This window comes from Prosopis cineraria, unplaced genomic scaffold (genome assembly GCF_029017545.1).
Source record: "Prosopis cineraria cultivar Desert tree isolate PC_DT_omini unplaced genomic scaffold, ASM2901754v1 PC3, whole genome shotgun sequence".
Classification (NCBI taxonomy): Eukaryota; Viridiplantae; Streptophyta; class Magnoliopsida; order Fabales; family Fabaceae; genus Prosopis; species Prosopis cineraria.
The window spans coordinates 10,978,894-11,038,518 of NW_026555334.1; the positions used below are offsets into that span (position 1 = coordinate 10,978,894).

At 32.3% G+C, this 59,625-nt stretch overlaps 5 protein-coding genes and 1 pseudogene across 6 annotated transcripts in view; 3 read left to right on the forward strand and 3 right to left on the reverse strand.

Annotated features, from left to right (window-relative positions):
• The window catches only part of LOC129304828 (U-box domain-containing protein 8-like), a 3,775-nt gene extending 2,709 nt beyond the window's left edge, over positions 1–1,066 (forward strand). For both annotated transcript variants that reach the window (XM_054944640.1, XM_054944639.1), the window contains 2 exons: positions 1–283; positions 525–1,066. The gene's annotated coding sequence lies outside the window, so the exon portion shown is untranslated. The remainder of the gene's footprint in view (positions 284–524) is intronic.
• A 9,052-nt stretch (positions 1,067–10,118) lies between these two features.
• LOC129306774 (NAD(P)H dehydrogenase (quinone) FQR1-like) lies at positions 10,119–11,581 on the forward strand (annotated as a pseudogene).
• Positions 11,582–29,466: 17,885 nt separating this feature from the next.
• Positions 29,467–32,880, reverse strand: LOC129306484 (transcription factor bHLH112-like). Its single transcript, XM_054947105.1, has 7 exons — positions 32,297–32,880; positions 31,621–32,206; positions 30,928–31,014; positions 30,719–30,784; positions 30,483–30,548; positions 30,311–30,361; positions 29,467–30,221 (listed from the first exon to the last, which is right to left on the reverse strand). The coding sequence occupies exons 1-7, from the start codon at positions 32,674–32,676 to the stop codon at positions 30,066–30,068; spliced, it is 1,392 nt and encodes a 463-aa protein (XP_054803080.1). The 5' UTR covers positions 32,677–32,880; the 3' UTR covers positions 29,467–30,065.
• A 7,343-nt stretch (positions 32,881–40,223) lies between these two features.
• On the forward strand, positions 40,224–41,792 carry LOC129307082 (uncharacterized protein At5g39570). Its single transcript, XM_054947947.1, has one exon. It carries the CDS (start codon positions 40,485–40,487, stop codon positions 41,607–41,609), a length of 1,125 nt encoding a protein of 374 aa, XP_054803922.1. The 5' UTR covers positions 40,224–40,484; the 3' UTR covers positions 41,610–41,792.
• Positions 41,793–41,869: 77 nt separating this feature from the next.
• Positions 41,870–44,200, reverse strand: LOC129307081 (sugar transport protein 1-like). The gene is made up of 4 exons (XM_054947946.1): positions 43,980–44,200; positions 43,569–43,891; positions 42,867–43,493; positions 41,870–42,756 (listed from the first exon to the last, which is right to left on the reverse strand). The coding sequence occupies exons 1-4, from the start codon at positions 44,104–44,106 to the stop codon at positions 42,277–42,279; spliced, it is 1,557 nt and encodes a 518-aa protein (XP_054803921.1). The 5' UTR covers positions 44,107–44,200; the 3' UTR covers positions 41,870–42,276.
• Positions 44,201–47,107: 2,907 nt separating this feature from the next.
• LOC129304446 (vacuolar protein 8) lies at positions 47,108–49,480 on the reverse strand. The gene is made up of 2 exons (XM_054944107.1): positions 47,482–49,480; positions 47,108–47,383 (listed from the first exon to the last, which is right to left on the reverse strand). The coding sequence occupies exon 1, from the start codon at positions 49,224–49,226 to the stop codon at positions 47,484–47,486; it is 1,743 nt and encodes a 580-aa protein (XP_054800082.1). The 5' UTR covers positions 49,227–49,480; the 3' UTR covers positions 47,108–47,383; positions 47,482–47,483.
• Between the last annotated feature and the right edge of the window lie 10,145 nt (positions 49,481–59,625).

A 59,625-nucleotide genomic window follows, 5' to 3' on the forward strand; every position in this document is an offset into this window, starting at 1 on the left:
AACAAGCAGTGGATGCTCTCTGCCCTGGTTTCTGTCATATCATATCAATCGCTCTCAGTTTCTCCGCCAGATTAAGTTATTGAAAAATGACAATGTGCCTGGAAAGTGGAGCAAGTCTGTGCAGGCTCGGTGATCTGCTGGCAGAAAAAGACGAGCTATAGGCCTACAGCCTATAACTGTTAAGTCACGGAACTTACATCAGGCCCCTTGAAATTTCGTACATGGCGGACCTATCTCTGCTAATTATTGAAATCATGGTGCTGTGAATACTGAATGAGGGAAGGTATTGGTTTTAAATTTTAAGAGTTAATTATCAAGGTTGTAGCTGAATCATAATTAGACCAAATTATGAAAAAAAAAATACATTTCATTGTGTGAATCAAAGTTCCAGTTCAAACATGTTCAACTAATCGAGTTAGCGTTTTTTAATACTATGCTTGAAATTTGAATTTTCAGTTACGAGTCCAGATTTCAATGAATTTGTCTTGAACTGTCTTGGATATTTATTCGTTACTGTTATGCAGGATACGTTTGGGCTGATCTCTCTCTCTCGTTGGAAGCTTCTTTGTATGCTGAAGAGTCAGGCTGCTGCACGGTTTATTATTGGTTTATATATTAATATTATTTGAGTTTGCTTCCCTAGAAGAAGCATGTTTAACCTAGTTGATTGGAAGAAACTATTTAGTATTTATTATATGTTTTTGTGTGATCCTGTTTGTCTTGTGTCGCAGATGATTATATTATTCACCACCCCAAGATTTGGAAAGGTCTTCACTCAGTTGTTTAATGTCCATGTGAGGATACTTTGGAGCTGTGCATGTTGACTTCAGGTTGATAGTAGCTGTGAGTTCTTTTTCTTAATTTTCTTTTTCTAGTTAGTCAATAGATATCACTCTTAAATAATAATAATAACGGGTTGATGATCTTCTTTTTCGACATGTGGATGAAGAATTTCGTAGTAGTTTTTGGTAGAACAATTATGTATGGATAGTCACCAGAAATAGTTTGGTCAACACCTAATATGCATGGTCTTTGCTGGCTTTCTATATACGTTTGCTTCTTTTCATACTCTCTTTATATTGCTGAATGATTCCTTACCCACTGGAAGAGGCAAACGAGGCTATAATAGGAAATGTAATATAGTTTTTGTTTTTTTTTTCCTCATATTTATTGAATTTAACTAGAGGCTAAAGTTGACTTTGAATTATGAATGTGTTAATTGACTATTTGACCCTTGATGACATTTAGTGTGGTTGATTTTTAATTTGTTGAAAGTTTATTTGACAAAAATCAGTTTAGTAAAAATTAATTGTTATAACAAAATTTATGTTTGGATAAATTTTTTTAAAAGTCAATTTTTTATACTGAAAACTGTTTGAATTATGATAGTAAAATGTGCTTTTAATGTATAATTACTAAAAAAAACATTGATTTATTATTGTTTGTAATTTTTATTATGCAAATGTAATATATTTGAAATATTTAAAAAATGTGATAAAGATTTTAATAGTATAAAACTTGATTTATAATGCTAACAACTTGATCTCTAATTATTTATACTTTTTTAATATGTAATTTTAGAGAATGTGATAAAGATTTGTAATTTTTATTATATGCTAACAATTAACATGATTAATTATTTAATTTATAATGTTAAAAACTTGATACCTAATTATTATTATTCAAATGACAATTATATTTTTAATGAATTAAAAAATTTTTAAATAAAAAATTAGAGATTAAATTTGTAATAGTATGGTCAAATAATATCATACTTTTTAAATTTATTTTTTAAAAGTTTTAAATAGTTATATTTTAAAATTTTCTTTTAACTATTATTTAAATATATTTTAAAATGTGTTTTTTTATAAAATATTTTACTTAATAATTTCTAACATCTTAAAAATAAAATTTTATTTTTTAAATATGAAACACAAATAAATGAGCCCTTAATATTTGTAATGGCCAATTTTCACCCTGAAAGAAAGGCCGAAAAAGACAAGAAAATGCACACCACGTGAGTTGGTTGCCATTTTTGTTAAATAAATTAAATGATTTCTTAATAAATTTTGTTAAAAATAAATACGTCTGTCGTATCTTCAAAATTTACGTAAATCAGTAAATCTTATAAAAAATTGTTAGTTTTTGCAAACAAAAGCCTATTCAAGTCTCATTCATGATATAGTAATATAGTATACAAATAAAAACAAAATTAAGAGGAAAAAAGAATAATATAATACTCCCTTCCTCTTGAATTATAAATGCTTGTTGGCAGATTTAACATTTCAAAATATAAAATACTGATAAAAATAAGATTTCATTAATAATATTTTTAATATTACTTTCTTCATATATTTTTTCTTTGTCTTTAATTTTTTTACAATAGAAATTAAATAAAAGATATTTTTAAATTTTTTTGTTTTTATCTTAAAAAAATAAGATAATAAAATATATTGATACATATATATATATATAAATGATTTTATTTAAAAATATTTTATAATTTGAGAAAGGTGCTAGCAGACAAGAGGCAATTTGACCATGGTACTACAAAGAAAAAATATTTATCAATATGTTATACTTTTAAAAATATTTCTTCAAATATTACAAATTTAAAACTTGGTTCCAACGACATTGAGTTCCAAAATCTTTTTACAGAAAGTACAAAATTTGCACTTATATTTAAAAGGTTTTAAAAATAATGTGACATGTGATTGTATTTATAATTTTTCTTCCCTCTTTACTTGTTTCTAAAGGTGATAATTTAGTCAAACTTATTGGGTAAATCCAAACTCATTCAATAAAATTTAAGGTCGAGCTTAAAATTTTTTTTTTTATGTTTGTATCTATTAGCCCAAATACTCAAATAAAAAATTTTTTATTTTTTAAAATATATAAAATATAATTAAATATTAATTAATTCTTTAAATTTTAAGTCATTTTATACTAAAATATTATATTTGAGTGCTATATATTATTTAAATATAAAAAAACATATTTTATATTTTTTATAAAATAAAATAATTAATTTTAAAGTAAGAAATTTAATTAATTTTAAATAAAAAATAAATTACTTTTTTTACTTTAAAATTTATTAAATTTTTATTTTAATTAATTTTTTACTTTAAAATTAGTAGGTTTGAATATCCAAATTTTATTTTTAATTAATTTTTAAATATAAGTATAGAACTTGGCTTTTATTTTCTTTAAAAAAATAAAATTTGATATCACTAGAACAAAATTTTAAATTTGTAATATTTAAAAAAATATTTTTTAAAATATGGCATTTTTTTTTTCTTTATAGTACCATCGTCAAATTGACGAGACAAGAAAACGCAATTATGTTTTCTCAAAAGGCGTGTTTGGCGTTTGAATAAAATAGCTTCTTCTCTCATTTCTTTCTTCTTTTGTTCATTCTCATGTCTTCGTAATCTTTAATAAATGTGTTCAAAATCGATTCAAATTAAAGGGATTGAGTCAAACCAATTCAAATCAAAAGAAATCAATCAAAATTAAACAATAATCAAGTCTGTTTTAATTTTTATAATATGAAAATTGATTAATTTGATTTAAGTTTGGTTGTGAGTACTAGAAACCAAACCAAACCAAGTCAAACCTGATTAAAAATACTATTTATTTATTTATAAAATATATGATCATTTATCTATGAGAAACATTTGTTTTGAATTTTTTATAGTAAGATAAATATTTTTAAAGGATTTGAATGAAAATACATGATATTAAATAATTATAATAATTATGTTATGACCATCATTTAATTATTTATAACTTGAAAGCTTCAGTATTTAATTTATTTATAAGAAACATTTTATTTTAAATTTTCTATAATAAGTTTTTCATTATTTATTAAAATATAGATATATAGATAAACATTTTCAAAGGAATTTAAATAATTTTAATGTTAAAAACTCATATCAATTTTTATGATTAATTATCGTTATCACATTGAAATTTTATTATATTTTTATACCTCTACTTATGAAAAAAAGGAGCTAAAAAGAGTTAGATTTAATTTTAATATATAGCACCATTATGAAGATGAAAAAAAAAGAAAAAAAATTAAAGAAGTGCATTGAACCCTGATGCAGACTTTAATCAACCGAACCAAATCAAAAATTGAACCAAATCACATTGGATTTCATAAAAATCGATCAGGTCCTAGTTATGAGCCAATCGAATGATTCGATTTGGTTTGGTTACCAAATCAAACTGAGCCTATGAACACCCTTACTAGTCTTTGATTTTATATATTGTACTCTCTTCATCCTTAGGTACAGGATATTTTTTTAAAAGTTTATTTTAACATAATATTTCCAAGTTATTAAATAGTTTTATTCTTATCTTAAAAAAAAGAGGTATTAAATATTAATTGACTGTAATAATAATTATGAGAGATACAATTAAAAATTTATTATGATTTAAGATAATTTCAACTAAATAATAAACTATTGATATTTGGGGATTCGGTTAAATTTTTTTTATATATAAGTTGGGGAGGAGTATAAATTATTTTTTAAAAGAAATACATTATTCTTTTTGTAATTAAGTTATTTTATATAAAATGTAAATCATTAATTACATTACTTTAATTTTATCTCATTACAATTTTGGATGAGCAGTTGGTAAAAAATTACACTATTGAGAAAATATTTTTAAAAATAATGTATTTAATAAGAATAAATTAAGAAAATTTTATTTTTTATTAAAAATATAAGATATTTTTAATTAAATTTTATCCCTCAATAGAGTAGTTATTTATTTTTAAATTAACATTATCTTTTTATATTTTCTCTATTTAATAGGATACTTCACTTTGATTAAAAAAGTATTGATCTGTTTAAAATTATTTTTATTTTATTGTTTTCAAAATAAGTGTTTTGTAGAACATGTTTTGAGAGCAAAAAAAAATGAAAGTAGGTGTTTTTTAATTTTTTTCTTATTTCTTAGAACAATAATTTTAGAACATCTAAAAAATGTTTTGGTTTTTCTATCATCTAGAACAATATATTTTTTTGTTTTTTAAAATATTTTTTAAAAACACATTATCATACAATTTTTATTTAAGCTTATATTTTCTTTGGAACGGAGAAGTTTGCCCTCTAGCTTAAGTCGGTGCGGATCGTCTTCCAATTTCCTATTGAATAAGTTGTGTTCCCACTGTTGACTTGTATCTAGTTTTTTTTTTTTTTTTTGGTCGGTTGGTTTGCTTAGTTTGGTTTAAACCACCAAAAATCCTTAAACAGGACCTTGTTATGGATATGGGATTAAAGTCGTCTGCCTTTCACATCACATATTCTAACATCATTCTAGATCCTTACTGTAATATTATTTTTATACAATTAAATATTATTATAAAATAGCAATATTTCAGACTTGTCAAATAAACTTTTAACTTGAGCAAAACAAATTTCTCTTCCGTATAAATCCCAAGGCCCAGTTTTCCAAATGGGCTCAAGACCACAGCCCAGTTTTCAAAGTGGGCTCATATATAGGCTTAGATTGGGTTTGAAAAGCCCAGCAACTTCACCAACACATTTTTGCACTTCTAAAATCATATGAGCATTCTATGAATAATAAAAAGTCATATATGTGAATGCTAAGAAGGTCTTTGAGAGAATTACTTTCAATTGAATTTAATAATATTTTTTCAAAAAAAATGAAGGGAAGAAAATCTCAATTGTTTTGGCAAACAACAGACAAGTAAGAATATATACTGATTTAAAAAGAAAAAGAAAGAGAAAGCAAGAGCGGGATTGTAGGTAGTGATTTGGTTGATTGAGACAAGGAAGGAAAAGAGAGAAAGAAAGATGTTTATTGAAAGTGAAGAAACTTCGAGGAAGGAAAAATGGAGTGATGCGTGCATGAAATTGTGAAGAGTGAGTGACATTTATAATAAAAAGAAATAGGAAAAATGATGAAACTTTCAATAATGGTATCCCCCTTTCAGGCTAACACTCTCATTCAATTCCCTATCATTACCCACTTGAATGCCTCCTGCCCCACCCACCACTTCCCAATAGCTTTTTCTTCCATTTATAATATCTATATACTCCCTTTATTTCTCTTTATAATGGTGGGTGAGAGTGAGGGAGGGAGGGAGGGAGAGAGAGAGAGAGAGATTGAGGGATTTTTATCCCTATTAAATATAAGCAAGGAAGAGTATGTACATTTAATTAGAATAAAATTATAAACTTATTAAATTTTTTAAATAAATTGATAAGTTTTAATTTTTTTATTTTAATGAATCATGTTAGAAGTAATTTATAATTAAAGTCGAAGAATTACTGCTACAATTTGTCATGCCAATGAGGAAATGGGTTGTACTTTAGAAGAAAGAGTATGGGGTTTTGGTATTGCGAGTGATTTGAGGAATTTGTTTGCTTGTGGAGAATTTGCAAATTTGAAGGCATTTTGTATGTAGTGGAGGGTTGGAGTGAGAAAGAGGGCAGCTATTATATATTATTGGAATCCAGCGGGCTCCTTTGGATTCATCCATCGTCTCTCTCTCTAAACCTCCACATATTTATAAAATATTTTTTTTAAGAAAATATAAAATTTAAAAATACCCTTCATTTAATATTTCATTAATAAAAATATTAAAATAAAAAAATATATAAAAAATAATATTAAAAAAGACTAATTAATTAAACTTTATTTTTATCAAAGTATTTTATATTTTTGGATGCTGAATCTTTTTTAAAAATATCTTATAATTTGAGAATGAAGGGAGTATCATGAAGATTTATTAATATATGATATTTTTATTATTTTATGTTTACCTTTTCACTTTGTTCCCATAATCCATGGCTTAGGTACTTAAGTAATTGTTTGTGTAAAAATGCATTTGGGAGGGGGGGAAAAATAAAGCATTGTCCTTGTTACAATTTGGAATGTTCACGGACGAATGTCGTTAGTTGTTGACTACTCTTTTATGCTAAAAAAAAAAAACCAAAAACGATTACTATTTCATAACAACAATGACGAACCGACGTGACTTCAACAACTACGCCAATTAGGATGTAACTGACCCACTAATCATGCATCATCTACAACGAATTGAACAAATCATACGAATTACACCCAAATTAACTATTTAATATTATACAATCAATAAATAATAATGTCCAAACAATAAATCTCTGCAATGATTTAAAATATCTTAGCCGTATATTTGGTCATATTAAATGATTTTACTTCCTTTTCTAAAATAAGTGCAAGGACCATTAATTTTCAAAATAATTAATTAATTGCAATTGGTTTGAGCTATGTGGAAGAAGTTCCATCATACCTTCCTTTTGTTTTTTTGGGTTTTACCAAATCAAGAATTTCATAAAATTGAGTTTGAGCGTTATAACCAAAAAATGTTGAGGACTTGTTTGACAATATATTTTGAAAAAAGTTTTTTAACTTTTCAGACAAAAAATAAAAAAAAATATGTTCAGTGAATTGTTTTTAAAAAATGTTTTCAAAAATATTGTTTGGAGAATAGAAAAAAAATATCTTTTACATAATTTTGAAATTATTATTTTAGAGAATAAAAAAAATAAAAAAACACCCATTTTTATTATTTTTTATTTTTAAAACATGTTTTTTATAAAATATTAATTCTAAAAAAATAAAAAAAAAACAGTTTCATGCAAATCTAAATTTTTCTTAACCAATATTTTTTTTTGTTTATTGAGAATTTAACACTTTTCCCTCTTCCAAAAAAAAAAAATTATTTCAAAATTATTTTCTTACAAACATGTATTTTTAATTGGAGATAGTTCTTTTCACCCAGCTCTCAGGCTCAACACAAATATTGTTTGGTAATAAAATGTTGATCAAGTTAACAAAGATTTACTCATAATATACTTTCTTCTATCATTATTATAAGATATTTTTAATCATTTCATGCATATTAAAAAGGTTAATTTTTTTAATATCATAAAAAATAATAATATTGTTGGTAATAAAATGTTGATCAAGTTAACAAAGATTTAACTCATAATATACTCTCTTCTATCATTATTATAAGATATTTTTAATCATTTCATGCATATTAAAAAGGTTAATTTTTTTAATATCATAAAAAATAATACTCTCTTCGTTTTATTATAAAATACTATTAGGGAAGATTTAATATCCTAAATAAGACACTTTAATAAAAATAAGGTTTATTAATTATACTTTTTTAAAATTACCCTCCCCCATATATTCTCTCTTCAATATTCTTTCATTAATGAAGTATTAAATGAAGAATATTTTTAAAAGTGATTTTTATTTTGAAAAAAAAATAAAGTTGTAAAGTGTATTTAAGAAAGTTTTTTGCTATATAAAAATTTTATCTAAAAATATTTATATATGTAAGACGGAGGGAGTATGAACTTTTATTTTTTCCCTTAACTTTTAAAATAATAGTATAAATTATATTAAATACCTTCACACCAATCAAAAAAAATAAAAAAAAGGTAGGTTAATTACTATAAAGTATTCTATATTTTGAACCAAAAACACTATCTTTAGAAGATATCTTATAAATAGAAGTAAAGAAAATATAAGATTATAATTTAAATTTTGTTTATTAATATGAGGTTTTTGTTAATAAATGATTATTAAATGCTCTTTTAACCCAAACACAGGCTTATTTAATTTACCTAAAAAAGATATTGTAATCGTCACCAAGATGCCAAAAAATGGTGTGGAGACGTTATCACAGACGGCATGAAAATATAAATATAGGTACTCTCTCCACCTCAGTGAGCGTCGTCGTCAAAGTTTGATTCACCAATACAAGCTTTTGGTTCGAGCAACTCACAGAACAAGATAGTCACTAAAGTTTAGTTATTTGTGTGAGTGATTCTTCCTTTTTCTATTTCTTCTTTTTTTCGTGTGTTTCGTTCTGATTGAGCACCATCGGCTGCTTCGAATGGGACCGGAATTTCATTCGTTTTCTTGTTTTCCCAATTTTTTTGGCTGCACTTCCATAAAGTTCATAGATTTTCTCGTGGATTCTGGGGTTTTCCAGTTTCTCTGTCAATTTCATCAGCGAAATGATTGATTGGAGGATCGCTCTTATTAACTAGTTGTGGAGTCACTGTCCCTTCTTGCTTTGGCTCTGTTTTCATTCTGGACATCGGTGACGATGTGCTGAGAATTGAATGCATATTTTCTTGGATAGCGCAATTGCGGTATATGAATTGGGATATAGGTCTTTCTTGCAGTAAGCTTTTTCTGCATTGCATGTCTTCAAATTGGAGGATTTTTCTGGAGGAAAGTCAGCCATGATTTCCTTTGTTCCTCGTCATCTTTTTCTATGCTGTTTGGATCCGATGGGGCTTCCTATTGATACAGAGAGCTCTCGGAATTGCAGCATATTTTCCCACCGTTTGCCATCACTTAAATTCTTGAATGACTTGCTTCTAGTTCTGGGAGTTTTGCGGAAACTAATTTAGTGCTCAATCCTTTTTAGGGTCATATCCAAGTTGTAATTGGTCATTTCTTCTTCATCGTTTATCATTTATGATTTTTGTGAGTCTTTATGTCCTGTGTTCTGCAATTCTGATGGTTACCCTAAGAGTTAATAATCAGATTATTGCTTCTTTATATTGATAATTGTTAGATATTAGATAAGACGCCATGTCCAGTGCACACACACAACACAAGTTAACGATCCAAAAGGGATGAACGTCAAAAAAGATGAAGAAAGCAAGAGAAAGAGCTTTGACCTATTGGGGGAGGTGGTGGGGTTCACAGGTAATTTGCTGAATTATAGAGAAAGAAACACATGATTGTGAACCTGACCTACGTTTTGACATTTAGGTTCTAAAGTGTGATAGGCATGGTGAGAAGAACGCAAGCAAAAGCGGTCGTGGAATCAATCATCATTGATGGTTGTTCCAGCTACATAAACTATAATGATTGGTCTTTATTTCCTTGGATTGCAATGCTGATAATTTATGTTTCTTTACTTTATTCATGTTTATTTTTTTTAATTTTTTTAAACAATGGAGGAAAGCTTCACCGATAATTTTACTGTAGGGGATGTGAAGTCAATGTCATTCTATCTTGTAATATACTAATGTGCTTATAGTTCTCTGTAAATGATAACGTAGTCTCACCATAATTTAATATTAATGCTTCAATGGTAGCCTGGTAGGGGCTAACGCTGTTTTCTGTAACACACCTTAGATTCTGGGATAAGGAGCACACTGTTCCTGATAGGCTTTGTTTATCTTATATGATGAGTTTCTAGACGCTAAGTTTCAACTAAAATTAACCCCCTGTATTTTAATTGCTTCCTATATGGACAGTTGCTACCATATGGTCTGTGAGAATACATTATATTTTCCTTCTGATAGTTATAATGTTAGGCTCGCTGAAACTTACACTTCATGTTTAGTTACTATTCTATGTACGGACATGTTGAGAAGCTGGCTGAAGAGATTAAAGGGGAGCTGCTTCTGTGGAAGGAGTAGAAGCAAAACTCTGGCAGGTATTGAATGATTCTTTTTTTTTCAGACCAAAATTTTGTTTTAGAAACATATCAATGTACTTACTGCTTCAATGGTTTTCTACTTTTTTTTTTCTTTTTCCTTTTTTGCTGCTGGTGCGGGAGGGGGAGAGAAAAGAAAAGTACTATTGAGAACACAACTTCTAAATATACTATAGCATGATAAGTATGTGTGTGCAGAGAAATCTGCTGAGTTTCTTAATTCTCTGTTTATTGTCTTCTAGTCACCAAAGTAGTGAAATGACTGACGTTAATTATTCAACCAAGCATCATAATCTGTTAGAAACTCTCGAGAGACCTCCCTCACAGAACTTAACAGGTGCCTGAAACACTGCCTCAAGAGGTACTTGGAAAGATGGGAGCACCTCCAAAGAGTGACGTGCCAATTATTACCCCCCATGAGCTAGCTGAGGCAGATGGGTTATTGCTTGGTTTTCCCACAAGATTTGGATTGATGGCTGCTCAATTCAAAGCCTTCTTGGATGCAACCGGAGGCTTATGGCGAACACAGGCTCTTGCTGGAAAACCTGCCGGAATTTTCTACAGCACAGGATCTCAAGGTGGTGGACAAGAAACTACCCCGTGAGTTAATGCAATCTCTTCCTTACAGATAAGATAAGATCAACAAAACATAGCTAGTTGAAGCCAATTATAACAACATAAAACATGTATTACTCAAAACTAATGAAAGCCTGAGAACACTTGATCACTAATCTGGTGGTTTTGAATTTCTTCAGATTGACATCCATTACTCAGCTTGTTCATCATGGGATGATTTTTGTGCCGATAGGATACACATTCGGTGCTGGCATGTTTGAGATAGAGGAGGTGAAAGGTGGGTCTCCATATGGTGCAGGAACATTTGCTGGGGATGGCTCAAGACAGCCTTCTGAATTGGAATTGGCTCAAGCTTTCCATCAGGGCAAGTACTTTGCTGGCATTGCCAAGAGGCTCAAGGGATCTTCTTCATCCGAATGATTTTTTTGGTTCTTATTTACATACGCTACCTTGTGTTTCAGTTACTTATTGTGAAACAGAATAAGATGTTAGCTGGGATTTAAAAAACAAGGAGTGAGGACGTAAAGATGATGTTTTTTTGTTGAAAGTAATTGTTGTCACAGTGTAACTTGGAATACAGTATTTTACTACCAATAACAAGAATTTGCTTGCTCTATAGTTTGAGTGGCTTAATGGGCTTTTTTTGTTTTGCATAATACTAGAATTTCTAATCAAAGTGCTACACCATAATACAGTATTTTGTTTTGACCTGCATTATCCACAAAGCCTATAGATAATCAGTATAAGCCTTCTAGATATACGTACAAGTCACTCACATGAGATCTTAAGAGGAACTTGAAACAATGCAGTTACAGGGTATAAGTTAAATCTTTAACAACTAGACTAATCGTTGTTAACAATAATCACTATTATGTAATGGTGCTTAATGATTTTATTTTGGGCCATTGAGACTCCATGCTCATATATGAGAAAAGATTAAAGAAGTTGGCGAACGGGCCTAGTCCATATCTATTTGGGCCATTGAATTTTCATTCTCGTCTTTTTCTTATTTTGTTTCCATGAGAAACAAGCTCTATACACCGAGAAACAAGTCCTCACGTTTTGGTGCTATGAGAAAAAGTCAATTGATAAAATACAACAACAACAAGCTTTATCCCACTAGGTGGGGTCGGCTACATGGATTGCAAGACGCCATTGTGCTCTATCATTTATTAAGCTTTTTAGAAATATTATTAATTAAGAGATCACGTTCAACAACTTCCAGAGTGTTCTCTTAGGCCTTCCTCTACCTCTCTTAATCGGACTCAAGTTATATGTTCCACTCTTCTCACTGGTTCCTCCCTTGGTCTTCTTTGTACATGCCCAAACCATCTCAAACCGATTTTCTACCATTTTTTCCTCAATAGGTGCCACCCTCACTTTTTCGCGTATATGCTCATTTCGAATTTTATCTTTACGTGTATGTCCGCACATCCATCGTAACATTCTCATCTCTGCTACTCCCACTTTATGCTCTTGCTGTCCCGTTAGAGCCCAGCATTCACTACTATATAACATTGCCGGTCTGATAGCAGTACGATAAAACTTTCCTTTAAGTTTATTAGGCACCTTACGGTCACAAATAACTCCTTTAGCTTTTCTCCAATTAAACCACCCAACTTGAATTCTATGTGAAATATCTCCACTGATTTCGCCATTATTTTGAATAATGGCTCCCAAATATCTAAACTTTTCCACTTGAGGTATAATTTGATCTCCAATTTCACTTCCAAATTATTTTCGGATAGTCCTTTACCAAATTTACAATATAAATATTCCGTCTTACTTCTACTCAGACGAAAACCTTTCGACTCCAATGTCCTCCTCCATAACTCAAGTTTGCAATTAACCTCTTCTCTTGTCTCTGCTATAAGAACTATATCATCCGCGAAGAGCATACATTTCGGGATTTCCTCTTGAATATGTTCCGTCAAAACATTTAAAATCAAGTTGAACAAATAAGGACTCAGAGATGATCCCTGATGTAGTCCAATCTTTATAGGAAAATCCTTTGTTTGACCACTAGGCGTTCTTATACTAGTTTTTACCCCCTCATACATATCTTGTATGGCTTAATATAAGCAATCCGTACTCCCTTTTTTTCCAACGCTTTCCAAAGCACTTCTCTTGGTATACGGTCATAAGCTTTTTCCAAATCAATAAAAACCATGTGTAGATCTTTATCTTTACAACGATACTTTTCCATTAATCCCCTTAGTAGATAAATCGCCTCTGTAGTTGATCTACCTGGCGTAAAACCAAATTGATTCTCAGAAATACTTGTCTCCAATCTCAACCTGTGCTCAATTACTTTCTCCCACAATTTCATTGTGTGGCTCATGAGTTTAATAAAGTCAATTGATAAAATATAAAAGAGAAACTTACTTCTTCCACAATATATGTTATTATTAATTAATTTATAATTTATAAAAAAATTAGTTGAAGCTTTGATTTTCTTAAAGTGTCCACATCTTTTCATTTATGCATTTTCAAGAGTTTCTAGTAATATGTGAATGGTTTTTAAATATGAAGCATTCAAAAATAAGAAATTAAAAAAAGTAAGGGCATAAATGGAAAGAAAAAAATTTACCCAATATCCTATATTTTGAATCTAGTAGTGCTTTTGAAAAGTAACTTATATTATAGTCCGGAAGGAGTATAAAAGAAAGATTAATCTATATGTACTTATAGTTTTGCTCAATTTTAATTAGGTCTTTGTAATTTATTTTATTTTAGTCAAGTTTATATAGTTTAATCTAGTATATATGTTAACTCTCTAAAGGTTAAAATTAATAATAAATTATTAAATTTTACAAAACAAAAATACTCTTAGAGTTTACAAAAAAATTAATTTAATAATTTTAACCAAAAAAAATTGATTTAATACATTGTATTTTTTAATGAAAATTTTATATGTAAAAATATTTAGAAGATAATATAATTATATAAATTTTGAGTTGTAAAATTATATAATTAATTCTAAAGTTATATAATCATTTATTAGTTGTTAATTTTTTTTTCAAAAGAAAAAATTAAGAATTTTAACTTTTAAGAATTAAAAAATTTAATTAATCAAACTATAAGAGTTTTAATAAAACAAAATAAACTGTAGGGACCTAATTGAAAATTGACAAAAATTATAAGAATCTACATATATATTTTTTGTAAAGTATAAAAAAATTTGTCGCAATATATATATATATATATATATTTAAGACTCCATGATAAATATAAAGAAATTGATTTTTACTTCATTTATTAAGAAAAAAAGTTCTCCCACGCTAGTTCTAGTGACGTAACAGGGTTGTCGAAAGGAACATCTATTGTTATTATTTTTTTCAAAAACAGAAAAAAATGTTAGGAATATAAAAAAATGTGCTATAAGATAAATTTACATTTAGACTATCGCGTTACCAGTTATTAGCCAAGACATTAAAAAAGAGAAACTTTATTTAATATCAAATCCGAATTCTTTATCAATTAATTAATAACGCAATGATCTTTTACATATGTGTCTTCTTTTTCAGTAAGCAACCTGTCCCTTAGAAAAACAATGATTATAGTTATCTCAGGACGCTTTAGTGGGTGGCTATAATATCCACATAAAAGGTATGCTTATTATTAGTTACATTATTTTTACAACTGAAATGTGTTTCCCCCCTGATTCATCACTTTCTCATAGATGGATTTTTAAACTTCAAGCTTAATTGTACTCATATATTTCTTATTACTTGATCGAGTTGATGAGCTGCTCCAATCAATTGGTCAAATGATTAGACTTTGCGAGGAATTGAAAATTAACAATGCTTGGCATTTTCCTTTTAAAGGAAAGAAATGTTTGCAGGAAACTTCTAACTTTGGCATTGTTCTTAGCAAACAACAAAAAGTATTAGGTGTATCAAAGACATTAACTCTCAAAAGATAACAACGGGTTCTTGGCCTTCCTTACCATAGGATTGTAAAGACTACGAAAATTGAAAATGAAAAACTATCTAAACAAACAAAGGAAAATCAGATGCTAAAAGTATTAATAGGTGTTGTTGGTTAATTGTCTATTTGTTTTTTTGCGATCTTTTGCTCCTTTTATAATTATTCAGTTGAGACTATTATTTCCACAATATTCGGAGCTCATTTATGAAAATATCAGGGATTCATTGGCACGGCCCACAAGATTTGTGGCACATCACCATATTCTCTCAATAGTCTTGTATGTCGAGTCATCTTAAGTCTTAAAGGCTACGTTAGGCTCTTGCATGGCACACTCTTCTTTTTTGGCAGTGAATTGAGTCATGTTTCTTGGGCCAATCTCAGTTCTTCCTATTGGGTTGTCATTTCAACTTTAGGCCCAAACAATGCCCCCTGTGAGCAAGTGGCCAATTGAGATAGGCCATGTGGCACATTTGAATGAGAATTGATGTGTCGTTTCGTTCCCTCGAGCCTCTTGGGACTATAAACCTCTCCATCCACATCAATCATTCCTTTTTTTTTTTATGCTCCTAATTTATCTTGCCTTTCGAGCTTCTTTGCTTTGTCTTGTTGCATTTTTCTTTGTTCATCCCATCGAGAATAGCCTCTCCAGTTGATGCTTCCTAGAATACTCAAGACATCATCTCTGCCAATCTGTTTGAGGATTTGGTTACTATTCGTAACCCATTTGGACTGCCTCAGGATGCTGACTTGGTACGCCTTGTTCTTCCCATTCTCCATTTCTTACTTCTGGATTGTTTCTTTCCTCCGAAATGGGTCTCTATTTTTTTTCGACAAGAACCTTCAATTTCGTCTTGGCTTCCTGCTTCCCTCCATTTCCAGTAAGCATTTTTCTTCCTATGATCTCTTTATTTTCCTCACAATCTTTATACTTCCAAGTTTTTCTATATTTGTCTAGGTTCGATGCTCCTTCATATAGTTTCACCTCAGTCATCGTGACCAATGCTGACCACTTGTCTATTGCTCTAGAAGACATGGAACCGTTAAGCCTTACAATCCCCAACCCTTGGCCATTATCTTCCATTAAGGATTTACTATTGACTTGGGAGATCGTCTCTTTTAAGGAGACTTCTTGTAGAAAAATTTGCAACTAGCCCCATTTTTCACCTTCTTAGACCATGTGGGTAGAACATCTCCAACCTATTTATGAATCTCATTAGAAGGACGTAGGTCTATCTAACTTGATTTAACTTTCTCTAGTCAATGTTGACGTTCCCATCTAACTCCTTAACTCTCTCCTTTACTTCTGGTCCCCTAGCTATAACACCTTCATTTTTGAATGGAGCCTTATTACCATCACTTTACTTGATGTGTTTATGTTCTTGGGGCTTCCTATCATAGTTGAAGTGGATTTTTACTAAAGTCAGTAATTTGAACCAAGCCTGATTGTCCAGCCTAAACCTTCCTGAAAAGTTCAGGGCCAAGCTCCTAAAAATAATATTTTTTAATGTTTAGGCCAAGCTTAATTGAGTTCAGGCTTAGCCTAAATACTCAAATAAAAATAATATTTTTTAAAAATATATAAAATATGATAATATTAATTAATTCTTTAAGTTTTATGTTATTTATACTAAAATACCATATATTTGAGTATATTATTATAGTTATTTTTTAAAAAAATTAAAAATTTTATATTTTCATATTTTTATTATTTTTAATAAATAAAATATCTCAAAATAATATTTAAAATATATTTTAATATTTATGTTATATTTTAAGTCCCAATTATTTTTTTAAAAAAATTTTTGAGTCCTATTTATCATCTGAGTTTCCAAAAAAAGTATTTTGTATTTTTTATAAAATAAGATAATTAATTTTAAAATAAAAATTTAAAATAAATTTTAAAAATAAAATTCGAGCATGTATGAATTTTCAGCTCTACTACTAGAGAAACATAATAAATAGAATAATATTTTTGAATAATTATGTGGTTATCATCCATGCCGAACTTAGTTAAAAATTAAAAGTAAATTAGAGTAAATACCCCTTATATGTAGGGGTTAAACAATGTTAAAAGTTAAAGAAAAAAAATTCAAAAACAAGTGGTACTTTACTCAAAATTAAATGATTTTGTTTTATATAATTTAATGATGAATGTTTTTTCTCATATTCTAAAAATAAAAAGTACAGTCTACCTAAAAGTTATTAAAAACTTTAAACTAATTGGGGCAATGATTTTAAGTTTGTTGTCTAACCGTGGATTGAATTAAGATCAATTTGATCATAATAAAAATAATATAATTTTATTAAAATTTATAAAATATTTATATATGATTATGATAAGAGTAATATTTAAACAACTACAAGGGCTGGCAGCTACAAGGGCTGCTCTTGCCATCTTGAACCTATTAAGACACCATCATCATCATATCTTCATGACTGAACTTAATGAAGAAAAAGGTTATGTAAGGATGCCAGACCTACTTTGTATTTTAGGTAGTACTTTGGAGGTTATTGAAAGGCTAATGGCTTAGGAGCCCTTAGAAGATCCTCTTTCCCAAACATCCTCTATGTAGTAGAGCCTATATCAGCTCTTGTAAAGGTTAGCACACCCTTGGATTCCAATGCAGTAGCTATTCTTACTAAGTCTACCCTAGTAGCTTCTCTGCCTCCATCAATTGAACATTCTTCATCACTTGTTGGGGCTAAAAGGGTTTCTACATTAGGGGCTAAGTCTGCGAATAAAGGTAAATCCCTTATGGCTTTTGAGATAAGTCCTTCATTTTCAATGTTTTACACTTTTCATTATTTTTCTTTTGTTTGACTATTTTTATCTCCTAGCAGCCTTGACCTCTTTTTCCTCAATCCCTTAACACATATTTCGTGGCACTAGAGATTGATGATGACATCATCATTAAAGACGCGAAGTCAACCATCACGTTTTACCTTAAAAAAGACCTGATGCTACTCACAAAACCTCAAGAGAAGTTCTAAAGAGCTTAAAGGTGCTACGTAACAAGAGACTAATGCTTGTGGTTGATACATTTCATTCTCAACTCGCTCATGCCTTCTCTTGTATCTGTACTTACCTAGGGGCATTGCTTGATTTGGTGGCTAGCATCAAGGTGAAATGGGGAGTTCAGCTTATATCGCTCAATTTTTTATTAAAATAACTACCCTGGACATCAAGACTGAGGCCCAGATGTAACATCCTGATTTTTATATAATAAAGAAATTGTGGAATTTAGGTTTTGAGGAAAAAATGATAATAATAGGAATTTATATTATTTGAGGTTATTTAGAAATGATATTATGGTTAGGTATTTAATTATAAATTTAAAAATTTAAATTTAAAATCACATAAGCAATATTTAGTTAAAATATAATACATAAATAATTTTTTTATGTGTGTTAAAAAAAAGAAGGTAGAAGGAACAAAAAAAAGAGGGTGGAAGGTTGTTGTTTCTAAGTCCCACATTGGTTAGATGAGGGAAGAGAAGAGGTGCCTTCATGTATAAAAAGGAGGGGGTGTGTGCATTAGGAAGCATGAGAGGCTAAGATGCAATTTAGAGAAAATTGCAACTTTTGGCCCAAAGGTTTGAATAATTAAATTCAAACCTATAGTTTTTTTTTATAATTTTGGGACTCACAATCTCATTTTTATATTATTTTTCTCTCTTCCTCTCACGTTGCTCTGCGTTTTCTCGCAAGGGGGGATTATTTTCTTTTTCTTCAGGTATGTTCTAACTTTCCTGTTTAGATTAGCATTTAAAAATTTATTTAATTACAAAATTAATTTTATAGTTATTTTCTAAATAATATTAGCTTTCTAGTGATATGATTATTTTGTAGGATAGAGTAAATATTTTGATTAGGATTTTTCTATAGGATAGTTAATCTGATGATATGATGGATTAAAAATATAGGTTAAAACTCTTAGAGATATAATAAATATTATAGAATATTTTCTTGAGGTTGAAACTCATGTTTAAGAATTTTTGAGTTAAAATCTAGATCTATATGGTTGAATTTATGTGGAATATGAGATGTAGGGATAAACCTATGATTATTAAATATTTATTTAAGTATAAATAGGTATTTTTGGGGTTATAGAAAGGAGATTTGAGGCTTCAGGATAATTTTAAAATTTTTAATTTATTTTTGGACAAATTTTTAGAATATAGAAGGATGAAATCATGATACTATAAGTGATTTGAGGATTAAAAAAATAGTTTATTAGGATACAAGAATTTTAGAAAAGAATTTGGGAAGTTAAATGAGGTATAAATCTTAAATTAGTGTTAATATGGATTATAGATCTAAGACTTTCTAACTATTTAAATTAGAGTTATTTATTTTAATGTAAAATTAATATATAGTATTGTGAAATAATTATGTAGATTATATTGACAAAGATAATGGTGAAAAAGGAGTTGTGAAGGGGAACTTGTTATTCAAGACACAAGGTAACCATTATTAATGTGTTGTGATGAGTGTGTTTGTGAATGGTTATGTGTTGTCTTGTTGTTTGAAAAAATTATGAATTATTGAAAATAATACTGTTTACTTGTTTGAAATTATTGCCAAGTGGGTCAAAAATTTATTTTTGTTTATCATGATGAGATATTATTGTTCGGATACATTCCTGTTTGGATATTTGAATGATGCATGACTTGTCAGGGTATTTTAATGTATGGTGTTAATGGGAATTTCTGTTCGGTTAATTATTACCACGTGGTAAGCCCTCATTGGACCCAATGAGTGGCGTGTCGCTTGGTCCAACTCACCTTTGGCCGGGTGATTTGGCATCCGAGCATGGCGAAAGGAGGATATAAGGTGTAGTCATGCAATTAAATACTTGTTCGGTTTGTTTGGAAATATTGTTCGGTTAAATGTTTTTGTGTGCCCACTTAGCAATCGCATGATTAGTTACATCCGCATGCATCATTACATATTAATTTTTAGTTACTGGGACTTTTAAGTCTCATTCCCCGTGGTTAACAATTTTACAGGAGCGAGTCCGGCCGAGAAAGCACCAGAGGCGTAACTTTGGTGTATGAGACACCATCTTTTACGTTCCCTCTCATTTTGTATTATGCAATGTATCTTGTGCCAACCTAGGACATTTCTTATTTTGACAACATGTAAACTCTAATCCTTTTTATTAAATGCATTTATATGACCAAGAGGATTATGTTTGTCCCTATTGATTCATGACCTGATTTAAATATCATGCCATGAGGATCCTGTCCGTCCCTCATAGTTCTAATTGCTTTTTTTTAGATATTTTAAGACCTGTGGTATATTGTCTTGGATGTATCATGGTAGAAATTTTTCTACCATGATAAGGGAATGATAAGGGTTCAATGAAAAAAAATAATTTGTTGAATTAATAATTTGTGAAAAATCGGTTTGTAAATTTGAGGGTGTTACACCAGACGGCCAAGATTGAACATGTTCAAGTATTAAAAGTGAGGGAGGCCAAGCTGGAGTTAGGGTTGGCGATGGTCTAGAAAGAGATTGAGGAGGTTGATGATCTAGTAGTGGGTATAAGGTTATGTAAGATACAAGAATGACTTGCCGTGCTTAAGGTTTAAGAGGCTACCCATCTCTTTCAAGCCATCGAGCTAGAGGAGGCTAAGGCATGATACAAACATGCTAAGGCCAATTTAGATGAAGCTATAGACACTTGGAAGGCCTTAATAGAAAATTAGAAGACTTAGCCCTTCAGGTGTTTTTATTTTTCTTTTCTTTTCTTTCATTGTACATTCCTTCTTTGTATGAACAATTTTATCAATATATACCTGCATTCTTTGTTCACTTGTTTCTTCTCCTAAGGCTATTTTAAGCCTCAGGTTTTTAATTACTTTCTTCTACTGAAGGCCAATATTTTTTTAAATATTTTCTATTTATGGCCCGTTTATGTGGAATCTCATCAAGACTAGATAACCAATACACATTGCCCTTAAGAACTTAGTTACTTTGAATGGTCCTTCCTAATTAGGTGAGAATTTACCAGGTGCTCAGTCCTTGGTGCCAGGTGAAAAATAAGTTTCCACCATAGCTTGCTCATTTGAAATTACTTCTTTCTTATCCTTCTGTTATATAATTTTAAAACTTCTTCCTTCTAAACAATCATGTGATCCAATGCTTGTAAATGTATTTCATCTAGTTAGATTAACTTGTTTATCATTACTTTACTATATTCCCTTAGCCTCATTCCTAAACTCTTAGCAATCTATAGTGAAGGGATAACCACTTCTATTAGCAGCACAACTTCATGCCTATAAGTTAAAACATATGGGCTCCTACAATGGCACCTCTTTTTAAAGTTCTGTAAGCCCACAATGCTTTTGAGAGTCGTTCATGCCATTTTCTAGGGTTTTCTTCAATCATTTTCTTTAGAATGCCTAAGATTACTTTATTGGAAGCCTCAACTTGCCCGTTTGCCTGTGAATAATATGGTGAGATGTTAAAAGTTTGATTCTACTTTCTTTAACAAAAGCTTTGAAGCTACTTCTTGTGAACATAATCACTTGATCTGTTGTGATAGTTTGAGGGATCCTAAAAACAAAATACAAATTTTTCACATACGAAATTAATTACATCATCTTGTTCAACCTTCTTCTACCCATTTTGTGAAATAATCTGTAGCAACTAAAGTAAAAGAGTAGCCTTTGCAAGAGGCTGGGTATATTTCCTTATTATGTCTATAGCCTATCCCCTAAAGGGCTATGGTTTGATAATAGGATACATGTCAAATAGTGGCACTTACTATACTGGCTTGTGTGTTTGACATTTCCTACACATCTTAACGTATTCAATGCAGTCTTTAGTCATAAATGACTAGTAATACCCGTGCCTATGAACTATCCATTACATTTTTTATCCTAACTGATGAGCCTCATATACTCCTTCATACACCTACCTTATAACATCCATATATTATATAAATGTTAAGCATTTCAATAATAATCCATCTAGCCCTTTCTTGTATAATTCATCTCTAAGTAAGACAAAGGGCTGGGTATGTATCTTAGTTTTATACAAGTGCTATTGGCTAGGATTTTGGAAATAACTCTTGAGCTTATCTCGCCAATCTTGGGCTAACTCATATAAGACCGCGCCACATTGTACTATTATGCCTTACTGAAATATCGAAGGATGTTCTCTTCGTTCTGCTACAATTACTTTCCTAGTGAATTTTAGTGGAAGTCTCAGCCTTAATGCTATTTATGCTAATTTATTGGCTTCCCAATTCTAAGCTCGAGGGATATGTGTCAATGTCACTACTTTAAAATCCTCTAAATTTGAGTGGCCCCTGCATAGTACATTATTAGAGCTGGGCTTATACACTTATACTCACCAGTTAATTGTTTGATAGTGAGTTGAGAATTTCCTTCTATGACTCCTTTGCGGGCCTTTAGTTCCTAAAGGATTTATAGCCTTGTTAGTAACGCTTTGTATTCAGCTTGGTTGTTAGTACATTCAAAATTCAATTGAAGTGACAAGATAGTTTATACGCTTGTAGGAGAGATTATTACAATTTCAGCCTTGGATACTTGTTTTGTGTTAGACCCATTGAACTTAAACACCTAGGGCCTTATATTTGATAAGCACACAGGTAATTCTTTCTCATCTTTTATGACTTTAGCTGAAGGGTGATTAGACAAGAAGTCTGTTAACACTTGGCCTTTCATTGATTTTTGAGATTGAAATATTAACAAAAATTCATCCAGGACCAAGCTCTATTTCCCTCTATAGCCCATCATAACAGGTTGATACTTAATTAAATTAGAGTGCAAAACCACATACACAACTGTGTTTATTATATAATGCCTTAACTTAGTACAAGCGTAATACAAAGCTAAACACGGTATCTTAACAAGTGAGTATTAGTTCTTTATGAGAGTCAAACACTAACTTAAATAATAAACCACCTGTTCACATCTCCCATCGGTAGTTTGGGCTAACATATAACTTACATACGTGATGGTGGAAGCTAAATATAATAGAAATTGTGTACTTTCAATTAGGGCTACTAAGGTTGAGGTCTTCATTAAATATTCTTTAATCTTTTTAAAGGCACATGATAGTGCTCAGCCCATGCAAATTCCTTAGCGTTTTAAGCTTAAGAAGCTCAGAAAACTCCTTCATCTTGCTCGCTATATTTAGAATAAATCATTTGAGATAATTAAATTGCCCCATAAACCTTTGTAACTCTTTTTTCTATAGCCTGTGTCTTATTTTGGTCTACTTCAATCCCTCGCTTATAGACTAGGAATCTAAGAAAGTTACCTGCAATAATACTAAATGTACATTTAAGTGGATTTAGCTTAAGACCTACTTCCCTCATTCAAAGAAAGCTTATCATCAAGTGTTTAATATGATCCTTTGCTTTCTTTGATTTAACCATTATATCATCTATATATATTTTCAGGTATTTTCCTATCACATCATAAAAATATCACTCATAGTTCACTGATAGGTAGCCCTAGCATTTTTTAGTCTAAATAACATAACCCCCTATTCAAATGTTCTAATAGAGCCTAGTCAACTAAAAGTGGTCTTATGAATGTCCTCTTTTGCAATAAAAATTTGATTATAAGTTAAAAAAAATTCATAAATGATAACAATGCATTTCTAGTCTCGAAGTTTATTAACATGTCTGTAATAGATATTGCATACACATCTTTAGGTGTTTTTGAGTTTAGATTTTAGAAATCCACACAAACTTCTAGTTTTTCATTTTTCTTTACCACTGGCACAACATTTAAGAGCTGTTGAGTATATCTGCAGGGTTGTATGAGTCTAGCCTGGAGAAGGCATCTGCTCTCTTCCTTTGCTTTGAGCTCAGCATTATAGACATCCTATGAGCTTTGACTATTAATGTAGTCTAAAGTTAGTTTTAATAGGAAGCTTGTGTTCAACCCACTGTCTTGCTAGCCCTGATATTTGATCATAGTCCTATGTAGAACAATCCTTGAATTCCTCTAACACCTGTGTTAAAGCACTCTTTTGTTCATGAGTTAGCAACGAATTGATATAAGTGACCCTTAGCTCCTTAGGAGATTTGAGGTTTACTTCTTCAAGTGAGTCTTGTTCCTCTGGGGATATATCCTCAAACTTAAGAGGTGCAGGTTCTAACTTGTATAATTATGTGGTTTCTTGAGATTCATCCTCATATATGACCCCAACCCCTAATGTTTCAAGTCTGAAATCTTTCAATCATTACTTTATAGTATATAACCAAAGTTTTTTAATGGCCATGGCTGCTACGACCTTTTCTCTTTTTGGGTTAATCATTTATTAGCTCTATAATAAGCTTGTGTCTCTGTTATATTAGAGGCATGACAGTACTCCTTACTGCATTGGATAAGGAAAACCTTCTTAAGGCCCTATATTGATTAACTCCATAAAAAGTAAAAAGGCCCACATGTGTGTCATAGTATATAGTGTTGGCAAAATTTGTGACTATTGTGAATGGTCTATCTTCTGCCTAAACTACCTCTACCACTTCTTTCATTTCCACATGAGAAGCATTTAATGAAGGGAAGAGAGGATGCATTTGTTGGCATGAATCCAATCTTGGCCTAACAAGGCCTAATATTATGTTATAGTACTAATTACAAAAATGGCTGTTAGAGATGATTTGGACTCGACGTTTGCAACACCCTCAAATTTACAAATCAATTTTCACAAATTATTAATTCAACAAATTATTTTTTTATTGAAACCTTATCATACCCTTATCATGGTAGAAAAATACATCCAAGACAATATACTACAGGTCTTAAAATATCTTAAAAAGCAATTAGAACCATGACGGACAGATAGGATCCTCATGGCATGATATTTAAATCAGGTCATGAATCAAGAGGGACAAACATAATTCTCTTGGTCATATAAATACATTTAATAAAAAGGATTAGAGTTTACATGTTGTCAAAATAACAAATGTCCTAGGTTAGCACAAGATACATTGCATAATATAAAATGAGAGGTAACGTAAAAGATGGTGTCTCATACATCAAAGTTACGCCTCTGGTACTTTCTCGGCTGGACTCTCTCCTGTAAAAATATTAACCACGGGAAATGAGACTTAAAAGTCCCAGTAACCAAAAATTAATATGTAATGATGCATGCGGATGTAACTAATCATGCGATTGCTAAGTGGGTACACAAAAAATATTTAATCGAACAATATTTCCAAACAAACTGAACAAGTATTTAATTGCATGACTGCGCCTTATATCCTTCTTTCGCCATGCTCGGACGCCAAATCACCTGGCCAAAGGTAAGTTTGATCAAGCGACATGCCACTCATTGGGTCCAATGAGGGCTTACCATGTGGTAATAATTAACCGAACAGAAATTTCCATTAACACCGTACATTAAAATATCCTGACAAGTCATGCATTATTTAAATATCCAAACAGGAATATATTCGAACAATAATATCTCATCATAATAAATAAAAATAAATTTTTGACCCACTTGGAAATAATTTCAAACAAGTATATAACAGTATTTATTTTCAATAATTCATAATTTTTTCAAACAACAAGTCAACACATAACCATTTACAAACACACTCATCATAACACATTAATAATGGTTACCTTTGTCTTGAATAACAAGTTCCCCTTCACAACTCCTCTTTCACCACTATCTTTATCAACACAATCTACATAGTTATTTCATAATACTATATATTAATTTTACATTAAAATAAATAACTCTAATTTAAAGAGTTAGAAAGTCTTAGATCTATAATCCATATTAATACTAATTTAAAACACTAATTTAAGATTTATGCCTCATTTAACTTTCCAAATTCTTTTCTAAAATTTTCATACCTTAATAAATCATATTTAAGCCTCAAATCACCTTTCTATAACTTCAAAAATACCTATTCATATTTAAATAAATATTTAATAATCAGAGGTTCATCCTTACATCTCAAATTCCACATAAATTCAACCATATAGATCTAGATTTTAACTCAAAAATTCTTAAACATGAGTTTCAACCTTAAGAAAATATTTTATAATATTTATTATATCCCTAAGAGTTTTAACCTATATTTTTAATCCATCATATCATCAGATTAACTATCCTATAGAAAAATTTTAATCAGAATATTTACTCTATCCTACAAAATAATCATATCACTACAAAGCTAATATTATTTAGAAAATAACTATAAAATTAATTTTATAATTAAATAAATTTTTAAATGCTAATCTAAATAGGAAAGTTAGAATATATCCGAAGAAAAAAAATAATCTCCCTTGCGAGAAAACGCCAAGCAGCGTGAGAGGAAGAGAGAAAAATAATATAAAAATAGAATTGTGGGTCCCAAAATTATATATAAAAAAATTATAGGTCTAAATTTAATTATTCAAACCTTTGGGCCATTACTTGCAATTTTTACAAATTGCATCTTGGGCCATTAGTTGCAATTTTTATAAATTGTATAAACTTTCCTTTTTCTTCCTTCTGCTCCTCCTCGCCTGTGCCTCCTCCTTTTATATGTGAGGAGGCACCTCACCTTCCCACATCTAATCGATGTGGGACTTCTACAATGCCCCCTCTTTTTTTACTTTCTTTTCTTTTTTTTAACTCACATACACACATAATTTTTTTATTTTAAATTTTAAAATTATATCTTAATAAAATATTTCTTATATAATTTTAAATCTAAGTTTTTAATTTATAATTAAATTTTTAACTATATTATTATTTTCAAATAACCTCAAATAATATAAATTCCTATTATTATTATTTTTTTAAATAAAAACTTAAATTTCACAACAATTTTTTTTATCTAAAAAAAATTAGGATGTTACAACATCCACTTGTAATGGTAATACATTTAGAACCCGTGAGGTGATCCCCGTGAATCCTACCATAGACATTTCAGTTGGAATTAGGTCCTACTCATCTTGCCCCATCTTAACTATTACTCGAGCTGGAAATATGTTGACCATGGAGCCATTATCAACTAATACCCTTGTCATTAGTTTACCATCGAAAGGGGCCTTGATGTACAAAGGTTTTAGGTGCTGAGTCATCTTGTAGCTGACTTTTTTTGGGATAGCCTGTTTAGGTTTTCCTTCTATGACTTGCAGGGTAATTTGACAGACAGGTTTTGAATTAGTGTTTTTTAATTATAATGTCTATGTATTTCAAATGATTTAAGTTTCTCCCTTGGCTCTACAGGACAATATTGATATGAGCCCATTTGTTTCACGTCAGTATCAGTGATCTTTGCTTCTTCTTGTTCGAGTGAGAAATTATCCTAAGCCCTAGTTCCTATTGTTATGCTAAATTGCAAAGAGAGTGTTAAAGACACTACACAACAGAGGTTTAGGAGTACCTCTCCTACATGAATCCTCGTTGTTTGCTAGTACTCATCTTCTTTTTCACTATCTCCTTCCTTATCTAGATCTTTCATTGTCACACCCTGATGCTAAGGGTGTGATCGGCATGAAATATGAGATAAACTCATATCCCATAAGCCTTGATTGATTAAGAACTAAGTTAAAATATCGATATATATAAGTTAAATATAATAATAAAGTTTGTAAAGTTTTAAATATTTTGTAGAAATTTTGGCAGAGTTTTCCCTATAATTTAGACCTTCTAAAATATTTACAACAGCAACAAAACCTGCCAACCAGACTAGCAAGGAGATAGACTAGCTCTATTTTAGCAGTTTACATAATAACAAAATAAAACTAGGACCTAACTATGGTGTACGTGGAGCACTAAGTTATGATTGCAAAATACAATGTATAGTTTTATCAAAACAATAATCACAGTATGCCTCCTCATTTCCCAAAAAGGCAAAAGGACTTCTCAATGATCTGTTGAAGGCATAGAGTTAGCTACACTATCTGAGATAAAAAAAGTTATCAGTGAATAGCATTCCAATTATATATGTATATAAATATATGAAGACATTAATGAATAAATTTAATTTAAAAATTTTGAAATAATGAAACATGAACTTAAACTAATAATAATAAATAATAAGTTTTCTCAATGATATAATCATGAATTTGAACAATGTTAATAGGGCAAAATAATTTATCAAAATTTATAATGTTCGTAGAATATACAAATTTCAAGCAACGGTATAACTAGGTAGAATGCTTTTAAAAAAATATAAAAATAATTAAAATTTAAGTTTAGATTTAGGAGGACTTTATTAGAACAAGTAGCAAGCAAAGACACAGAGTCCACGAGGGTAATTAACAAAACGTAGATACATAGTCCATGAGAGTAAGTAACCAATTAAAGGTGATTGAAAGCCATGAAACAAGTGCAGCTAAAGTCACGAGTCAAGCACAGGCATGAGGCCCACGAACAAGTGTGAGTATGATGCTCACAAATAATCATCCATTCATTCCACGTGTGTTGGCTTACGCATGGGGCTAACACCTCCCATAATCACTTTGCTAGCTAGGGGTACCATGACGCACCAAGGGCTAACGAAACTGTTATTAGCATCCAGCATTCTAAACTCAATCTTCCTCATTAAAATCAAGTGTGTATGGAAAAGAAGAAAATAGTTTCAAAATTTTCATTTTCAAATATTATTCAACTATTACTTTCCGTTGTTCAAAATTATCATCATTTCCTCCACACACAAATCATTGCAATAAAAATTTTATATCAACATAGAATTAAATAATTAAATTGCTTGTGAGAAATAATACCATTAATATGGAAATAGGATTAACAAGAATATGTAAACAATTTATAAAGCAATAATAATAATATTTAAATAAAGAAATTTTTATAACACTGTGCATGTGATTCTACGCTACAATAATTAAATTTTGCGTGATTTTAATTAACATATCTACATATTCAACATTTTAATTAACTTTAATATTAAAAAATTGTAGCGTAGGGTATATTCTAAATATGTAGTTATGTACTGCGCTGTGCAACGTATCACCGTAGCACTATCTGAGAAGCGTATTAAGTCAATGCTAAAGAAATAGCAATAATGTCCGTACTCTTAGATCCTTTACCGTTTTGAAATCTCTGGTGTAATTTTCTGATGGATAGGCTGTCGTTCTTTGTTTTCCCTGTGTTGCCTTTGTTTGCACAATGTCCTAATGAGTATTGAAATTTTCCTTTTACTTAAAATAAAAAAAGGAAAGAAAGAAAAAGAAATAGTAATAATGAGACACGAGACTCAAATTAGAGGCATGCACGCTTGCCTCCGCAAATAAACATTAGTATAACGACAAATTAAGAGAACAAACGAAGAAACTGTACATACATGCATACGTAGACGTGTATGTACTTATGTCTGTTTCGCCAAAATAAGAAGAATTGAATAGAACAGACATAAGCCTCTCAAATTATTATCAATTTCTTCAATTTTCCCCGTCGTATAATGAAAAGATACACGAATTTAAATAACAACATTCATCAACGCACAGTCAGCACAAACAGAGGGCTTCTCTATATTAGCCTCAATATTCAGCCGTAATTAAGTGAAATAGAGCAGAATTTAGCAACAGTACAAATGATATTCATGAGAAGATTATAAAGTTGCTTGCTTAGCCAGCCATTATATATATACACTCATATATTCTCTTTCACTGGTCAATAATCACTTGCTTGCCACCTACAGCATTCGGTGTGATATATATATATATATATATATAAACACGGCTGGCCCAGTATTTCATGTTATTCTCTGTAACTAGGTTACAAATCCTTTTCTTTCTCTTTTCTTCTCTTTTTCTTCCACGATCACCACTTGTAGCTTGGATGTCTGCTTCTTCCTTTTCCAGATAGCTAATAATTGGGTTAATTACAATATTTCTGAAGTGAGATGAAAAAGAACAGTATCCTGACAGAGAGAAAATTAGTCCTACTTAATAAGCATACACTTTCCATTACTATCATGTCACTTTCTTTCTCGTCACTTGAAATAATATGTACACTTCTTCACAACCTTCATATATACTTTTGAAGATTCCAACTATGTTTTTGACTGCTGTCTCATTGGTATGTGATTCGTCTTCTCTCTATCTATCTATCTCATGAGAGCTCCTCCATATGCATGCGTCCATAACTCAGAAGCCATCATCTCATAGTTAGCAAGTGAGAAAGTGCTCGATATTGGTGCCAAGCACAATCCATGGCTTCTTAAATCTTGTTTTGTCCCTTTTGATTCTTTCTCATCACAACGCTAGCCCCAAAAAAGAACAAATGTTAGTTCTATGAATTGATATATCTAATATATAAATATATAATATGTCAGGGTTCATTTTGAAGCACCTGATAGTGTTGGACAGGAGGTCCGTTGTCCAAATATGAAGCACTCAAAACCTGAAATTTAATATGGGAATGAGAAGTTCATATCTTCAAGTCATATTTTTTTTCCCCCAACAAAATTTTAATGCATAAATAATGAATAAGGGTTTTGCTTGAAGCAAGGTTAGGAACATACGCTGACTTGATCATGAAGATACTTGATGCACTCGATAGCTTCGTGAAGGACAGATGCCGTGTCAGTCTATAAAAATCAGCGAGAATATGATATTACTCATTGGGTGAGATTTGTCTCTGAAAATAATCAACGTCCGTATATAATAAAATAAAGGTTCAAATTCTGTCTCGGAGCACAAAGGCGGAGGCAAAACAAAGTGAAAGGAAACAAACAGAGGGGGAAAAAAATTAATTCACCTTTCCAAAAGGTGAAACCAATTGCTGAAGAGCAGTGATTCGGTCCCCTAACTTTTCTTTTCGAACCTGGCCATACACATAAATACCAAATTATTTCTACAATCACGATCCAAGTTGAATAAACCTCAACCATCCCATCAGAGTCTGCAAAGTCAAAAAGCTTCGAATATATATATATATATATATATATTGCATATATGATAAAGTACCTTAAAAGTTGGCAGTGGTGATGGGGTTTCAATTCTGGGCCTTTTGAATGCAGCCGGTTCACAAACAGGAGCCTCTTCTCTTTTGTGCTATAAATGGATATCAATGTTTAGTTGCTTTGCAAGTTTCCATTTCAAGTTCACGAACTCGTACGGCACCACAAATATGCTTAGCTATATATACAACACAACAGATATAGAATATTGCATGTGATAGATACGCGTATATAAGACTTTTTTGAAATACCAGTAAGTGAATTGATATTTTTATTCTTGAAAGATGCACTTCGTCCCTACTTTTTTTTTTTTTCATATTTGAAAGCATTAATAATGTCATGACATATCAACTTTCTAGCTAGAAAGCATTTCATTCTATCTGGCTAGATCATGTGTGATTGGAACTCCAGTATATCTCTGAAGCTTCAAGCAATAATATTCTTTTGTTATTAACACATACTGTAACAAAGTACTAAAATAATGAATGGTGCTGTGATTATTTCGAGAAAAATATCTCTGTCATGACTTATTCACTGAGATAATTAAACTTCAAGGGGCGAGATTAATAAACGGTATATTAATGTCCTTGAAGAACAAAAGCAGCAAGTCTGTCGTATCTATACCCTAGCTTGAAAATATAATAACTGTCAATTGTATATAATATAGTATATAAATATATAGCTACAGTCAATTAATTACCTTGGTTAAGAGAGCTGAGCAAATGGGTTTGTGCTGTTCAAAAGTTTGAGATTGTTGAGATGAAACAAAAACATGTGGTGCTGGTACGTCATCAAGGGCTTCAGCTGAGGCATTATTCCAAAAAGGAGAATTGTTGTTGTTGTTGTTGTTTGAAAAGTGGAGTCCACCGAGCTGCTGTTTTGGCATCGAAGGCTGCTTCAAAAAGTGCTCAGAGACTTTGGACCAATTACATGGCGAAACTTCATTGGATGGATTGTTGTTGTAACTATTATAAGCCACAGAAGGGTTGGTAAAAAGCGAGTCCTCTGGTTGTGGCTGTGGTTGAAGATGATGATGATGATGAAGACGATTATTATGTTCATCATCATCATCATTATCGTATAGGCCGTAACCATATGAGGCACAACTCAGATTATTCTGTTGATCTATTGCAAATTCTTGGTTCATGGGCTTGAAAGCATCTTTAATGGATGAAACCTGTCCCTTGCTCGGGCTCCAATCCTTTTGGATCATTTCTGAATTCGAAGAATCTACACCACCAGCTTCTTCTTCAAGCACAGAATGAAAATTTCTTTCTGGTCTCCCACTATCAATAAAAAGAACATAATTCAGGATACTACATATAAGTATATATAGAATTGCAGGGAGGAATAAATTAAAACACTGATGAACTTACAGCAAAGAGTGGTTATTCCAATTATTGGATGAAGTAGTTGATGCAAAGCCCAAGGTGGAATCCATCATTATGTTTCCATTATTTTCAGTAGTTGCTGCTGCTGATGGTGATTCATTCTGGTTTTGCTCCTGCTGAACGAGAAAACCCAGAGAATCATGATGATGATGATGAACAGAAGCTAAAGGCGACTTCAGATCTACGAGACTATCAGTTTGCCAAGTACAACTAAAGTTGCCTCCATCGCTATTTGCTGCAATAGAACAGAGGGATGATGATGGCGATGAGGTGATGAGAGGAAATAATACACTTCTTGATGAACAAGTACTCATATTCCACCAATTCCCACCACAAATCCCAGCAGCTTCAAACTCTTCTGCCATGGCTGGATCCAGCTTGATTGAATCCGGTGCGTGTCTGTGCGTGTCTCTGTGTGTGTGTGTGTGTGTGTGTGTGTGTGTATGCTCTTCTGAAACTGCAGGATTTTGATGGGTAGAATCTCAGGTTGGATTAAAGGGTAGAGAGAAATGAGATTATTTTTATATGGGAAACGGTTATAATTAGGGTATGAAAAGTGGATATTACCAGAACCTTGTTGACATAGTTATATAATGAGGGGATGATTGGACTAATGACACAAGGGAGACTGAATAACTGAAATAATTAGAATAAAAAAATTTATATCAATGTTCCTTTTTTTTAAAAAAAAAAAGGGAAGGGGGGGGGGAATCTTTTTCTGTACCAAACGGAGAGAGAAAGAGAGGGGGGATTATGAATCCAATTCTAATTCTCTTGTGTTTTCTGGTCTTGCTTTGTTTAAAATTATACTTATAATAATGGTTTAATTAATTAGGGTTTTAGAACACTCCCTTGTGGAAAATTTGTGTTCCTTATATGCAAAGGGATGTTTGATGATGAAAAGTGATAATGACCTGATCTTTTATTTCAATGACGCGTGTCTTGATTTTTCATTATAGACATATATACACATAATTATTTTAGATGAGTATAGCTAACCTCTTCCCTTCTTAGCCCAAATTAAAGATAAGTAGTGATCATGTAAATCATTATTAAAATAACTCTGTAAAGATGAAACTTGAGGACCATTATTTGATGGTCCAATGTTCACCTTCTTTTCCTGGACCTCGTAGAATCAATAAGGGGGTAGATCTGAAAGTCACGTAATGTTTGAATTACAGATTTTACACGATGTAATATGAGCAATACTATTAAAATATATAGTAATCCTTCCGTTTTAAATTATAATATATTTTTAGATAAAATCTCACATATCAATAAACTTCATTAAATACACTTAACAATCTTATTTTTTTAAAATAAAAATATAAACTTTAAAAAATACCTATCATTTAATATATTGAAAAGAGAAGGGATGAAAATTAATTATAAAAAATAATATTAAAATTAATGTATTTAATAAAACCTTAATCTATTTAAAGTATTTTATATTTTAAGATGAAAAAATTTATTTAAAAATGCTTTATAATTTAAAACGGAGGGAGTATTATACATTGACAATAATCATGTCGGTCGAGAACATTGGTAAAATAATTGAGATATTGATTTTCAGTGGTAAAAAATAATAGGTCAAATATTTTCGACCATGGGAGACTACTTTCAATTGATGTCAACTGTAAAAGGCTTATCGTCAAATTCAGCAGCGGCTGAGTCTCACCAAGTAATTGATGGATTAGGGGCAAAACATGGGAAGACAAATTATATAATAAAAAATGTAAAGAAAATAAAATATATATGTTAAGTTGACTTGGAGTCAAAAAGTTGAGTTAATTAGGATACATATCTAAGAAAGTATGTTAGAGGTGCAAGGTGTTTTGGAGCAATGTGGGCGTCGTCTGTTGTTTACAAAATGTTCCAATGCACATCAGGTACACCCAATAAAGCAAGCCCATGTCATGCCTTACCACCCTTCTAGAATCCCCGAATTACACATTCTTTTAATGTTTGTCCTTAATTACTTAATAAAATATTTCAATTAGAATATCTTATTATACCATCAATCAAGGGCTTTTTAGAAAATTCTTATTAATTATACTTTACAAATTAAAATACTTTATACTCCCTCTTGTCCAAATTGTAAGTTGTTTTTTTTTTTTTAACTAATCTTGATTCAAAATATAAGAAACTTAATAGTTGTAGAAATTATTTTTCTCATTTTACATATTATATTTATTAACATGGTTTATTGTGTTTTCTATCCTCATTCTTGATTTATTTCTAGTTTAATTCATCATTCATAGTTGGGGCTAAGAATAAAAAAAAAGAATTAATGAGTATCTTGGGCCCTAAACTATTACTCAAATATCATCCTAAATTCTAAATCATTACTTGAATAACAAATTACCCCTACCATTAATTTATATATAACCACCAATATTTTTGACTTTGTGGGGCCCAATCAAAAGCTAATGTGGTGCTAATCCCCTTCTGAGACATGGCATGCTAGTTGAAAAATATTTTATAATATTAAACAGAAAAAATGTATAATCTTGTCAAATTTTATTACAATTCCCTAAATTTTTCTAGGATAAAAAATTTAACTTATATTTTGAACTATATATATATATATATATATATTTAAATTTGAACTCTACAATTAAATATTCAAAGGAGAGAATGTGCGAATGAACCCTGCTTGTGGGTTGTTGGTAATGGCAAGGTATGTTATTTATTTATTTATTATGGACATAAGGTAATGGGAAGCTTATTATTAGTCAACGATAATCATGTCATTCAATATTGTTACACATCTTCCTCTTTGTTTGTGCATCTTCTTGATATAGTGGCTTTTAATTTAATTACATCTTCTGTGATGCATACAAAGCACACTATGAAATGGATCGTCAGCAATTAATTTTATAAACAAAATTTTGAAAACTGAGTTTAACCCGTTGATCAATAACACGATATAATCTTCCCATTGATTGATGATAATCCAGAACAAGTTGATGGGCATTATTAAATAAGGTGTATTATCATATCTTTGATCCACACAAATTCTTCAGCTCCATGATGGACTGAGAAACTGTTTCCACGTGGATACACACCAACAACGAGTCAAATAGAATCATTAAAGTTATGAAATAAACAAAACTAAAAATAAAGAAAGAAAAAGAATGACATGCAAAAGTTTTGGATTGAATTGAAAAATTTTGCTTATTTAATTAAGTGGGATGCGACCAGATGGTTAAAGTGTTAATTAATGGATGACTCCAATAACAAGTTGAAGATTATAAGTAATATTATTAGGATGATTTCGCGTGGGGGAAAAGATAAATGATTGTGCAATATTCTAGTGTACTTATGCCTAAATATTCCATCATTTGTTAATTAATTAGCTTTAATTTAGTCTTCACCATCAAATAATTCCATCAATTCACTCTTTCACTATTAGATTGTTGGCCACTAGCTTTAAATATTAATTTTATGAATTTTGTGTTGTAAACATTACAATTTACATAACATGATGAAGAACCAATATTAAAATTTCTATGCTTACATTTAGTTACTTGATTAGGCTCAAATAAAATTGCTTTCAATAAGATAACTCATGTATACAATAAAAAAAATGTTAGCTATAATACAATTTGAGACTTACCTTTTGTTTGCATAGGGAAAAAATATGAGGGTAAAAATTAAGTGAGAAAACTCCTAAAAATAGTAAAAAATATTATTATTTTTAAAAAAATTTCCTTCTAGTTTTCTCTCCCTATTCTTTTTTCTTACTTTTCTCTCTATCCAAACAAGCCTTTAGGGTTTTAGAGTGCCAATATTTGAGAGCGAAATTGTCTAATTTCAGGGGGAGACAAAGCCATTTATGATTGGCTTTGAGGACTGAATTAAAATCTCTCAATCAATGAATCTCCTTCATTGACTCATATTCTCTGCCCCCAACACTCCCTTTTGTCTTCTAAGGCGCCATTCAATTTTAAATCCAAATTTATATGTTTTTTTTTGAAATGTACAAACCCAATTTTAGGTGGATGGTCTACGTTCATGAGATCACAGGATCACTTCATCAGAGGTTGACATGCAATAATTTGTTTTTTAATCTCTTCAATTCTAGTGTAATGAATCTAACTACTTTGAAAAAGCAACACACACACACACCATACATACCTAAAGGAGTTATACACATTAGATATATATGTACGTAAATAACAATAATTTCACTTGCCACCAATTAATTTTAGAATAAAATTTTATGAGTGTCAAGCATATAATACTTTTATCCAAACATTTTTGTACTGTTGTGAATTGTCAACCAGATATATTGCCCCCCACCCCAAAAAAATGTATGTACACACATACGAGTACATAAAACTCTTACAAATCTATTGTGAGAGAAGGATTAATTTGCTTGGCATCAAATTAATATATTCAATAATCAATAAATTAATAGCCAATATTCAAATAATGATTAAATATAATAAATTCTATGATATGTTTTGTTAATTATATAGTGCATGTATAAAAAAGGTGTCTAATTATCCTTAAAATAATATTATATGATGACATTTTCCTGTTAGTTATTATTGCTGGGCATACAAACATTTTAATTTCTTTCTGCTTACAAAACCAGTAACCTTTTCTTTATCATCTTTTTTTTTTTTGCTTTAATTTTTGTCTCTAACTGATATCACTTGCTGCTCAAGTCTACTACTCTTTTGATTAATCCAAGAAAAATATACCAAATGAAACAAAAGAAAAATTATAATCTTCAGTAAACGACAAAATTTAATCATGTCCTCTTTGTGAAAAAAAAAATTAACAAAACAATTATATATGTTAAATCAACTTCGGCACCACACATTATAAACAAAAAGACTATAGGATACGTTAATTTACATACATACTTACATATATTGTGTGCGCGCGCACACAGATGTTATAAAGTCAAACCATCAATTGACATTATAAACATGTTGATTTATTTATGTTGGATATCCATCCGTTCTTTATTTTATTTTTATTTTTTTATCAATTTTTTGAAGAGAAATAACCATGTTGATTTATTTATGTTGGAATTTCTGCGGAAACCGATAAGGAGAATCCAAACTGATTTATTTCTCATGAAGATATAGAAACTTTCCTACAGATCCCAATACCATACAACGTAGAAGGCAACTGTTCCTGTTCTTTAATTTATCCATATGGTACGTGGCTGCTGTATTAAAGTTTCCGAAAAATAAAAAAATTAAGATAATTATATTTGTGTATAAACAAAAACAAAAGTCAACAAATCATATATATACATATGCAGACACAAACACACGCACACACGACACGAGAAATATGGCAGTGTTTAAGAAGCTAAGATATAGGACCCGAAGCAGTTACATGTATAATATATAGAACTGGTTTTGGAAGGTGATTAATATGGAAGTACTGTTCATTACGAGTTAATTTGTTTGTTTGCTGGTGGATCATCCTAATCTTCATTTTTTGCATCTCATAAGTATACTATTATATATATGCAGTTCTGTTGAACCACTGATATATATAATAAGAAGAAGATTTGGTCAAAAACTATGATAAAATAAGCAACAGGTTTTTTTAATTTGTTTAATAATGGCACGTATTAGTGTTGGACTGAGTACCAATTATTATTAGATAATCTCTGACTCATTAAATTTATTGTGTATATTATGATTATGTTATTAGTTAATTAAGATAGACTACGTTCATTTTTTTTTAAGATTATTTTTGGTCAACCACATATATAATAAACAAAAGCAATATTTTGCTATAGGGTAAGTTACTTAAACCATGCATCCCATATTTGGTTTGGAATGAAAGACACCTCACAATTAAGTTTGAGTTGGACTCGTTTGATTGAATGAATTTAATATGTTAACCAAGCTAATCCATGCAATGCATCGATACATAAATCAATCTTAATTTCCGGCTTTTGACTGGTGAAATCTGAGCTATTAACAAAGCGGGAAAAAAAAAAAACGAAGCTGATGATCATGGAGAGGTTAGAGGTCTGAGTAATATAAAGCTTTAATTAGCTTCAATTTCTCTTTTCATGGGCTCGCAATCCAAGATTATTAGAACTCAATAATTTCTGAATAAAACTTGTAAGCCAGACAAGGTGTATGATCCCGACCGACTTTAACACCTATTTCGATGTTTTGAAGGGATGAAATTTTTCTCAATATACTCAATGGATAACACATAATATAAAGAGATATATGCAACGTTAGTCATATTTTGTTCTAAGGAAAGTATTAAGAACCGACATTGAAATTGGTCAAGATACTGGCTCAATGTTTTACCAGCATCATGCATTTTTTTCTTTTTTTCTTTTTTAAATTTTCTTAAACGGCTGATATAAGAGCTATCTTTAATCCACGAATATGAATACACACACACACACTTATATATTTTTTTTTATTCCCGTGGTACACAACTATGTTTTATATGGCCAGAAGTCTGCTACTAATTTTTTGTTTCTTGACTTCAGTTTTTGGCTGAAGTCCCTAATTTAGTATTTTTCCTTTTCTTTTCCTGAATTCGTAGGCCTGAAATACTGAAATACTCTTGGCCCAAAAAAGATCTGACAAGACTCATGGCTTAAAATTGGGCCCAATAGGTAGTAACCAACAAGAAAAATGAAGGCCCAATTAAAGATGTGGGGCTTATTCAGACCCAATTAAGGGTAGAGGTAGATTTGGTCTATGTTATTCAAGACTTTGGATCCAACAATCCCTAATCCCGTGACGTTTGGGTAGGTAGATTTTGTATTTGTGAGAAATCTCAATTTTAAATAAGTTTTTTTTTTTTTTCCTTTTTTGCATGGATAGACAAGCATACACTATTTGTTTCAAATGCAAGGGTTAAAAATTATTCTCCCCAATCCTATATATGTTATTTATATTAAAAAATGAATCATTAATTATTTTCTTCTAATTGTAACGTACCTAATTTTTTATGAGGTGAGTAAAATGTTGCAGATGAGGGAGAATATTTTTAAATATAATGTATTTACTATGGGTAACTTAAGAGATTTCTTCTCTTGTTGAAACATCAATAATTTAACAATATATTCTCACTTTTTATGAGATAGTTAGATTATAAGTGACATGTACATAGAATTAGAGAGAGCAAACCATCAATTACTCATTCTTAACATACGAGAGTTCCAACCACACATGCTGATATGAAAATGATTATAATAAGGTATTATTTTTAAGTACAAGGAGTATATCCTTGACAATATAAAATATATTTTATAAAATACCGAAGGCAAATGATAAATCCCCCATAGATCGAGATTCCAAGTTTTAACTAAATTCTTCTATACATGAAGTAGGGAGATGTTCTATGGGGTGTGTCTCTTTCAGAGCTTGTCTGTGTAAGCCGTCTGATGCAAGGGCTAAGGATTGTGATGGTTCATTTGGCATCATCATTAATCATTATCCTTTTGCCCCATAATTGGCTTCAAAGGGTAAACATCTATAATCATTTCTTTCTTTATATCCCTTGTCTTCTCTTCTTCATTGGCATCACTACATGGGTCCCACCCACTTATTCCGTTGCTTTCGCTTTCTTATGATTCATCCAATCCTCAAAAAATTATTTGAAGCTTTTTTTAAAAAACATTCTATTTTAATAAAAATAATTATTTTATGAAACTTCCTTAGTTTCTTGCATACACTGAAACATAGTTGTGAAGATAGTCAAATAAGATTATAATATCAAATAGTAATCATGTCATCGTTTTTCGTTTCTTTGAAAAAATCGCAAGAAATTTTAAGCAAATCCTTTGTATATTCATAAGCAGTTAAGTTTGGGAAATAAGAATTTCAATTAAAAAAATAAAAATAAGGAAAATTAAGTTGCTGAAATTGAACTTACAAGTGTCCGTACCCCGAGCATGACAAACGGGGAAGGAAAATGAAAAAGAGCTTTACTTCTGAATGTGGCACCACCAACTAGTTCCTCCAATACTTCAATATCCCTCAACAATAAATTGCATGTGCTCATCTTCATACTTTATCATTCTTTAGATAAGATTCTAGTGGTTGGTAAGAGCTATGCCTATGACGAAGACGAACCAACCCTCATTCTTTGGTAGAAGCTGCCTTCATCTTTGGTAGAAGATTCAATCCTTGCCCGTTGTTCCGAGTACTTTCTCTGCTCAACAATGGCCTTTTACAACTCCTCCTATGCGACGTCTGGTTTTGGTGAGTACAATTACAATTATTATGCTGTGAATTACGATTCTGCTCAAATCCCAGGTTTTATGACCTATAATTATCAACAATTAAATCAACCATGTTATGGGTATGATTCAAGTTCATATCATGATCCTACTCCTACCTTCCCTGCTCTGAGTTACCCTACCATGTCATACTCTGCTGCCACTTTCAGTGAACCAGAAGTTATTGTGTATGATCCGAATTATGGCAAGTCTCAGCTTGTTATTTATTACTCTAATTTGGAATTTAACGAGCCTGATTTTGATGAATTTGATCCGACCCCTTATGGTGGTGGGTACGATATTGTTGAGACCTATGGAAAACCTCTGCCACCTTCAGATCAGACTTGCTATCCTCGTTCTGGGTCTGGTTCGGATGCTGTTCCTTCTGGGTCTGTAGTGCCATTGCCTGCTGTGGAAAAGGGAACTGATAATGAGAAAGCAATCGTACCCCAGAATGAAAGTGCAGGCCAAGTTCCTGATAAAATGCCGCAACCACAAATTAGCCTTGCAGATCTGCCTCTGAAAGAAGAGGACAAGGTCCATCGTACTCCGGATCCGAATTTTTATGGTGGTGAAAACATCAAAGAACATGAAGAAGAAGAAGATGATGGTGATGATGGTGATTCTAGGTCCGGTAATGGAAGTGGTCATGGCAGTGGGTATAATGGAGGACACTATGATGAGTATGAGAAGGCAGTGCCTCTCCAATATCCTTCTGGGTATGGCTTGGAAACTTTGGATCTCTGTGAAAGTTTGTTTGGGTATTGGCCTTGTGTGGCACGAATGAAGAAAAGAGAGAAGTGTTGTGAAGGAGCGAGTGATGAAGTTGAAGGCGACTATTGCTACAGAGAGAACATGTGGAAAGGAACTGCAGATTATCTGTTTGGGAGTCCATATCCATATGGTGGTGGTGGTGGTGGTGGAAGAGGGGAAGAAGGAGGAAGCTATGGAGGAGAACCTCTCTATGCTTACCAAAGGCACTACCAACCCAAACACAGTACAGGCAGGTTGGAACTTATGAGAACTCATCATGATGATGCATGTACTTTAACATTTATTGAGAATTAGTTGCCTGAAGCGATGTCATAAAGTAAAAGAATCTGGGCTGAATCATTTTGTGAATAAAGTCTAAAGCCCGGTATTGTTTTCATCCTCACTCCCCAGTAAGTATTGGGGATTGGCTTGTTTTCAACTAGATATTCATTGTGGTTTCTTCTCTTGAAATTCAGGTTTTCATCTTCATTGACTATACTTCTTCGACTATTTTTATGATTTCCTTGTTTATCCGAATCTACTAGCCTCTTACAACCAAAGAGGGATCAATGAAATACAAAATATTAACATCAAGGTCTTAAGTAAACTTAGCTGATCGGGCTGGACCTTTTCTAGTAACGAAGTTTCTGTTCTTGTATAATTACCTTGTTTAGCTTAGCTTCCACGAATTCTCCCAAAGGGAGCAATTTTATATATTTTTTCTTTTTCAAGTAGAGCATAGTTCTTTTCTAGACTCCTTCACTCTGTTTTCATTGCCAATACGTTCAAATTCAATATCTCATTGCGAATCAGAATTAGAATAAATATAATATGAAATACTATATAAAAGAAAATATCATTATTCTCATTACCAAAAAATTAATTGAAAAATTTAAAACAGAGTGTTGGTCAAAAAAATTTAGAACAGAATCATAGGCTCCTAAAATATCTAATAAACTAAACTGAACTGAACTGAACAAAACTAAATTATAGTATCTACAAAGTATGGGGATTTGGGGATCTGAATGGGATTGTCGACCTCATCTTGATCCACGAATCTAGACCAGAACCAGTGTGCCTTCCAGACCCTAGTCATCTCCTCGATGGGAATGCCCTTCGTCTCCGGGAGCAAGAACTTGACGAATATGGTCATGGCAACGACGAAGACGGCAAAAAAGATGAACAGCCCGAACTTCAAGTGGCATAGCATGGTAAGGAATATCTGTGCAACGACGAAAGTGAACAACATGTTCACGGCCACCGTCACGCTCTGAGCCGCCGACCGAACCTCCAACGGAAAAATCTCACTCGGCACCAACCATCCCAAAGGACCCCACGACCACGCAAACCCAGCCACGTAGATGCATATGAAAACCACCACCACGACCGCATACCATATCGGCAACACGCCCGGGTTCCCGTTGGTCCCGAACTTGGCTCCAATGGCGATTGCAACTACAATCTGCGTCGTCCACAAACACCAACACCACCGTCAGCTCAGAAAATTTGAATTTGAATTTGAAAGAAAGAAGCAATTATGTGTGTGTATAGATAGAGTTGCGCAAAATGTACCTGGCAAATGAGCATCTGGAATCCTCCCTCGAGGAAGAGGGCCCGTCTTCCCCACCTGTCAACGCCATAAATGGAGACGACGGTGGCGAGCACGTTGACCAAGCCGGTGATGACGGCGGACATGAGAGAAGCGTCGCTCTCGAACCCAATGGAGTTGAAGAGAACCGGAGCGTAGAACATGATGACATTGATGCCTGTAAGTTGCTGGAAGAAAGGGATCATGATGGACATGATGAGCTGGGGTCTGTATTTTCTCTGCAACAGATTCTTCCAGGGGTGTTCTACTAGCTTCGACTCCAGGCTGGCCGTGACGAGATCGTCGAACTCCTCGTCCACAGCTTGGATTCCCCGAATCTTCTCGAGACTCGCCCTTGCTCCCTCGTGATCTCCCCGGTCGATCATGGAGTTCGGAGTGTCGGGAAGGAAGAAGCTGCCTACGGTGATGATGAGTGCCGGAACCATGGCCCCACCCAAGCTCAAACGCCACCCTAAACCGCCCAGCTTAGCGAAGAAATAGTTCAACACATTGGCGATCAAAATACCGATCGTGATGGACATTTGAAACATGACGTTGAGACTTCCTCTGTGTTTATACGGAGCCATCTCGGAGAGATACAGTGGCACAGACTGTAACAAGAAACTCATTAGTTGACGAAAATAAACCATAAAGATAGTAACTACCGACAGAAGAATTATTTATACCTGATTGCAGAATCCGACGCCAAAACCGAGTAACATGCGACCCAAGATCAACATCCAGATAGCTTGAGCGAAGCCATTCAACAGAGCTCCGATGAAGAAGAGAGCGCCGCCGAAGAGCATGGAGTTTCTGCGTCCGAATTTACGTGTCATGGCGGAGGCCACCAATGAGGACAAGAGCGCGGCGATGTAGAGAGAGGATGTGAATGTAGTCAATATCTGACTGTCATATTGACAGTATTCATTGTTGGACTGGTCCAAATTTTTCTGGTGAAAGACGGAAGGAAAGAATCGAAGTAGAAAAGAGTCCATGGAGGTGACTCCACCTGTCACAGAAATATTGAATTGGTTGTAAAATGAGAAGATTAAAGAAAGAAGAAGATAAAGGACAAAGTGAAAGAGAAAGATGATTACCAGAAATTCCGATGTCGTAGCCAAAGATGAGGCCACCCATGGAGGCAACAATGCAAGCTTTGAAAACAGAAAAGGTAAGCTTACCGGGATAAGCTTTCTTTTCAGTCGCAAATACAGCTCCTCCCATCTTGTATTCAAATCGGAGAATTAACAGTAACTTTAGATTAATAATCAGATCTTCGTGATTCACAAGGCTTTGTGATTTAGGATTGAGAGGTTAACCAGCATATATGGGTGTTTATATAGGCATGGCAGTCTTGTTTGTATCAGGGAAGGTCAGTGTGATTTTTCATGTAAAATTTGTTGAAAATTTATCTGTTAAGAAAGATGGGGATAAATCAATATATCAATATCACTATAGTAATATAAATTAATTTGGTTTTACTGTAGATTTAAGATAAGATACACTCTTAGCCTCTTATTATTTTCAGTATAACTTGTATCAAACAATACGGATCACAATAAAATCCTGAACAGATCATTATTTTTTAAAAATAATTTCATGTTTATATATATATATATATAAATTTAAAATTTAAAAATGCATGCTTCTCAGTAAAAAAATGTATTTCTTTATTATTTCCTCTATCTGTTTAGCACGCACTCTCAAGAATAATATTTCTTTACATTTTTCAGTTATATATACTATTATATATTATAGTAATTTAATGTTTTTTAAATTCAAATGGATATATTCCTGAAAAGTTGTTACGGCTTACAATTATTGTTTTTGGAATAATTATATCGAATGTCAATATTTTTGTGAATTCTTTGTTTTATAAATGTAATTAAATATTAACTAACTTTATCAAATAGATAGTTCATTTTCCGAATTAAATAATTATAATTTAAATTTATATATATAATAAGTTTTTGAAATATTTTTTACGACTCAAATGTTTTATATAAGTATGATAAAATAAAAAAATATTTTAATTAACCTCAATTATCTGTTAGCTCAAAAACAACCTCAATTATTTCACGAATTAAAATTTTAAAATATTTAATTTAGTTACTAAAGTTTATGTCACCATTATTTAGTTTATTATATTATTTATATGGGATATAATTTTATTAGACAAGTCTCGAACAATATATTTGTGATGCGATATCAACGAAATGGAGATATATTGAATATCAAATATCAAATAATTATATAAAAATTTGTATAAGACATGTATAAATCTTCCAGTTCATGAGTTTAAATTTATACAAAATCAATTCATGTCTGGAAATTTTGAAAATTATAACATTTATTATTATTTTTTTTCAAAAAATCCAAATTATGATAGATAAACTTCTCCTTCTTGTTTCTTTTTTCTTTTTTTAAAATAAACTTCTTTTAGTGTACATCTGCTTTGACAGCGAGTGATATTTTTCTTGGGCCAAGATTGAGGGTTATAAAAACTGTTGGTCTTCGGCCCAAACACATAAAATTTTGGGCCAATATGTTTTAAGAAGAATACTGTGTTCAATCCTTTATCATAAAGCCCATACTTTCTACTTTATCAGCCAGTCTCAACTCTCAATTAAGCATTTACCCCAAGCATCGACCAAAAAGGTTTTGGTAATAAAATTGCTTTTAACTAGACTCAATAATGCTTAAATTTGACTAAATTAGATATCTAAATTAAAAAATTGACCATAGGAAAAAATGACTCAGTTAAATATATTTATTTGTCAGTGGAGTCTACTCCTTATATTATATATAAAAAAAAATACTTACTAATATAAGAATCTAAAGTGCTTTACCTCTTTTTTTGTTAATATAAAAAGTTTAGGTGATTTTTGTTTTGAGAACTTAATATATATACATATATATATATATAAAAGAATAGACCTCAGTTTAATTGAATCAACCTGGGCTAATGAAGTTTAGGCCTATGATGAGAGACATAAGCACAAAGGAAAGAATCCTAAGAACTCAGGTGCTGCATCTGGACGTACATAAAAGCAATCTCAAGAAGGCTTTCCTTAGCAGCCAAGTCCACCCACTCAAAATGCAACTACCATAATTCCCTTTTCTGGAACTGCATCAGCAAAATGGATGCTATCTAACTTTCTGGTTTCTAATTGTAGTTTTGTCTTTCTGTTTTCCATCTCTCTCAGTTTTTGTTCGGTATCAGAACCCCAGAAAAGAAAAGGACAAAAAAAAAAAAAGTGCTTCAAGTTTACTGAACCCACCACCACCAAATAGTTTAACACCAATTAATGCATTCTGAAAATATAATTGTGTTTTGGTACAAATTTAACAAGTAGAATTAGCTTTGGTTAACTTATTTTTTGTAAGTATCTTTTCTCATATACTAATAGCAATGAATAAACCTCTTTTAATTAAATTGGGACACGTAAAGCAGCTGAGATTCAAATCCCCAATCACTTATTTAAATGACTTGAGTACTCACACCAACTTTAATTTGTTAGTTAACTTATTTTTAATATATATATATATATATTATATGAAAATGATACTAATTTCTTATAAGGACGAATGGCATGTTTTAGAAGATTCAAAGAAATTGACTGAAGACACATGGGCTTCCCGTGCCTTCCCCTACTCATCAACAGCTCCCCAAGACCTACTGCTTGGTCCACACATTCACATGCCTCCCACTCTTCTTTTCCCTCATCGTCCCCAACTTCTCGTGGAGGCGTTTACTGACTCCAATAAATGGCCTCCCTTCACCATTTCAAACACTTTTATTATATTTTACTGTTAACTCTCGTTGGTGATTTTCCAGTCTTGGTTTGGATAGAGGCACGGGTTTCCTTCCCAATGTGATTCACGAATTCAGCAGACCAGGATGATAAAAATAGCATAAACGGAAGGGATTCATGTGGGTTAATCTTTGTTATTTATCTAAGAATTCTCAGACAGCACACACGAGAGAAGGATTCGCAGGTTAACATTCTTCATTAAAACATAGAAAATGACTTGGCACGAAGACAGATATCGCTACCAGACAAACATAGCATATGGAAGCTTCATCTATCGCTATCTTCCTTTATAATATAATGCAAAGTTAAGAAGTTAGTGCAAAGCAAGATAACGCCTCCTCACATGCCTTTACATTATTCAGGTTTCTCTCTCTTGTTCCCATGTGGTCACCACCCAACTCACAAGCTCATGAACAATATAATATTATTCTGGAAAACTTCCAAATCCAAACTGATGTATTGTAAATAACTGTAAGTACTGAGTAGTAATTACATTCTTTTTGGCGATATAATTCTCTCCATCTTTGGTACAGAGCTGCCATGGCTAAAAGTAATGCCAGAGTATCCTCAAGAAAATCTACAATCAAGCTTTTTTGTTTTGGTTTTGGGGTATCACTACACTTCTGGTTACAATCTCAACAGAAAGCTGAGCTATTTTCTTGTCATGGGGAGGGCAGAAAATAAAACTGAAAACATATTGAGATTGGGGGAAACGAATTAGCAAAACTTGAAAGACACTGATGAAATATACAGTTTAAAAAAGGTGGGGGGGAAAAAGAATTACATTCATGAGTGCCAGATTCCACTTAACATACTGCGGAATCTGTTTGTGGATAGCTTCCTCACAAGCCTCTTGGCATCGGATGAGACTTCAGCTTCTGCAAGTTTCTCTATGTTTTTGGCATACCCAGAACTCACAATCTTTTTTCTCCCACTGTTACAACTTGTTAATGACATTAAGATAGAGATTAAGAATCTTTTGTGACTTGAATTTCCCTCTTCTGGATCAAGCAATTGGAGAAGAAGAGCGATGTTTTGGTCATCCTGCACAAATTTCTTTCTGTTCTTGGGCAGCATAACAATGGCAGAGAGTGCCTCAGCTGCCATTTCACGAACTTCGAATGATTTTGCATTTAGAAACTTAACAAGCTCTGGCATGAAACCTGCGTCGCCCATGGCTTTCTTAGCCTCCTCTGATGTTCCACAGAATCTGAACGCTACTTTCAGAGCCAATTCTTGGATGGAAACCTCCCCATTACGGATGTAATATAGCAGTTGATCCACAAAGCCATGATTCATTAACATGCTTACAGAACTAGACGAAGAAAAACACAAGTTTTCAATAGCTCTCATTCCTATCTCCCTGGTTTTAGAAGAACATGACCATTTAGGATCTAGAATACGTATTATAGCCCGAATGCCACCTTCTCTAATCACCATTTGCCTAACCTGTTCATCTCCAGAGGCTATACTTTGAATAAACTGTATGGAATTTACCTGAATCGCTTCGTCCTTGGATTTCACAAGCCTGATAAACGCAGAAACGGCACCTTCTTCAACCATGAATCTCTTTATTTCTTCAACACCCACAAGATTTCTCAGCACCCCGCAAGCAGAAGCAACCAATTCTCCTTTGGGTTCTCCATTAGAGCAGATTTTGAGCAAGCACGTGACTCCCCCATGAGCTGAAACCGACCAGGCATTGTCTGAATTGGACGTTAATTTCATCAAACACCTGGCAGCCCCAACCTTCCCTGACTCACTCCCACATTCCAAAACTCGGATCAGAGGCGCAATAATCCCAGATGTGATCAGAATCCCTCTGTGGGAATCAAAGCCTGCGATAACAGAAAGCATCTTGGCAGATTCTTCTTGGATTTCCATCTCCGGCGAATCAAGAAATTTCACCAGAACATGAACAATATCTCCTATTTCCACAATCACTTTCACATACTTTTCGTCTTCCGCCACGGCCTCGTGCAGATTCATCAGAGCCTGCCTCTTCATTCCCACATCGCCAATCTTCATTCTCGTCAGCAAGTCCCTCATGTAAAACCTCATATCATCCTTGCAAGCTCCAAGACTAGGCCTTGAAACAACGAGGGCATACTTGTGAGTCAAAATACCAGCCGAGTATACCTCTGATAGCTTCTTCACGTGACAAGCGAACCTGGCGAACATCACATCCAAATCGCTCTGCATCAAAAGCTTCCCGCTGTACGAAAGATCAACGCAGCGGCGAGCGAGATCATGACAATCATTCACGGTGGCCAGTATCGCAGGAACCAGACCGGAGAGCGACGGGTTCTCGCCGGAATCGCAGTTCTCGGCGGCGATTAGCCCTGAATGGAGCTCCTCGAGCTTGTTCCGAATCGGTTGCCATTTTGCCGCGAAGACCCGGACTGAATGAGAAAGAGAAATCAAGGAAGATAGAAGCTTCACAGCTTGAGGGATACTGAAGCCTCCGGCGAACGACTCCAGCGAATCCTGGTCTGTTATGGCTTTTCTCCTTCCCTCTTCCTCACCCATTTTTTGTTCTCACTCGTTCTGAAACAAACCCATTTCCAGCGTCAAGTCCCAGTGAAGATTCCGGCAAGAAAAATGGCAGCTTGGGAGAGTATGGAATCTCTGAATAACAACGACCTTATCACCAACAAACAGAGAGAGAGGCTCTGACTTACAGATCTATACTTATCCTTAGATTGCAGCAGATAAAGGGTTGGACCTTAGCATCCTATTTCACACATATACCCTTGGGGATCCCCCTGATAAAGGAGCTAGCTGGCGGAAAAAAGGCAGGGGCAATTGTGTCATTATGTTGAGTGAGGGCTGCAAGATCTGTTGATAGTTGGAGAAAGAGGGTGGAATGGAGACAACAAAGGCACAGTGTGGCGATTCTACAGATGAGTTTGTCTCTGTAACATTAAAATATTGAAACAATGCTTGAACATAGGACAGAAAGTGAAGTAATTTATGAATCAAGGCAGACAAGTGAGGTGGAAGTAATGCATGCATGATTATACATTACAAAAATCGTGTGTATGTATATAAATATATATATTTTGCTTGTTATATTGTCACACACATGAAAGTTCTATTAGTTATCAGTTTTTAATGGCAGATTTTATTAGGTAACGGTTTCTTTTATATCTCGCAGCATGTTGAAAGCCAGAGATTTTACAGTCTTTCATTGCACCCCTCGTAACTAAAAAATTCAACATACTCCCTCCGTATTTATGTATAAGGAATTTTTTAAAAGTTTATTTTATTTTAAAATATAAAGAGTAATAATAATATTTTTAAATAATTAATCAATTTTATTTTTGTTTTAAAAAATAAAATAGATCATTAATTATATGTTTTTTCTACTGCCATCATAATATTAATTATGATATTAAAGGTAAAATTGAAAAATCATTATATTTTTATATAAATTCAACTAAATAATAAACTTTTAGTGACATGCAAAATTTAATTAAAAATATCTTACATATAAAGATAGAGGGAGTAATTAATTAAAGAAATGCTTGTGGTAATTCGTGGCAAGGAGCCAAGGACGATTCGTAAAATAAGTGATCCTTATGGTAATTATTTTTGAAAGTATAATTATTATTATCATTTGAAAAATAGCATGTATTTTGAAGATGTAATGCTAGCAAATATTGTGATTGTGATTAATTATCAATTATTAAAAAACAATTTTACACGCATTCAATTTTTCTCATATTTTTATTTTAAAAGGTATTTTTCACATTTAAAAACACTTAATCAGATAGGCCTGGTATATCTTGCAAAAATTTGAATATTGATTTATGGTATTCATAACTTATTGTAAATTTAATGCCAGTCATACGTTGGCATCATATTAATCTACTCAAAAAAACAGAGAGAAATGTAGAAAGCCGATTTTCTTATCTTTTCTTTTTGTTTTTGTTTTTGATAAAGAATGGCCTATTTTCTCCTTGTAGTAGGAAATTCACATGACCAAAATCCAGGAAAGCAGAATAAATGGACTGGAGACAACGAATTTTCTCATGTTTTACTGTCTCATTGTAAGTACAATTTACAGGCTATGATGTTATAAGATCCAAGAGAGGCGAGAAGTGAAATCAACAGGGAAGAGTGTTAATGGAAGTGGATATATATATATGGACCACTCTCTAATGAAGACACGAGCTTTGATTAGGTGAAGAAAAGCAAATGGGTAGCTTTCAATGAGAAATGGAATGAGAGAGTCACAAGCACACAACCCCACCCACACCAGCATGTGAAGAACCCCTTTCTGGGATGCCTTGAGCTTCCCTTCTCTATCTCTCTCCCCCTCTTCCTTCACCTTTTGCATTGGAAGAGGCACTCAATAAATCTCTTAACTAATTCAGAGAAAGTTGCTTCCTTTTTCACACCCTTTTTGCGCCTTGCAAGCCAAAAAAACACAACAGTTCTTCTCTACTGACTCTACACTAGCTTCATCCTCACTAGACATAAACTATAGGTTTTCCCAATGGAATTTCAGGCACAAGATTATCAAATCCTCAAATCACATCATGTGATGCTCGTTTCTTAAAAAGAGAGCATCGTTCATCATATAATTTCATTAGACGAAGCAAGTAATAGACAAGGAGGGTTCACGAGACGAGAGAGGGCAAGGCGGGTCCAAAGCATGCAAAAGAGTAAAGCTGCCCTTGTCATCACTCATCACAATCCCTAGAAAAGCATGAAGATATTGACCATTATTCCCCACCAATAACATTAACTTTTGCAGGATTTTATGGGCGAAATGGGAAATTTGGCGCGGTAAAGACTATCACGCCACTTTGTTTTTAATCCTTGGTACACCGCCAATGAGATATCAGGTAACTTTCCCCCCTTGAATTACCCCGTGATGTGATAGTCTTCTACAATCAACTTTGCACACTCGCTGTTCGATTAAATGACAAAATAAGAATTCCTATTAAGGTGGCCAGCGGTCATGTATTCCTTGCCTTGGACCAATCCTTTAGGTACAGAGTCATCTGATCTGAGCAAAAGTAAACTACTCTTGTTTATTGCAAAAACAAAAAAAGGTTGAGCCTTTAGGGTCAGCAGGCCAAGCTGCTCGTGAAGCTAAAATAGTAAAAAAAACCCATTGGAAAATATTATTTCGTCCTCACAAAGCATAATTTCTTGCTGTTTGCAGTTTTGCACATGCCTCAATCCAGGGGTCAGAGGGGCCCGTATCTTGCACAAATGCCAATTTTCGTAGATTTGTTTAAATTAACTTCTCCGTTCCAAAAAACATGTCGATAGATTAATTTCTTAAATATGTTAAAACATGTCTTTTTATTAGCTTAGTTTACTTGTTCTTTTAGAAATCTAATTTACCTAGCCATTTTTTCTTTCACTTTATATTAGCTTTTATATTTCATGGTGGGCAACGTGGGTCCTTTGCTGTCTTGGCCTAGCTAGTCTCATTCGTGAGCTATCCTAGCTTCCAAATTACTATTCATCATCGAAAGCGGTTGTAAAAAAATTCAAATTTAGCTGCCAACGGCTTCTTCCACTCCGCATTATATAGTAGTTTGAAAGTTAAACCAGTAGTAATGATGATCGCGGATCATTAGTTGGGTCAGCTGGAGAAGTTCAAAAATTCACTGTTGGGCCAATAGGATTAAGTTCAAGTCTTCCAACTGTGCACAATTTTTCTTCCCCTTTCCCCCCTTCCCTTTTGATATGTTAGGTACAGAAGGCCACTCACAGGCAAAAGCAATAAACTGTTACCTTTGAGTATGGAAGAAGTGAAATTCAAGGATGCAGCAAAATCTGAAAATACCTTAGCTTTGAAGAGAAAATGAAATACTTCCTCCGATCCTATTTATAAGACACCTTTTAAAAATAATTTTTGGTTCACAATACATAACTCCTTGCAATGATTAAACTAGTTTTTTTTTTTAATTTTATGCCTTCTTATTAACGTAAAGATATTCAATGTAGTTGTATTATTATTTAAAGACAAAGGTAAAAGGAAAGTGTATATAAATTTTTTATGATATTAAAAAAAGTTAATATACGTGAAATGGTTAAAAGTATCTTATAATAAATATTGGATGGAGTATTAAACAATATCTTTTGCTTAGAGGGGCGAGATGATTTCTAACCAATATAACAAAAGAGTAAAAACAATGAAATTGGAGATTGCTTGATAAGGTTGTATGGTTTTTGTAGTTCTGTGTAATGAAAGAAATAGGCAATATAATAATCATTCCACCTATCACTGAAGATGGGTGCTTATTTAAAAATGGGCAATAATTATCATTATGAATTGATTTGGGGATTAAGCAATGGAAAATGGTTGAAAATGATGCCAACGATTGTTAAAATAAAAATTTACATTAGATGATAGTCTCCATTATTAGCCTTTTCTTAAGCAGGCTGCTTGAAATTGATATAATTTGTATCTTCATAGAGCCAAAGACATGGGGTCAGATTTGAAAATCTTCAGGTTTTCAACCTTGATTTGAAGCATGAAAGGAGCTTATTTGGATTGAATTTTTCATTGATATTGACATTACCGTATGATATTGTTGTGTATGGTATCTTCCCCTTGCCTTTTGGCCCCCATAAAATTGACAGAAACCTTAGAAGGCAAAAAAGTGGAGATGAACCGACCACACTTAGTCTCAGCTGTTAGGTATTACTGTGCTTCTTTATTATAATCACTTTTCACATGGGGCGTTACATAGCGTACTCAGGTCTCTATTTTATTAGAAATGGTTAGCCCCTAAAGTCAACAAAATTTCATTCTTAATTACTCAAAGCTTAGTCTAACTAAAATAATATAAACAGACAACATCTTGGAAATTTCCGTGTTTTTCCTACTTCCCTGTTCGTCTTTTACTGGCTCTGTTTTTGGTACATGAACGAAGCATGATTTCCGAAGCAGCAAAAAAAGCTTAAAATAGTAACATAAACTTGATGAGTAGAAACACCAGGTGTAGCTATTTGAATCAAATTCCAGTCTCTTTCACTGTTTTTGACCAATCATCATCATCATCATCATCATGATAATGGCTGTGGCTAGGTTGAGCTACTAGTGCTTGTCTGTTTTTACAACTTATACTGCAAGAAAATGATGTGTCTCTGAGGGATCATGGGATGGGTCCTGCATAACCCAACTCTCCGAAAGGCTGATACGGTTATTATTAATTATTAGCTTAGAAATGCGATTAGGATGGCTTACCAGAACCATACTTATACTGTCATGATTCATTAAATATGTGATATATATATGGGTAAGAGCAGCTGTACGCGTTTAAAGACAGTTAATTAATTGTTGCATGATCAAATACTAAACATGCATATCAGAAAATGGACCTCTTGCCTAACCTGTTTTTGAAGTTATTATGGCTTTAAATTTGAGTTAGATGATGAGATTTGTGAAGCAAATATTGATGATGATAGTAGGGCCAGTTCTAAAGAAAGTGGACCCTAAAGATATTAAGCATGGCAAGTAACAATCGTGGGCAAAGTACAAAGCTGCAATATTGAAAGACTTGTTTTGATGTTCTGCTTGCTTAAGGCAGTTAATTATGGGAAAGTGAAGGTTTTCTTTAAGACCATTTTTAGAAGAGCCAAAAGATTAAAAAAAAAAAAAGGCGGCAAAAGCCCATTTTAGTTTTGCCCAAGTTTTGATTTGTCCTCAGAAATTAATTTTGGTTTGATATTGTCTTTGAAGTCACCCAAAATAGTTAATATTTTTCCATAATTTCATTAACTCAAGTATTAGAAGTACTTTTTAAGAGCCTAAGCCCGAAATATTAAAATTACAACTTTTTTTAAGAATTATTTTTCCCTCTAAAAGTAAGGCAATTTTATATCATAAGTCCCATATCAAGACCTCACAAGTGGAGTATGACTTATAAGTGTGAAAGGCTCTCTATAACACCCTAATGTTTTAAAACTTGGTCTAAGCATTTGGTTAAGAGTCTAGTTTCTTTTTCAGGTGAATCAGGGTACTTTGGCAAGATTTGAAGGATTTAGTCTTGACTGCTTGTAGATGTGAGTTTAACAAAGGTCATCCACTCACAATCAAAAAATGAATAGGCAAAATCAGCCTTCGACATTCGCACGCGTAAATAAGAAATAAAAATGCCTGTCCACTCACAGATGCTTGCTAGATGTTGACTAGTCAAAATGCAGAATTCATCTGCCAACAGATGAATTTGTGAAGGCACGACCACCCACGGACAAAGATGCAAAAATCAATTTAAAAAGAAAAAATCAAAGGTTTTTGATAGGAGAAGCAAGAGGCAGTGCGAGGGGTGAGGGTTTGAGGTCTTTGGACCAAAAATCATGAGGTTTACAACTTCCAAACTCAAATATAAGGAATGGAACTCAAATTTCTCTCTTTCCTCTTCATTTTGATCGGTAGAAATTAGGATTTATTTGGGTCATTTTGGTTGACAGTTATGGGTCCAAATTTTTTGATGATTGAATAGTTTTTCTAACTCCAAGAGGTGTTTAAGCCTTTCCTAACTTTATTTGGGATTTTGATCGGTGAATATTTGAATATTATTATTCATTGGACAAACCTTAAGTTGTGAAAAGCGCAATGTTGAATTTACGAGCATTCAATGTTTGAGAACCTTAATTAATTGACTTGGGTAATTTAATTATGCTTGTTGGAATGTGGAATTGTGGTTGGACTTGATATTATGTTAAATTTTAGATTTTTGGGATATTGAATTTGAATTTCTTTGGAATTTTTGGTTTAGATGACTATATAATCAATTAGCTTATTCAGTTAGAAACTTGGAATATTAAAGATATGATGTCCAAAATTTGATTAGATTTGTAATTGATTTGAATTATTGTTTTGAACTCAAGATTTTTACTCTATGAAGGATTGTTTAAGGATAAATGAGGAAAATGATTCAAACAGAAAAGATTGTTGTTTAAGTGGGTCATTTGACTCTAGTAGTAATTGTGGTATGTAAGATATGGGAAAAATGTATGTTTGGGTTGGTTGAATAATTTGTTTACTTATCAGTTCTTCTTTGATTGAGTGCTATTGATGCTAAGGAGTAGTTATGAACTTTGTAGGCCTTGGTTTGGGTTTTCAATAGCTAGGTTTTTGTATGGCTCATGGTGTGGAGGTTGCTTGGAATCATGAAGTTGTTCTCGCTAGCCTTATTGCCCTTCTAATGTGAAAGATTGAGGCAACTGAGATTTGATTCTTGTTGTAACATGTGGATGCGATATGTAGTTTTTACTTCTACTTGAGTTTCCAAAAATAATCATTTATTATCCAAAGCTTTGTTTTGATGTTGAAATATTGATTTGGCACGAAGTGATAATGTTTTATGTTATTATATCTTGAAAAATTATATTGTGGAACATATTATTATTGTATTTTTGAGGAGTTTGGAAGATGTGATTCCCTATACATGATATAGTATTTGAGAAAGTGGTAATTATTGCATTAAAATGATATAACGTATTATAGATTTGAAAGTGATTACAAAAGCTATTTTGTTATTGCCCTGATATGTTAAATATAAATGTGATATCGACAGTTTTGTGCACCTTGCCTTGTACTTGTCAAGTATATTTAGGAAATATTACATCTATTATTTGATTATTAATGGCTTTTACCTTTTTGGTGAATGACTGTTTTTGAATACATGTAAATACATTTGTATTTTGGAAATTATTGTTTTGGGATTTTGGTTGTGACTATTATGAATTGACAAATCTATATAGTTCTTTATTACCATATATAACTTTGAAAACATTCATTGTAAGGTCTTCTTTACTAATCTACATATAACTTTAAAAACATGATAATCAAGGGATAAACCCTCAAGGATTACTAGAGTTGTAAAAATTCATAATAGAGAATATTTCTCAAATCATTTACAATGAAAATTTCATTTATATTACAATTTTGAAAACAATACTCTAAGAGTGTTCAAATCAGAGTTTGAAAACTGAGAAAGCTTAAAAATCAAATAGAACTCAAAATCATGAGTTTTAAAACTCAAAAATAAATTTTGTACAAAAAATGACATGTGCACTGTGGCTTGTCTTCTCTGTGCCATGCGCCGCGGCGTATTACACAAATTTGACAGCACAAGGAGCAAACTTTTGATGTGTCCCAGATCTCTATTCAATGTCCGATTGAGGTGGTTTTGGTGCCTACATGGAGCTTTCTCCTAGCTCTAGCTAATAGCACTAGTTTCATACTCAAATTCTTTTTCCAAAAAAGTTGGACACCAAAACATATTTTGACCACTTTTTAACAAAATTTCTCAAATGAGTGTCCTAATTCAACTACACATGTCAAATAGCTTATATCGACCATCCAACCACACTCAATAGACTCCAACAGACTCATGCAATATACCACACATAATTAGAAACACGTTATCACAAAACTATCACTCAACCCTGATTTTTTCAAAACACAATGGGGGAATAAAAGTTGCATAAATACATCAATTTCATCTCAAATCTTTCAAAATACATATGTCTATACTTTCACAAGTATCCACAGGTTTACAACCAAAACTCACTAACTCGAGGCATAAAATACACAAATTATATACAAAATCATGTAAGTAGTGCATAAATCATGTCAAATGATTCTAGTTGGTAATTACATTAACAAATACACATGAAAACAACAAAAAGAGGCATAGAGAGGATTACTCCATAATCCTAGACCTCTGTGTGTTTGTCCAACATAGATTGCATATTAAGAATTGAAAGGTAAGTATAACTTCTCAGTAACCAAGTTTCACCTAACTTATACAATTGCATATCAATTGTAAATAGATACAATTAGGCAAATATACAGACATCCCATATAAACACTTGGCCACGGTTCATAAAACTAACAACTACGTGATAGACTCATAACACACAATATCATGATATTTCAGCAAACATAACACGGTGTCACAATAATAATGGCCATGCACCCCTAACATGTGCCAAACCACAAAATAATAATCACGTGGCCAGTCTTATATGCACAATTATATGCCAACCTTATATCCTCCTGTTACCGCTAGCACGAAACTGGTGGCTATCACATGACTACATCCCTCACGAACTAACTCAACCTATCACTTATGAGAGCTATCAGGCCAGGGTGAACTCACTTACTTATGTAATTTGGTTTCCCCCAGTACTAACCACCACGGGGTGTCGTACCCCTAATCTAACCTCCTTACAAACCGGTAAAGACTAGTTAGGTTTGAGTCCCTTGTAAAACAAGTAGGACAGTCCTGAATCAACCATGGGACAAAGGCTACATCCTGATTCTAATGGTCGATGCCAAGACAAGTTTTTGATTCCAACGATTATTGCCAGTACCACGTGGATTTAAACCAATCTACTTTTCTCCTTAGGCGAACTCCTGCTAATGATTATGTTATGTATATTTTTCACATAATATGCATTTCAAGCGTAACTTCATGGAAAACAATCTCACATACTCATATTCAATCACTCTACATATTTAACATATCACATATTACAAATCTTCACTTTTATAATAACATGTCACAAGTAAATTGATAAATCACAAATAAATGACATAATTAATGTTTTCTTTCCAAAAGTTCATTTCATGATTGAACACATTGCCATATGCATCATTAATTTAAATAATCAAACACGTTTTACAAACATAATTAACTTTCAACTATAAAAAAAATTAGGTTTCCTTCAGTTACCTCAAACCTTTGAGAGGTCAAATGTTTATCCCTTATAATATCAACTTTCAAAGCTTCTCCTAAGCTTGAATGATGCTAAATGATTCACACTACAATATAAGCAATCAATGCCATCAATATCTCATTTTTGATGTTCTACCAACCTAAATCTTCACACACTCTACTTAATCAACCCACACTTCACTATCCATTCATACCCAATGAGCTCTTTAGGTTTCATTAATGCATATTATCATTGATAACAATATCAAACCATCATTAATGTACATAAACCTCTCCCCAACTACCACATTTATGTCAATTTTTGGATATTAAATACTCACATGGACTAACCATTTCCAACATCATCAATGTAGTGTTCCAATATCTTAAACAACTCTCATTATACTTATTTCAACCAATGAAATTGGACCCCATACCCCTATGGATCGAATTTCAACCTTCCAACTCAAAACTTACTATAAGTCATCATAAATGAGGGAGAGAAATGAAGAATAAGGCTTAGATTACTTACTTTAGGTGTTTAAGAGCTTCAATCTATCACCAATATGCTCCAACAACAAACCTTAGTAGAGCCAAAGTCGTGCTCTTTGATTTTCTCTTCCTCTTCTCTATTTTCTTCGCGTTGATACAAATATGATATATTAGATTTTTGGCCATACACCACGGCGCATGCTGCCCTCCACTGTGGCACATGGCACAAAGGAGCCCATTGGATTCAAATCTGCATCTATGCAATGTGGCAGACTGATCACATGCCGCGACATGTGGCATAGATAATAAATTTTCACTCTTTTTTCCTCTTTCCTTGCCCGGATGGCCCGCCATCAATTTGAATCCGGTTTTAGGGCTAAAATCACCACAATTATACTAAGTTAAGCCCCTCCGACCACACTCCTTATTAACTCACTAATCAAAATAATTGGGTTAACTAATCATGGTTAATTTTCTTAGATGTTACATTCTTTCCTACGACCAAGAAGGGAAATGAGGTAGCATATAAAACTTATTATTCCTTATCTACTATCTTCAGCCCGAAAGTAAAAAGAGAAAATAGGCAAAGGTATTCATTAAACCATAGTGGCTAAACTGTGAACTCCATGATCCCCCTTAGAATGTAGAAAACCTCTAATTAAGGATTGCATAAAAAGGCTAGTTATAGGGGCACTTTTTAAACTATAGCCTATGGGTTATAGAAGATGAGTGTTGGG

Excerpts from the sequence above, each read along its gene's own strand:
- LOC129306484 (XM_054947105.1), bottom strand. The coding sequence starts at position 32,676 with ATGGCAGAAGAGTTTGAAGCTGCTGGGATTTGTGGTGGGAATTGGTGG. Across the intron at positions 31,015-31,620 it reads GCTCAGCTCTCTTAACCAAG|CACAAAAGAGAAGAGGCTCC; the intron begins GTAATTAATTGA and ends ATCCATTTATAG. Across the intron at positions 30,222-30,310 it reads CTCCTGTCCAACACTATCAG|CGTTGTGATGAGAAAGAATC; the intron begins GTGCTTCAAAAT and ends TTTTGGGGCTAG.
- LOC129307082 (XM_054947947.1), top strand. The coding sequence starts at position 40,485 with ATGGCCTTTTACAACTCCTCCTATGCGACGTCTGGTTTTGGTGAGTAC.
- LOC129307081 (XM_054947946.1), bottom strand. The coding sequence starts at position 44,106 with ATGGGAGGAGCTGTATTTGCGACTGAAAAGAAAGCTTATCCCGGTAAG. Across the intron at positions 43,892-43,979 it reads CTACGACATCGGAATTTCTG|GTGGAGTCACCTCCATGGAC; the intron begins GTAATCATCTTT and ends TTTCTGTGACAG. Across the intron at positions 42,757-42,866 it reads TCCAGATGCTCATTTGCCAG|ATTGTAGTTGCAATCGCCAT; the intron begins GTACATTTTGCG and ends TGGACGACGCAG.
- LOC129304446 (XM_054944107.1), bottom strand. The coding sequence starts at position 49,226 with ATGGGTGAGGAAGAGGGAAGGAGAAAAGCCATAACAGACCAGGATTCG.